The sequence below is a fragment of the Salarias fasciatus genome, chromosome 16 (assembly GCF_902148845.1).
Source record: "Salarias fasciatus chromosome 16, fSalaFa1.1, whole genome shotgun sequence".
Taxonomy (NCBI): domain Eukaryota; kingdom Metazoa; phylum Chordata; class Actinopteri; order Blenniiformes; family Blenniidae; genus Salarias; species Salarias fasciatus.
In genome coordinates this window covers 28307482-28368429 of record NC_043760.1, presented here as the reverse complement: position 1 = coordinate 28368429, position 60948 = coordinate 28307482, and the positions used below count along the sequence as shown (strand labels likewise).

Below are 60948 nucleotides of genomic sequence, written 5' to 3'. Positions count from 1 at the left end.
GAAGGCCTGCTTAGTTCCTTATTAACTGATAGTGCAGTTGTGGAGAACCTGCATTTGTGGGATGGGCAGCAACAGCTTGCTCCACTGGTGACTTGTGCATTAATTCAATAATTTGTTTCACGATAGCATTATTAGTTATTTAGCAGCTTGTGGAAGAACCACAAAGATCGACAGCATCCTGACCCGCATGCACATCTCTGCTGCTCATCCCACAAATGCATATTCCAGGCTGGTATAGGTGTGTTTGTTCCATGAGCTGTTGATATGTGATAAAGAAATAAACTGCTTCACGGCAAATATGTTCAATTTTCTTAGAATTAAACCTTCCACTCCAATAAAAACGATGAAGCTGTGCTGCTCATCCCATGTTTCCAAATATAAAACAGTTGGTGGAAAGAAACACTGTTACAAGAGAAAATGATCGACCGAACACAAGTCTTTAGTTTTGTGTGTATTTTAAGCATATATTTTTTTTAAAAAGTTACGTTCAGGAGGAGCCACATCAGGTGGGACACATCCAGGCTGTGGTGTCCAGCTGGCCGTGGTGGTGAGTGTGCTGCTGAAAAGGTGGATTCCAGGGAAAGCGTTTGAGGTGTTGATGGTGGATATGGTGGTGGTGGATGAATTGCTGAGAGACTCTCTACCCAAATACCACTGAATCTTAAAGTTTAGGTCATGTGTGAAGACATCGCACTTGAAAAGCTTTTGACCTCCAGGACCGGTGATGGGAGGGTGCTGGATGAATTACTCTGGGAAGAGAAAGACGGTTTTAAAAGACCATGTTTGTAATCCACTGATGGTATAACAAACTGTCTGTATTCCCAATGAACCAGGGACTCACCAAGTATTATAAGATCCACAAATGAACAACGGTATCCACTGCTCATATCACTACATCGGTATTGGCCTTGGTCGTCAGCTGTGAGGTTGTCAAGCTGAATTGAGCAGTTGTTGTTTTTCTCAACCATAAATAATTTCACTCTGCTACTGTAGCTGTCATCAGTGGTCTGTGTCCTGCTGTATCCAATTATTGGGGTAGTTTTTTTCTTTTCTGTCTCCTCTTTCTGCCAAAACACCTTTGGTTCTGAATTGATAAACGAGCAGTTGCAGGGCAAAAGTACACTTTCCTTTAGGGAGCCATAGACAGTAGTTGAGGCGTCACCACCTGAAAGAGAAAAGGTAATTCAGAATGAGATTCAACCTCAGTGTCTCCTGTAAATACAAAGAAACAGGTCTGAGCACTGAATATCAAAGTCAGGTGAAGTTTAGTGTTTTCATTTCAAGAAGGAAAAAGGCTGCTCGGCAGAGAAGAGGTCAGGGGTCAGAGGAGGGGTCAGTACTCTAGCCTGACGGTAAGAAGCTCTGTTTGAGTTTATGATGGACATGAGGAACTTCCTGTGGGGAGTTTGCATGCTTACCTACGTGCAGGAAATGTGGTTTAATGGCACAGTAAAAATAAACATGTGAGGTTAAATGGTGTCCCTAATCTGCCTCTCGGCATCAGAGATCTGCAAAAATTTCAATGATCAATCACAGTGAATCACATTATTTGAACAACAGGCTACTAATTGAATGGAAATGACTTTCATATGTTTCTCATTCCAATTAGAATTTTGTTATTTATCGTGACCTGAAGGTAATCCCATTATTCGAAACATGGTTCAAATCGCCTTTTAAAGAACATCATCCTACCCATGATATAGTCTATATGTCTTCTATTAAACTTTATCTAAAGTGAATGAACATGTTTGTTGTTGTTTGATAATGAATATCTGTCTGTTTAAAGAAGTTAATATCACCACATCTCTAACGTTAATAACAGTTGTATCGTATGAGTTATGTATATGATGTTTCTTTATCACTAGATCCAAACTCCAAAATATGATCAATGCAAACATTGAGACAGGAAAATCATTTACCATCTGTGGCCTCTCTGCCATTTTATGATGTTTGTTATTGGATTTACAGCTACTTTGCAGATTCATCTTTGATGCTATCTTACAGAGTCTGAATAACCTTCAGCTGTTTACTTAAATGTTCAACTCAAACGGATTTTGAATTGAACATTTAAATATTCAACTTAAGAAGAAGAAGAATGATAAGAGTAATTATAATCATGTTATAAACAAGTGGTTCACGATTTTTATTTAATTTGAATGCTTCGTGAATACCTGGATATGGCAAAAGGAAACGTTTCTCCTTTTTATTCCAGGAAAACGAGCGTTTGTGTGTTACACTACATTACATACAGTGAATGAATGACTTTACAAAATTGCAAAGAGCATGCACACATTCATGTGCCATGCAACAGTTAGTAGTGGTAACAGTAATACACCAGTAAGGAAAAGGAAGGAAGAGAATGATTAAAGTGCAGAAAGTGTGGTTTCCAACCTGTTGAGTGAGCAGCTCACCTGAGACCACCGACACTATTAACAGTCCCAGAAACGGCCACATGTTGCTCCTGAGTTCAGCTGGTTCTGATCCGGACCGCTGATCAATGAATTCCTGCTGCGAGTCTGAGAAACGAGGATCTTTGTGGAGCAGTGTGTGTGACTGCTGGCCAGGACCGCCCTGCAGGGGACTGCTCCTCCCGTCAATGGGACAAGAAAACGACGCAGGAGTTTAAAGTCCTCCCACCCGGAAGAAGAGCGTCAAGCCATGCCTGCTTATGGAGAACAACACGGGTTTATCAGCGACAATAAAAAGTGTCACATCTAAAAGCAGATTTGATGCCCTAACTTGAAATGGTACTTTCCGAACTGGTGATTTCCATTTCTCAGCTCCATGAATGCAGATAGAAAACAGGAGTGACACTGATGTTAAGACTGATATTTGACTTGTTTCCCAATTCCAGTAACTGGGATTTTCCCATCTGCTGACTTGACTTCCTCATAGTTCTCTGAAGCTTCTGGGTAATGGGCGCCATCTAATGATTGATCTGCTTCACTGCAGGTGTTTCTCAGTACAGTATTTCAGTGTTGGGTAACACTGGGTTGTGTTCCAGAGCTGTGTGAGTGTCTTTAACCTAATTCCAAATCACTGATAGTAATGATAGCAACACAGAAAATGCAAAACGTGGAGAGTGCTGAGAGGAGCTGAGGAAGGCAGCTTCTGGAGGGAGGGGATGCAGGGAGAACATGGTAGATAAAGCACAGAAAACACTATTAGCTATTTTTATTAGCTGTTATTATTTATTACCAAGTAGTTGTCAGGATCTTGGTCAGGTAGGCAGCAGGCAGTCTCAGGCTGCGTCTGAATGTCCACACTATGCTCGAACCCCTCACTCACTACATAGTGCTGGACTACATAGTGGACTTTATATGTGCCCTGAATCCCTCAGCGATTCGGACACGCAGCTCCCTACTTTTTCCCTCATTGCTGATCACTTCACCCCGCCATACCGCCATTTTGCTGGAGATTTGCAATGCACGATGGGTAGTATTGAGCTGTCTAGGGACCATTGATGCTCACTACTTTTCGAGATGCATTGTGGGAAATTTCTAGTGCCCTTCTTTTTTGCTATCTGGACATTTGGACAGCCCTACAAATGGCATCTTCACTATGTAGTGCCCTATAGGGAACAGCGTGGACATTCAGACACAGTCTCAGTCTCCCTGGGTGTTACGGGTGGGGTCGGAGGCTCAGGCGCAGACGACACGGGAGATCAGATGGCGGGTACAAAAGGGATTTATTTGAACAAAAGGTGAGCCCAGAAGCTGAGCCGGGCCAAGCAGGGTACGGGACGACTCTCGGCAATTTTCAGTCCAAGGTTGGTTCCGAGTCCGGAGGAACTAGGAGCAGGCAGGCGGCAGGAGCGGCAGGCGGAGTGGATCCCCAGACTGCGAGCAGAGGGAAAAAAAGGTGAATACACAGATCACGAGAGCAGGTCGAAGCAGGCACGTCTAACACACTGTAGCAGAGGTTAAGATCCAGCGCCGATTCCAGCCAAGGACGCCACTTAAATAGGGACGAGAGCAGCTGACCCTCATCTGGCTGATGAGCTGGAACCACGCCTCCGAAAACCCGCTCCAGTGCCGCCCACCTGCAAAACAAACGGCCTCCCTACGAGGAGGCCGGGGGGCTGGCCATGACACTGGGTCCTGATTGCTGATTGCATTCACCTGGGACTACATGGATGTGTAAATGACATGTTGTTTGGTCTACATTAATGTTTGGAGATAATGAAGGAAAGAAAACATGTTTACATATTTGGTGCATGTTTAAAGTGAAAGGCAGAGCTGGCCTGGGCTTGTTATGATGAGCCCGAGACGAGCGCTCACACACATACCGTCGTCGGAGGTGGGGGGCACATGTAACAAAACTTGTGATGCTTTGTCTATGAGAGAAGGGGGCATAGTCATTAATTCAGTGCGTTCCATTTCTATGATTGTGTTTTCAGTTTTGCTCTACAGTGTTCTGTCCATGCTTGGTTGTGTTCAGCCAAAAGCTTATCGTGTTTCTTCCATGAATGGTATGTGTGTGTCATGTGAAAATATGGCTGTTTTCCAAATGAAAACACGAGTTCCATTTTGTGAGCATGTTCAGAGATTTAATGGCAGAGTTGTTTTGCAAGGGGATGCAAGGGTTTAGCAATTTGTGTGATGTTCGGAGTTTGGTGTGTGCAGTTTTGAAAAAAACGTAGTTTTGAAAAACGTGTTTTAGCAATCGGAAAATAACGTAATAGTTAATAGTTAATGAATAGTCACATTAAAAAAAACACTGAAGAACAAAACCCATTGAATTCATGTCAACATTTTATTTCCATTTCTTGAAATTTCTCATTTTTGGGACAGACCACAAACAAAAAAACTCCTGAAGGTGAATCTTGTCTCAACAGTGTCTGAATGTGGAACATTTCCTTTGAACTGGATGCTCTCTTGTGGTTTGGGGATCAAGCTGAACTTCCTCAATGAGCTTATAACAAGAGAGTCTTTCTTCATCTGTTGGTGACTTTTAAAGGTGCTGTAGGCAGGATTTTGCTAGTCAATGCTAATTTTTCTGTGTTTTCTTTGGATTAAATGTTAGAGTACCCATTGATAATCCTTTAGGAGTGTGGCATAATTGCACTACCGTGAGGGCGCAGTGTTTCCATCTGTCTCTGTTCTGAGCTGAAAAGGAATCTCGACAGCTCCAGGTGTCTTTGACCAATCAGAAGAGCCCCTGAGGCTCTAACCGTGATTGGTCGAGAAGCGTTCGTCACACGTTCTTGTGGGAGGGGCTTAACTTGCGTAAGGGCGTGATGTCAGAGAAAACAGGACAGGATTGGCTGCGCTGGGTTTCAAATCGCCACCTTCGATGGGTCATCTCTTCGGAGATGCAGAATCCTGCCTACAGCACCTTTAAGGTGGGCAGCCTTGAACGACGACAAGTAAATCTCATCCCACATGTTTCTCAAGAATATGTCTTCTCACCTGTGTGAGTCCTCATGTGGCGCAACAAATTACTCTGTTGACTGAAACGTTTTCCACATGTTCCACAAGAATGCGGCTTAAAACCTGTGTGAGTCGTCCGCGTAAGCGATGCATACGCCGTTCCCTGGCCATCCGTGGCCTGGAAGCTGTGGCTGGTGCTTTTGTGGCATTATTAGTGTGTTGGACCGCACTGTCACACGGCAAGTGACGTCACGTAGTGGCCGCCGACAGGTATGATGGGAATGATTGACAGCTACCCGTCATTAGCGAGAGGATTAACAAAACAAACCATAATGCCATCAGAAAGAAATTATTCCAGCGGCGCGGAAAAACGGAAGAAAAAGAAGACTGAGGAAGGAAAACGTTTGAAAGATAAAGGCAAGTCATCCAGACCCGTAGACCCGTTTATTCAGATTATAAGGAGCGAGGACATGTTGTAGCAGTCTGCTCTCTCATTGTAGCAGTCTGCTCTCTCATTGTCCAGTGGAAGTTGTCTCTCACATATTTTACACTTTATTTTATGATTACTTAGAATTAATTTGTTTGGTTGGTTTTTTAATCGATCAATCAATCAACATTTAATTAAGAGAGCCCTTTACATACAGTGACCAAAGTGCACTCCAAAAAAAAAATCAGGTATATGAAAAAAAATAACTACATAATTTAAAACCAATAAGAAAATAAAACAATATTAAACCAATAAAAACAAATACAAGTAATGTGTTTGATTAGTGTGTCTTAAGTGATTTATAAATATTAGGCATGGTGTTTTGTTCTTATTTTAGACTGTTGTGGCAGTGGTTCATGTGTCTTAGTTTTATTTATTTAGTACAATTAGTAAACTAATGCAGAAAACTTAAAAGTGGCAACTTTGTAACTGGGTACAAACTTTTAAGGGACACTGTACATCACAATGTTTAATGTAAAAACTGATTAATTTTAATTTTCTGTATTGCTGCAACAACACTGTAATAATAAAATAGAATATGCATTCAGGATCTATTTTTTTGCTTGATAACCTAATGAGCTTTGTCTTTGCAGGAGCAATTCTAAAATATTTCGGAGCTCCAGACATCGAGCCTGAGGGATCGTCTGAACATCCTGGCGAGGAAGCCCCAGGGCCATCACGAGCCTCTGAACCTCCTTCTGTCCAGTAAGCTCCAGAACAATCACTTACCTTAGAACCTCTTTCTGCCCAGGAACCATCAACTGCACATTTACATGGTCAGCTGCCTGTTTTTGATCTAGCTGACTGGCCAGTGGCCATCAGTTTTCTCTGATTCATTCAGAACTGATATAGTAGAGGGCCATTTCGGATCAGTTCTGTTTTTACGTTCCCCAGAAAAGAAGATGGCAGAAAGCTAGGAAGCAAACATTTTGAACGCAATATACTGTGACTGTTACTGTGAATAGTGTGTTATTAGCTGTTGTGCTGAGTGTGAGACTGTAGTGTTAAGTATTATTTTAACCGCTGGTTTTTTTTTATTTTTGCACTTTAAAATACATGTTGATTTGTTATGTTTTCTTATTTAAAGTAAACTTTTTTTTAAAATAAATTCTCAATCTGTTTTATTTATTGACATATAGAGGATGGTTTTCCTTGTATTATAGTTTCATTGGTTTAACTTGCCTGAGTGGCTCAACTCTTAAAGGAATACTCCGAAGATTTTGGACCCACGCCCTATCCCTATCATTTACAGAGTTAGATAAGCTCATAAATACCTTTGTTGTGTCCGTTCGTCCAGTGCCTGGCTAACAGCTGTTAGCATCGTAGTTAGCTTAGCTCAACTACGGCAGGTGAAGAGGAGACAGAGCCAGACTGAGAAAGTGGACAAAATACTCCTTCCAGTGGTCCAGGGGACGGCGTATTAGCACGTGAAGTAAATCCGAATGGTTATAAAGCATTTTAAAAGACGTGCTATCTTTTCAATCCATTAAAATAACGTTTTGATCCACACAGACCTGCGCATGCGCAGTGCTCCGCGGAAGGATATACCGGAGCACAGCAGTAGAAGCATAGACTCAGCCGCTGTGCGCCTGGTATATCCTTCCGCAGCGCACTGTGCTTGTGCACAGTGCGCTGCGGAAGGATATATCTTCATTACAGTCTGACAAAATAGGGGCCCCCAACCAACATCTTGCCTAGGGCCCCCATGAAGCTAGAAACGGCCCTGATTTCCCTTTTTATTGACCCCCCACATGCGCGTGCACACACATACACACCATGCACAGGCACGTGCTTTCTCACTCATTTACAGTGAGTCTTTTCTGCCACCTGGTGTTGAAAACTAAAATGACTGATGTTTTTCAAAAACTGAAGTCTTTTTTAAGGAATGGTTTTGCTCTCGTTTGTATTTTAAACGGTTCTCATTATCAAAAAGTAACAATAGTGCCACAAATGAATCAGTCCCCCTGAAAGGAATCTTTGCAAATAAACACAGTCAAGCAAATTTCAGTTACTTAATTGAGATTAAGATATCATCACTAACAAGTACACAGCAAATGTGCCAGTGTTATTTTTTTAGTGTTGGTGTAAATCAACAGGGGTTACTATCACGTTTACTCAGAATTTGTTGTTGTGTACTCCCCCTAGAGTCAGTTCCTGATAGGGTGAGAGTGGATATTCATCGTTCACAGAATCACTCTGACTTAGCACTCTGGCTCGTTGAATTGGCCACGCCCACTGTTCGAAGCGCTTGCACTTGGCAGTGCAGTTGAACACATCGTCAGACAGCACCGGGTTGGGAGCTAGCGGTCGGGAGCCAGCGGGAGCTAATTGACGCGACTCCTGGCCGACACTGGCCAGGGATTAGCTGGGCAGGACTCCTCAATTTATTCAGTGTTTAAAAAGGCTTTTTGAGTCATGGGAATATATTGAAAAGGTTGTACTATATATGTAGAAAAGGCCACAAAGTTTGTTTATAGTTTATATATGTTTAGAACGCGCGTATTCAGTTGCCACGAGGTTATAGTTCACGGAGGTGTATAAGTCACGCCACCACGCCGCCACGCCCCCCTTACCTGTAGTTAAGCACCAACACCACGGAGCAGCAGTGCACGGGGAGAAGGGATTAATCGTGAAGTTTGTGTGCGTCAGTGAAAAGTAAGTTCACTCATCCCCCGTTACTGCCATCGGTTCATGATCCGTGATTTCTGTTATTTTATGTGCGTCGGCTTGTTTGGCGAGTGACTCGCATCTGAGCCAGGAAGTTGGCCTGGCGCCGGGCGTATCTCGGCTCTGGTGGGGAAGTCGGGTTAGCGCCGGGCATGTCATGGCTAACTAGTGGCACGGCGCGGACGGGCCGCCATTCCCTGCCATCTATTAGTTGGCTGCTAATGGTGATCCGGTCGCAGGTTCAGATGCATAGCTGGTAGAACGAGGCATGATCGCTTACTGATTGTCACTTGTACAGAGCGATTCAGCATCTCCGTGGATGACTGTTAAGCTACGGCCTAACGGCGATACGTGACTTCCGGTCCCCTTCACATAAAAGCTCCGTGCCTGTGTAATCATGGGTGCTGGTTTATTTTGCCTTATTGTGCTTCCTGTAGTGCGGTGGATGCTGTAGCTTGATGTTTATTTTGTACAGTAATCACCTCAATGTCATTTAGGTAATTGTTTATTCTTTCCTTTGTTTAGGAAACCACACACTCACACACCCACACATCCACGCTCATGAGTACAGTTTGTATGCCAGCTGAACTGTGAGTTAAAGCCTTCGTTCACCTGCAACCTGCCTCCCTCCTCATTACTCCTCACCCCAGACGCGGCCATAAGTGGTGTTCTGGCCGACACACCGGACATGAACGGAAGATAATTCTGGGACTAGCCCTAACCCCAACCAGGTTTCCTCCGTTACATTTGATGGTCCTTCGAGCAGGATTATCATTGTGTTTATGTTTAAAATGGATCGAGGTTCGGAGTATGAGGAGTATGGTGCACGCCCTAAACGAACTGTTGGGCTGCCGGCCCGCTATGCTGATTATGAAATGGGCCCACCATACAGAAAGGACGCAGAGACAGCTCACCTGAAGGGCGCAGCCAGGAAGGCCCCCTTCATCCCCCCTGATGCTTCTTCCCCGCAGAGTCACTGGCACAGGCGGAATGCCGTTCTCCAAGAAATGGACATGTGCTACGGAGCTGAGAGCCAACTACACAGCCAGGAGGATGAGCTAGCCCCCATGCCATCCCTCAAGAGCTCATATCAGGAGCAGCTGCATGAGCACTTTACGCCCTTACCTTCTGCATGGCCCCGGAGAGACCGACTGGAGGAATGTAAAACAGAGTTAGATGACATCCGTCGTGAGAGGCATCTGCTTCAGCAAACACAGTGGCGCATGTCATTGGATGTGGTGGAAATGAGGACACTACGCCAGGAGATGAGGCAGCTAATTCACGCTGTCCAGAACCTGCAGAGCCTATCCCCTGCTCCTGCCAGTAGACCAGAGTCAGCGGCAAAGCCTCAACTGCCACCAGCTAAGATCCAGCCTGATGAGGAGGAGGAGGATGAGTGGCCTGCACCCCCGCCATGGCCAGGTCCCATCGATGACGGACTACCGGGGGGCGGCTGTGGTTCAGTGGGGAGAGCAGTCGTCTTGCAATCGGGAGGTTGTTAGTTCGATTCATGTCTCCCCCTGTCTGCATGTCGAAGTGTCCTTGGGCAAGACACTGAACCCCAAATTGCCCCCAGTGGGTGGACTGAGCGCCTTGCATGGCAGCTGCCTCCACTGGTGTGTGAATGTGTGTGTGAATGGGTGAATGTGTTAATGCAATGTAAAGCGCTTTGGGCTCTGTCAATGCAGTGTAAAAGCGCTATATAAGTGTAGACCATTTACCATTTACAGCCTGCTCATCCACAACAGCCCCCTGTCATCCAACCGCTGCCACCTCCACCTTCTGAGTCCTTCCTGGGTCAGACACGGGTACGCCACCCCAGCGCCAGCTACTCTCGCATTCTGAAGCCAGAAGATGATTCTGCTCATTCCCTCCGTCCCTGGTTCCGGCCGGTTCAGCTACGAAGTCGGTCCACAGCTGAGCTCAAGCACCCCCCTTCACACGGCGCTCCTAGGAGTGATGCTCATGGCAATACATCACCCCCTCAGCTGCCTCCAAACACACCATGGATGCAGCAGCCACCACCCACACAGCCCTATGGTTCAACACCCATTACTCCCGAGCTGAGCTACTGCGGACCAAGACCCACGATCCCCCACTTCTCAAACCGCGACCCTAGTGAGTTTGCTTGCCTGAAGATCTCACTTGAGATTCTGCTTCCCCGCGGCACGACGGAGTTGTTTAAGTATCAGGTGCTGGTTGATCATCTGCGCCTGGAGGATGCGAAGCTGATCGCCGATGCTTACCTCCACTCTCCAACCCCCTTCACTGACATGATGACTGCTTTGAATGAGAAGTACGGCCAACCGCACCAGATAGCCCTGAGACGCATCGCTGCAGTGATGGACTCACCAGACATCTGACGCGGGGATCTCGTAGCATTTGAGAGGTTTGCACTCCACATACAGTCGCTCGTGGGGATGTTAAGTACCCTGGGCACTGAGGGAGAAGTGGAGTTACGGTGTGGCTCCCATGTGGCTCGCCTGCTGAGTAAGCTGCCACCGGAGCAATGGGCGGAATTCCGGCGCTGTATGTTCCACCAGGGCATGCGTACCTACCCACACCTTGACTGATTTTGCAGAGTGGCTGAAATACGAGTCATGGTGCCAAGATGCTGATGGACAGGTAGCGATGAGAGGACTGAAGGAGAGACCAGTGGCCAGGCCTGAAATCCGGTCGAGCAGGCGGGTCACCATGGTGCTCCATGGGGCCAATGAAAGCGAGAAGCGACCTGAGACTTCGTCGCCAGGGAGGTCCTCGAGAGCCAACAGGGCCAAACCCTACTGTCCGTACTGCAACAACGAGGACCACTACCTTAGTCAGTGTGCAGCGGTATCCAGGCTGACTAAGGACCAACTAACCGACTGGATAAGGAGCAATAAGAGATGTTGGCGCTGTGCTCGGTCGCATCAAGCAGCACAATGCAACCTGAAGAAGCCATGCAACCTATGTCAGGGGAAACACCTCCGGGTGCTGCATGAGGTGAACGCAAAGTCATCGAAGGAGGCACAAACGCTTCAGTCAGTGGAGACCCACAGTCCCAGGCCTACAACGGAGGTGCTTTACCTGGACAGACCCGCTGAGGGAAGCCGAGTCCTGCTGAAAGTAGTCCAGGTCCGCCTCCACCATGGCAACCGAACATTCGACACCTACGCCATCCTGGATGATGGCTCAGAGAGGACGATGTTACTGCCTGGTGCAGCTGAGGAGTTGGGGTTGTCAGGGACCCCAGAGGACCTGCCACTATGCATAATTCGGCAGGAAGTGCAGACGCTTCCGGGTTCATCTGTGTCATTCTTCGTCTCTTCCCCTGACAAGCCAAAGACAAAGTTCAAGATTGGGAGTGCCTTCACATCTTCTCACCTTGGTCTAGCGAGCCATAACTACCCCATGAAGCAGCTCAGAAGGAGATATAAGCACTTCATCGGTCTTCCCATCAGGACCCTCACCGACGTCCGACCATTACTACTTATTGGCAGTGACCACGTCACCCTCGTTGAGCCTGTTAGGTTAGGACCACCAGGCGGACCGGCTGCCATACACACAAGGCTCGGTTGGACACTGCAGGGCCCTTCGAGTGTCGTTTGTCACCACACCCCATCTCAGCAATGCCTCTTCACATCAGTCACCTCTCCAAGAACTGAGCTAATGAGGCATGTGGAAGGGTTAAGGCGAATGGACACTGTCCCCTACAGGAAGGAGAAGCTAGTGACTTGTTCCAGGAAGGAGCAGGAGGAGGATGCCTCCAAGCTACAGAAAGCAACCTCCGGTGGAGTTTTGGCCACGGCCTCTACCCCTTCAGCAGACCTAAGCCAGTACAAGTCTGTGAAGGAGCTGCTGGAAGGTACCCCACGGGAGCTGCACGGGGCAGCCAACGCAACGGGCCCTATGACCAAAGCCCAGTATCGTCGAGCCGAGCGGATGACCCTGCAGCAGGCTCAGAGGGGAAGTTTTGCCCGTGAGTACCACCTGTTGAAGGCCGGAACGCCGGTCCCGAGGAGCAGCCAACTCTTAACCCTGTTTCCAGAGTTGGATGAGCAAGGAGAGCTCATCCGGGTTGGTGGACGTGAAGCAGTGCAGTGCCACCAGCACAGCTGCGCTGGCTGCCAGCGGTGGAGAGCAAACCCTGCAGTGCCAAAGATGGCTGACCTGCCCACTGCCTGTCTGCGTTCATCCGAGCCTGCGTTCCACTCAACCGGGATGGACTGTTTGCCCATACGTCATTTGATGGGGTGGCCCGACGGATCGCTGCCTCAGCCTGCAGAAGTAACAGGTCACGGCTGAGGGCATGGCACCAGACTGCGTGGTCTGCTGACATTCAGGTGGAGAAGCGAATCCACTCCCGGCCAGTTGCCAGGCTGGTTGTTCTTCCTGTGGTCCCTTCCGGAGGGGATGACGATCCTGTTACAGTGCCTTCTTCCCGACTGTGGACTTTGTCGCCTTTGTTTATTGTTCAAATGTCCTGCGTACATTTGGGGGTGGCTGTAGAAAAGGCCACAAAGTTTGTTTATAGTTTATATATGTTTAGAATGGGCGTATTCAGTTGCCACGGGGTTTTAGTTCACGGAGGTGTATAAGTCACGCCGCCACAACCCCCTTACCTGTAGTTAAGCACCAACACCACGGAGCAGCAGTGCACGGGGAGAAGGGATTAATCGTGAAGTTCCTGTGCGGTCCAGTCCCCTTCACATGAAAGCTCCGTGCCTGTGTAATCATGGGTGCTGGTTTATTTTGCCTTATTGTACTTCCTGTAGTGCGGTGGATGGTGTAGCTTGATGTTTATTTTGTACAGTAATCACCTCAATGTCATTTTGGTAATTGTTTATTCTTTCCTTTGTTTAGGAAACCACACACTCACACACCCACACATCCACGCTCACGAGTACAGTTTGTATGCCAGCTGAACTGTGAGTATAAGCCTTCGTTCACCTGCAACCTGCCTCCCTCTTCATCACTCCTCACCCCAGACGCGGCCATAAGTGGTGTTCTGGCCGACACACCGGACATGAACGGAAGATAATTCCGGGACTAGCCCTAACCCCAACCAGGTTACCTCCGTTACAAAATATGAGTGTTGTATGACAACATCAGACATGTGCAGGGCTCATTTTATATAGGCCTACATTGTCTTTGAAAGTGTTGTGCTAATTTACAGCGTTTTAACGAGACACTGGCGTTTGGGAACGCCACAGTTTCTGACAGTATTTTTTTTTCCTTTCTTTTAAAAATAGCAAGTCACCTTCCTTCATCTCTCTCAGTGCCATGTTGCGTAGGCTGTGCAAGGTGGTCGCGCGGTAATTCCAACACTGAATGGCGGGAGGGGGGATGGGGGGAGAGCGTGAAAGTCATCGGAACAGGACGAAAACTCAACACGTGGTGCACGATAAACAGCAGCGGCAGGCGACAGCAACACGCAACGCTGTACAGATGCAGGTACTTTTTCTCTCTCACATCTAATTGCCTGTCAAATTGCTGGGATGTCTTCTCGCGATGGCCGGACTGTGCAGCCTCGCTGCCGAAACCCTTGGTGTAAATGTAAAAACGAATAATAACAACCTTTTCTATTCTTCTGTTTGAAGCAACATGCAGGTTCCTGTGGGGTATAAAGGAGTCAGCAAATGGGTCAGGGAACAGTTTTCAGCCTCCATGCTAGGTAGCCAGAACCACTCTGTTGATCATAGAAATGTTCCTGTTGATAAAGAAAAGCACATCAACACACATTGACTGAGGAAAAACTCCAGGAAAACCCTTTCATTGGGAAAAAATTAGGGTGAGCAACAGAGGAGGATCCCAAGACCGACTTGCAATAGATATTATGTACAGACAAGAACAGTTAACAACACAGAATGTATGGGGATGCATTACTGTTTATACTCACATAACCATTTTTGGAATCCGGGTCCTTCAATTTAGGGAACAGTGTTGTCATCCCAAGTGCATAGAGGTTCCGCACATTCACTGGAGGGACCCTCCTTTAAAAGGACAGATGTGTCATTCCTCCAAAAACTGAAAATTTCATTTGTGTTTGTGCATATGGGTGTGGGTGAAGACTTAATCGGCCGCTACTTTTGTATGTTAAGAAAAAAAAAACCCACAACCCGTTCCTGTGAGTGCATTCACTTACCTGTGGCTCTCACCATATCTGCCACAAGAATGTTTGCCATCTTTCTTCTTGTAGCATCACTGATGGCATTTGTTTTCTCATACTCTTGGAATATTTCCTTTCCACCAGGCTTTGAATACAGAGCAACTCTGACATTTTGAAATGACAATTGCATGACATTGACATTGCAGGTACAATATGTGAGGCTGCCTGCCGAAGCTGCAGTACTAATAAAATTATTGTGAAATTTCAATGTCAAGTGTGACATTAGTCTAACTGACATCAGGGTTAATATCAGGGGTTAACGTACATATCTTGCAACGTTGCTATCCAGGGGTCCCTCAACAAGCTGTCTTTTCCGAGCTTTGGTAGATTCCAATATCAGTGTTGAGTCAGAACCTGACGATGACCCTTGGGATGCACATGCTGGTGATGGTGACCAGTCGGAGAAAGATGAGCCCTCTGAGAACTCCTCCTCTGCATTGACTGAGGTACCAACTGAGCTACTGTCGGCGACAGTAGCTCAGTTGGTAGAGTGGGTCGTCTTATAACCGGAAGGTTGGCGTTTTGATCCCCGCTCCCGTAGGCGTAAAACTGTTGTTGTGTCCTTGGGCAAGACACTTCACCCACCTTGCCGAGCATGAAAGTTGTGAGAGTGAATGGTTGGTGGTGCTCGGAGGGGCCGATGGCGTAGATTGGCAGCCTCGCTTCCGTCAGTCTGCCCCAGGGCAGCTGTGGCTACAGTAGTGGCTTACCACCACCCAGTATGGAGGGAATGAATAATGCAGTGCAATGTAAAGCGTCTTTGAGTGTCCTGAAAAGCGCTATATAAAACCAATGCATTATTATTATTATTTCTATCTAAGAAAACATACATCCCCACATTGTAAATGATGAAATTCACCATGACAGGAAGCAAGTTACAGTCCAATTTATTACAAAAATTAAAAAGATAAGCCTGTAGTTCCTCACCATCACACTCTTCGGCCTTGAAAGACACCCCAGATGACTTCAAGAGTTCATCAAATATGTCAGAATCCACTTCCACATTTGAAGAATCCTTCAGGCTCAAGGAAGCTGAACCTGGCAAACTGAATTTTGCCAGCACTGAAACTCAATATACTGTACATAAGGAAGATCTGCAGGGGACACACCCACATTAAAGAACAAAGCTGATGAACTACTACGATATCAGAGTGAATAGAAAAGCTCACTGTAATCTAATTGAAAAACATTGGAAAACCCTGATGCACAAAAAAATACAGTCTATTTAGCCTACCTGCTTGTAAAAATTGAGAGGAGTTGTACTCGTCCTCCACCTGTGGTACCCTCAGCAGAACTCTGGTCAACACAGTGTCTTCATTTCAAGAAGGAAGATTATAAAAAGGCTGCTCGACAGAGAAAGGGTCAAAGGTCAGAGTACTCTCGCCTGACAGTAAGAAGCTCTGCTTGAGTTTATGGTGGACATGAGGAACTTCCTGTGGGGAGTTTGCATGCTTACCTACGTGCAGGAAATGTGGTTTATTGGCACAGTAAAAATAAACATGTGAGGTTAAATGGTGTCCCTAATCTGCCTCTCGGCGTCAGAGATCTGCAAAAATTTCAATGATCAACCACAGTATTACATTATTTGAACAACAGCAACAAATTTAATGGAAATGACTTCCATATGTTTCTCATTTCAGTCAGAATGTTGTTATTTATAGTGAAAATGATCCCATTATTTAAAAAATTATGGTTCAAATTTCTTTTTAAAGACCATCGTCTTTGAATATTCAACTTAAGAGGAAGAAGAATGATAAGAGTAATTATAATCATGTTATAAACAAGTGGTTCACGATTTTTATTTAATTTGAATACTTTGTGAATACCTGGATATGGCAAAAGGAAATGTTTCTCCTTTTTATTCCAGGAAAACGAGCGTTTGTGTGTCTGTGTGTGTTACACTACATTACATACAGTGAATGAATAACTTTACAAAATTGCAAAGAGCATGCACACATTCATGTGCCATGCAACATTTAGTAGTAGTAACAGTAATACACCAGTAAGGAAAAGGAAGGAAGAGAATGATTAAAGTGCAGAAAGTGTGGTTTCCAACCTGTTGAGTGAGCAGCTCACCTGAGACCACCGACACCATTAACAGTCCCAGAAACGGCCACATGTTGCTCCTGAGTTCATCTGGTTCTGATCCGGACCGCTGATCAACGAATTCCTGCTGCGAGTCTGAGAAACGAGGATCTTTGTGGAGCGCAGTGTGTGTGACTGCTGGCCAGGCCCGCTCTGCAGGTGACTGCTCCTCCCGTCAATGGGACAAGAAAACGACGCAGGAGTTTAAAGTCCTCCCACCCGGAAGAAGAGCGTCAAGCCATGCCTGCTTATGGAGAACAACACGGGTTTATCAGTGACAATAAAAAGTGTCACATCTAAAAGCAGATTTGATGCCCTAACTTGAAATGGTACTTTCCTAACTGGTAATTTCCATTTCTCAGCTGCATGAATGCAGATAGAAAACAGGAGTGACACTGATGTTAAGACTGATATTTGACTTGCCCACCCCCCCCCATGTGAATTCCAGTAACTGGGATTTTCCCATCTGCTGACTTGACTTCCTCATAGTTCTCTGAAGCTTCTGGGTGATGGGCGCCATCTAATGATTGATCTGCTTCACTGCAGGTGTTTCTCAGTACAGCATTTCAGTGTAAACACACACTGGATTGTGTTACAGAGCTGTGTGAGTGTCTTTAATGTGCATAATTCCAAATCACTGATAGTAATGATAGCAACACAGAAAATGCAAAACGTGGAGAGTGCTGAGAGGAGCTGAGGAAGGCAGCTTCTGGAGGGAGGGGATGCAGGGAGAGCACGTCAGATAAAACACAGAAAACACTATTAGCATCAGTCAGTGTATGTCATATGATTAAAGTTATTTATTACAAAGTAGTTATCTTGGTCAGGTAGGCAGCAGGCAGTCTCAGGCTGCATTCGAATGTCCACACTATGCCCGAACCCCTCAATCACTACATAGTGCTGGACTACATAGTGGACTTTATAGTGCCCTGAATCCCTTGGCGATTTGGACACGCAGCTCCCTACTTTTTCCTTCATTGCTGATCACTTCACCCCGCCATACCGCCATTTTGCTGGAGATTTGCAATGCACGATGGGTAGTATTGAGCTGTCTAGGGACCATTGATGCTCACTACTTTTTGAGATGCATTGTGGGAAATTTCTAGTTCCCTTCTTTTTTGCTATCTGGACATTCGGACAGCCCTACAAATGGCATCTTCACTATGTAGTGCCCTATAGGGAACAGTGTGGACATTGGGACACAGTCTCAGTCTCCCTGGGTCCTGATTGCTGATTGCATTCACCTGGGACTACATGGATGTGTAAATGACATGTTATTTGGTCTGCATTAATGTTTGAAGATAATGAAGGAAAGAAAACATATTTACATATTTGGTGCATGTTTAAAGTGAAAGGCAGAGCTGGCCTGGGCTTGTTATGACGAGCCCGAGACGAGCGCTCACACACATACCGTTGTCGGAGGTGGGGGGCACATGTAACAAACACTGCGTCCTGGACAGCTGCCTAGTTCACCTATACCCACAGCCGGCCCTGCTTTGAGGCCTGCCAGGGCTTTATACGGCACTACAAGTACTTCAGCTAATCGCGACACATATGTATGGGATATCACATGCGGTGCCGGACTGCCGTCAACATCCAGTTTTCCTTGGGTAGGCAGAGCATGCCCGTGGGTGGGCACTGCCCACCCCTGCAGCCCACCCTGCCCCCCTGATAACGCTCCCGTCGCCTGCGATGTTGATGAGGTCCTCTGGCCAGACAGAAGCCGGAGGCATGCTGCCCCGTAATGCTTATGCTTGAATGGGGGGAAGGGGGGAAACATTTAAAAATAAAATGTTTTGTCTGGAAATTTGTGATGCTTTGTTTGTCGAGGAGAGAAGGGGGCATTGTCATTAATTCAGTGTGTTCCATTTCTATGATTGTGTTTTCAGTTTTGCTCTGCGGTGTTCTGTCCATGCTTGGTAGTGTTCAGCCAAAAGCTTATTGTGTTTCTTCAGTGAATGGTATGTGTATGTCATGTGAAAATATGACTGTGTTTTCCAAATGAAAACACGAGTTCCATTTTGTGAACATGTTCAGAGATTTGATGGCAGAGTTGTTGTGCAAGAGGATGCAGGGTGTTGAAATGATCGAGGAGATAGTGGCTGGATTTAACATCATTTAATAACATCCAGAGCAGCCTGCAACATCATGACAAGACTCACCCGTACTGGAGGGGAGGGGGCGAGCACCTTCGAGAAAGTACGGCAACAGATACAGACCATATGTTATAACAGCACATATATGATCATGTGAATGATCTACATCCTCTCCTTTAAGTTTCTGTCCTCTGTGGAAAATGTTAATGAACGAACTGGTGTAGTAAAGAAACATGGCTACTTAATAATAAACATATCTGCATAAAATCAACGGTGGATAATAAACTCAATTGACAAAACATTTCTCTTCAAATTATCCAGATGCATTAAGGCAGGGCTACTCAACCCTGGTCCTCGTGGGCCGCAATCCAGCATGTTTTAGATGTTTCCCTCTTCCAACACAGCTGATTCAAATGATCAGGATCGTTATCAGCCTGATCATTTGAATCAGCTGTGTTGGAAGAGGGAAACATCTAAAACATGCTGGATTGCGGCCCACGAGGACCAGGGTTGAGTAGCCCTGCATTAAGGCATTGGGAACACAGAAAATATGCAAAACATCTTTAACCGAGTTTTAGACAATAGCATCACTTTTTTTTTTTTTTTTTAAACAAGATCAAAACCATTTGCATGAAAACACATGAAAATTCTTCATCTTCCGTTTTTTTTTTTTTTTTTCAGCTTGTAAACATGCAGTTCAGTCTTTGTACTTCGGATTCGGCTTAGAGATCCGGCCTGAACGTGTCACATAAGGGGAACCACCGTGCGACACTTGGGAGGGTATGCAACCTGGAGATTTTGTTTGCTCCCTGGTGGGATGGCAAGGGGGCGGCTGAGAGATGTAAGGTGGTCGGGGCTGCGGTGTGGTTGGAACAGTGTCCAATGTCCCTGGTACAGCTGGTTGAGGGCAAGGGTCATTTGGGTCAACATGCTGAGGTGGTGGTGGTTCATCAACAGGAAGGATGTGGCAACGATTCCTCCTGTAGATCCCTCCGTTGGATTCAATGATGTAAGAGCGTGGCTCTTCACTACCTCTTATCACTGTGCCAAGGCGGTCGTGTCCCTTTGTGGTTTGTAACCGGACAACTTGTCCGTCTGCAAGTGGCACTAGTGGACGGCTCATTGCATCATAGCACCGTTTTTGAATCAGTCTCGTCCTCTGAAGTTGTGCAGCAACCTGTTTTGTGCCCTTTGGGGCAGGTGCCAACAGATCGTTGTTGATAGGAAAGGTTGAACGCGTTTGACGAGACATGAGACGTTGTGCAGGTGAGCCTAGCATGTTGTCACGAGGAATGTTCCTGAGGTTTAGCAGATTGAGAAAAACATCTGTCCCATCTCGGTGTGATTTTTCCATCAGTTGCTTTGCGCTGCGGACTGCACGTTCAGCTAATCCATTGGACTGTGGATACTCTGGACTGCTGGTGACATGAATAAAGTCCCACTGCTTGGCAAAGTCTTGAAAGCGTTGACTTGTGTACTGCCTGGCATTGTCTGAGATCAGGGTGTGGGGTGTTCCATGAACAGAAAAGTGTCTCTTTAGCTTTCTGATCACTGTAGCTGAAGACATGTCACGGAGTAGGTCTATTTCAAACCATCCTGAGTATGAGTCCACGAGTACTGAATACTGCTGACCATGCCATTCAAAGATGTCGGTTGCGACTGTGGACCATGGAAGAGTGGGAACAGGATGAGGTTTTAGCGGTTCCTTCTGCTGGTGCGGATGTGTACTGTTACATACTGCACAGGACAGTAGTTCTTTTGTGATGTCCTTGTTCATGTTGGGCCAAAACACTGTGCTTCTGGCTCTGCATTTTGTTGATTCGAGGCCCGGGTGACCTCTGTGCATGATCTGTATGTACTCTTGTTGTAATGAGTTTGGAATGACTGGTCTGTGACCCTTGACAACGATACCATCTTCTACTACCAGCTCATCTCTGTATGGAAAGTATGACTGGATAGAGAGGGATACCTGGCGTCCTTTGGCAGGCCATCCGTTCTGGATCACGTTCCTGAGGGTCTGAAGCACTTGGTCTTTCACCGTGTGCTCTCTGAGTTCTTCGAGCCTTGCTGTTGAAACAAAACTGACAGACATTACCTCAAATGAGTTGTGAGTACTTGACGTTTGGGAATTAGTGCTGGTTGGGGCTCGTGACAGGGTGTCAGCAAGGTACATGTGTTTACCCTTTTTGTAGATCAGAGTGATGTCGAAGGCTTGTAAGCATAGCAGCATCCTCTGCAAACGAGCTGGGGCTGTGTGGATTGGTTTTTTCAGTATGGTGACCAGAGGTTGGTGGTCTGTTTCGATGACTGTGTGCTTGCCGTAGATGTAATCTTTGAATTTCGTGCATGCGAAAACAACTGCAAGAAGTTCTTTTTCGATCTGCGCATAGCGAGTCTCCGTGTCTGACAGAGTGTGAGATGCATATGCGACAGGTCTTCCATCTTGTAAACATGCTGCACCCAATCCGTAACGAGATGCATCACAGGTTAGTGTCACTGGCTTTTTTACATCAAAATATGACAGGACTGGTGAGTTGGACAAGCACGACTTGAGATCTTCGAATGCTTGTTGGTGTTGTGGGAGCCAGCACCATGCAGTGTCCTTGTGAGTCAACTGCCTGAGTGGTGCTGCAATGTTACTGAGATTTGGGATGAACTTCCCCAGATAGTTCACCATGCTGAGGAAGCGTTGCACTGCAAGAGAGTCTTGTGGGACTGGCATATTTGTGATGGCTTCAATTTTTGTGGGGTCAGCCTTGAGGCCTTCTTTTGTGAACATGTGACCCACGTAGCAGACTTGGTCGAAACGAAACTTGCACTTTTGTGGATTGAGTCTGAGATTGATTTCACGTGCGCGGTCCAGAACTTTCTTCAGATTGGCGTCGTGTTCTGCAACATCGCGACCTCCCACGATGATGTCATCGACGATGATGGCACATGGGTAGCCGGCAAACAGTTGTTCCATCGAGCGCTGAAAAACTTCACTTGCAGAGTTTATGCCAAATGGCATGCGTAGAAACCTGTAGTGGCCGAAAGGTGTGCTGAATGTGGTTAACATGGATGACTTTTGATCGAGTTTTATCTGCCAAAAGGAATTCTTAGCGTCAAGCACTGTAAACAGAGTTGCACCTGACATTTGAGTGGCGACTTCTTCAACACTACGCATCGGGTAGTGAGGTCTCTTTAAGGCAGTGTTCAAATCTTTGGGGTTAATACACAGTCGTATTTCCTCTTTGTCTTTTTTGTGTGCTGCAACCATTGATGAAACCCAGTCCGTGGGTTCAGAAACGGGGGAGATGACTCCTTTGGCTGTCATGCTGTCTAGTTCGGCTTTGACGCGTGCCTGCATTGCCAATGGGATGCGGGATGCAGGACGGACGACTGGCTGTACAGCTGGATCTAATATCATTGAGTAGGTTATTGGCAGTTCTCCGAGTTCGTCACTGAATATCTCTTTGTATTCCTCTTTGATCGTTTTGACAAAATCTGTTTTGGATTCTGTGCTGACCTGGTGAACATGAGGGCTGAGTGTGACAAGTCCAAGACGCATACATGTGCGAAATCCCAAAAGTGGAATAACATCACGTTCTACCAGGAAGAAGGGTAGCGCGTGCTGTTGTCCATCCAAGTAGCACGGCAGTGTGACAAAACCTGCAGTTTCGATTTTACTGCCTCCATAAGCCACTAGATTTGTATTATTGTCACATGGAATGATGTTCCCTCCTGAAAGTTGTAGGAAAGTGTCTTTTGCCATTACATTACATTTTGCACCTGTGTCAATTTTCATTTCGATGGGTTTTTCATTTACATGCAGAGTGACAAATCCTTCATCTCTATTTTGTTGCTGAGTATGGACAGTGTCCACAGATACTCCATCCACATAGTAAGTATCATCTGTTGCAGTGTATTGTGACTGCTCCACAGCCAGTTGATGCACTGGTCTTCTGGTGAAGTTCTTCTTTGTGAAACCCTTTCTTTCTGGGTAATGACTGGCTGGCTTTGACTTGCAGCACTTTTTGTAATGATTCATCTTTTTGCATTTGTGGCACTGCTGGCCAAATGCTGGACATTTATCTCTCTGCGCCGGGTGGCTGCCTCCGCAGTTATTGCAGTTTGTGATAGGATTGGTATCATGTTTGCTTCCCTGACTTTGTCTTATCTTATACTGCCCTCTAGTGGATCTCGGCTGGAGCGCATCCACTGTGGTCGCCTGCTTTGCAAGGGCTCTCGTGTTCTCCTCCGTCACTTCGTAAATAGGGCAGATTGAAATGGCTTTGATCAGGGTTAAGTCGCTATCACGTAGCAGGGCCTTTCTGATACTGTCATTGTTGATGCCACACACGATTCTATCGCATATGAGTTCATCTGTTAGCTCTCCAAAGTAGCAACTTTTTGCTTTAATCTCCAAATCACTGATAAAAGATTCAATGGTCTCACCTTGTTTCTGATTCCGAGTGTGAAACTTGTGCCTTTCCATCATTCTGTTGTGTTGTGGATTGCACATTTCTCGGAATTTGCGCTTGAGACACTCGGGGTCCTCTCGAGACTCGGCTGGGACGAGGACGACTCCATTTTCTCCTGGCGCCCTAACTTGTGCAGCGTAGACAAATGAACGCTCCCGTTCGATGGCTTCTGCTCCTGCGAGATTGAGGAGGATGTACACCTTTGTCTTTGCAGGTTTATCTGTGTGTGCAGCTTCGATGAAGATGTCATATTCCCTTTCAAAAATGCGCCAATTTTCAGCAATGTCTCCTTCAAAAACAAGCGGGTCTGGCCGGCGAAATCCTTCCGCCATAGTTAGCGAGTTGTAACTTCTTCCCACTGTTTACGGAGCTCGGCGGGAAAAAAATCCGAGAAGACTCACGGTTGGTAGGTCCAAAACATCTTCTGACCCCATGTTGAAATGATCGAGGAGATAGTGGCTGGATTTAACATCATTTAATAACATCCAGAGCAGCCTGCAACATCATAACAAGACTCACCCGTACTGGAGGGGAGGGGGCGAGCACCTTCGAGAAAGTACGGCAACAGATACAGACCATATGTTATAACAGCACATATATGATCATGTGAATGATCTTTACATGTGATTATTTACAGTTCATGATGTGGTAATTATATTTGAAAATATGTTTATAAATAAGTTAGGGTTAAAATGCCATATGGATAAAGTTAGTTAGAAATTGTGGAGGTTTTCTTATAATTTGCATATTTAATTGTTTGTAAAAAAACTTAAGTTTCGTTTTTGAGTGTGGCTGTCTTGGATCTGACAGGCAGACAGGCGAGTGGAGTGGAGCCACACAGTTTTTCGACCTCTCTCTCTCTTTCTCTCATTTTCTTTTTGTTGATTTTTATTTGTATCTTTGGATATTACCTTTGTTATTTGCTTGTTTTTGTGGACATTATATTTTTGTAACGTGACTTTAAAGTTCAACTAAACATTTTAAAAAAGGAAACGAGGATCGTGTGGAGTTTTTTTTTCGGTTTTTCATGTGTGGACTTAAGGAGGGAATAGGAGCGTCGGACTTAGGCTTCATGAACCAGGAAACTACATTAGTCGAAAAACTAGCTCTTCGTGGACGGACTTATTGTGGAACTGCCTGTCTGAGAACGGATTTTGTGGAGACTTTTGGAAGGAATAATTGGATAACGAGCTGCGCAGTTCTACCCTGCATGATGGTTAATTGATGAGGATGGCGCTGCTGCTGAAGTCCGTGAGTAAAAAAAAAAAAAAAAATGGATCGTTGCTCTGATGAATGACGAAGTGGGAAGCTGTGATGCTTTTGATATTATTGTGGATTAAAGTGGAACTTTGACTTGTTATGGATGAACAAGAGAGTGGAAAACGGACAGTAAAAATGACTGAGAAAGCAGCAGAGGATTACAAGGCCAGACAAATGCAGACTTGCAGGTCTAAGCTGGCTCAGTTAACAAGCTTGAAGAAGCAGATTGAGCAATTAATGGAAGATGATGCAAATGTGGATGCTGTGAAAGATAAACTTCGTGTTGACTTTAGTGGTTTGCAGGAAGAATTTAAGGAGATAAATTCTGGTCTGCAGAAAATCATGGATGAGGCGGAATATGTGGAAGACCAAAAGAGCTGGTTTGGTCCGAAGCATGACCTCATGGATGGCTTCTTTTGGAGTTGTGAAAAGTGGATGAAAGAAGTTCAGAAACGTGTGGAACAGGCTGAGAAGTTTGATGCACAGGTAGCTCCTGCAGACAGTAGATCAACCTCATCGAAGGCAACTGTGAAAAGTAAAAGCAGATCTTCATCACGTGGAAGCTCAGTCTCATCATCTTCGACAGTGAGATTAAAGGCAGAAATGGAGCGAGCCTCATTAAAGGCGAAGGCCGCAGCTTTAAAGGAGAAGTTGGCAATAGAAAAGGAAGAAGCAGAGTGGCTTGCAGAGAAAAGATTCAGGGAGGTTCAACTGCAAGCTGAAGAAAAACAGCGAGAAGCAGAGTTTGAAGCTCAGCATAAGAGGGTTGAAGCTGCTTTGAAGGCAAGGAAGGAGATGCATGCAATGCAGACAGCGCTTGCTGAGTCTGATGCCAAAATTGAAATTTTGCAGAAATATGGAACCATTCAAGAGGATAGCGGCATCATTCAGGCTGATCAAAAAGGCAGTAAAGCAGATATCACACCTGCTGTACAGCTACCTTTCCAGGACAACTTTAAGGAATCTAGCTTTACATACAATTCTGCACCAGCACCCATTCAAATGACCACATCTGCATCAAAGACTGAAAATAAAGAGCATCGAGGGCCAGAGATTGATGGGCTTTGCCAGGCTATCTCTCACCAAGCCACTGTCACAGAATATCTTGTGAAGAACCACCAAGCATCACTGCTGCCAGATCTCACCATACCAGTATTCAAGGGAGATCCATTGGAATACAGATCTTTTATTGGAGCCATTCAACATGGAATTGAAAGTCGCACTGATAACAATCGTGATCGGCTTCAGTTTTTGCTACAATACACAAGTGGACAACCACATGAGTTGGTTAAGAGCTGCATCCACATGGAATCTTCAGCAGGATATACTAAAGCAAAACAGATGTTGAAGGAGTTTTTGGTGATGACTTTAAGATTTCAGAAGCCTACATTACAGAGGCATTGGATTGGCCTACAATTAAGCCTGAAGATGGTGTTGCTCTTCAGTCCTTTGCATTGTTCCCCACTGGCTGTGCCAACACAATGACAGATATTAGCTACATGGAAGACTTGGACAACACAGCTAATATAAAGGCATTAGCAAACAAACTGCCATACAAACTAAAGGAATCCTGGAGAAAGTCTGCCTGTGATCTGCAAGAAAGGACAAAGAAAAGAGTTAAGTTTAAGGACTTTGTTGACTTTTTGAATCAGCAAGTTAAGTATCTTTTGCACCCATTGTATGGAAACATAACAGACACCATTTTGACTAAGAAAGATCCTGCAAAATCCAAACCACAACAACAATTCATGGAGAAGTTCAAAGCGAAGAAGGTGTTCACAACGGCTGTTGTGCCCCCTAAGACAGAGAACGACAAACATTCAGCATCAAAAACACATCCCTCATCAGTGGATGCTACCGGCAAACCTTGTGTTTATTGCAGTGGAGAGAATCACAGCCTCACAGTCTGTGAAAAACTCAAGAGCAAGCTACACAAAGACAAGATTGATTTCTTGAGGAGCAAAGGTTTGTGTTTTGCATGTTTGAAACATGGTCATATGAGTAACAGCTGCAAACAAAAGCTTCAGTGTCAAGAATCCTCCAAACTACATCCCACAGTGCTACACATTACGAACAAGGACTCAAACGAAGAATCAGTAAAGAAAAGTTGTGGACAGCAATCTGTATCAAGTGCGCTTGTACAAACAGCTGGAACTTCTGGTGTCACTGGGGCCGGAAGAGAAGATTGTGTTCTTTCGATCATTCCAGTGCGTGTCAAAGCACAAAAGAGAACCAAGACAGAGATGACGTACGCGTTTTTGGATTCAGGTAGCTCGGCTTCCTTTGCTACAGAATCACTGATGAACCAGCTGAACATGAATGGACGCAATATCAACATCTCATTGCGAACCATGGGGCATGATTCAGTTGTGAACACGCGCATTGTGACAGGTCTGGAGATCAGCAGCTTGGATGGTGATCAGTTTGTGGAACTTTCAGAAGTGTATGCACAGAAAGACATTCCTGTAACTAAGGACAATATTCCCCGACAAGAGGATATTGATGGTTGGCCTCACCTACAGGAGGTGAGAATTCCCACTATCCAAGCAGAGATCGGATTGCTCATTGGAGCAAATGTTCCCAAGGCTATGGAACCGCTGCAAGTGGTTAACAGTGTGGACAATGGACCGTACGCCGTAAGAACAATCTTGGGCTGGACAGTGAATGGACCACTAAGAGGTGGAAGCGAAATAGTGGAAACGAACACACCTTCAGGGATCACTGCAAACCGCATCTCAGTGGCTAAGCTAGAAGATCTCTGGCATCTTCAGTTCAAGCAGGACTTTCCTGATGCTGGACAAAACGAAGACTTTGAGATGTCCAAGGATGACCATCAGTTTATCGACATGGTGTCTCAATCTGCGAAACTCGAAGATGGTCATTACAGTGTTTGTCTTCCAGTAAGGAAGAAATCTTTGCACATGCCAAACAACAGAGCAGTTGCAGAGCAACGTGCATTGAACCTACGCTGAAGATTCTCAAGAGACGCCAAGTTTCACGGAGAATACGTTGCTTTCATGGATGATCTTCTCAAGAAGGGCTATGCAGTGAAGCTTGAGGGAGCTGCATGCGAACATACTGAAGGGAGAACATGGTATTTGCCTCACCACGGGGTCAGACATCCAACCAAGCAGAAATTACGAGTTGTTTTTGACTGCGGAGCAAGCTTTCAGGGAATGGCATTGAACCAACAGCTTCTTCAGGGGCCAGACCTGACAAGTTCGTTAGTGGGTGTTCTCATGAGATTCCGTCAGGAGAATGTGGCAGTCATGGCTGACGTCGAGGCCATGTTCCACCAAGTCAGAGTCAACAGTGAAGACACAGATCTCCTTAGGTTTCTTTGGTGGCCTGAAGGAAACTACGACCTGAATCTCATTGAACACAAGATGTTAGTGCATATTTTTGGTGCCACATCCTCACCAAGTGTGGCAACCTTTGCGCTTCAGAAGTGTGCAACAGATTTTGCAGAGGAGTTTGGTCAGGAGACAGCCAAAACGGTCAAGACCAATTTTTACGTGGACGACTGTCTCAAGTCAGTTTCTGATGAAGATGCAGCTATCATGCTGTGTGCTGACTTGAGAAGCATGTTGGCAAAGGGTGGATTTCGACTGACAAAATGGTCCAGCAACAGCAGGAAACTACTCAGCTCAATCCCAGAGAGGGGGAGGGCTCAAGGGTTTCAAGATCTGGACTTGGATGAGGACAATCTTCCAATAGAGAGGACTTTGGGTATTCATTGGTGTGCTGAATCAGACCAATTCAGGTTCAAGATCAGCCTCAAGGGTCGGCCACACACTAGGAGAGGTTTGCTTTCCCTGGTTAGCTCCATCTTTGACCCATTGGGGTTTCTCGCTCCAGAAGTACTTCCTGTGAAAAGAATTCTACAAGATTTGTGTCGGCAGAAGTATAGCTGGGATGAAGAGCTGCCAGACAGCGTGGTTAAGATCTGGAAAAAGTGGATTTCAAGTCTAGCTCAGCTTGAGAAATTTGGAGTCAACCGCTGCGTCAAGTCAAGACAATTTGGTGTGCCAGTCTACGCTCAGCTTCATCATTTCGCTGATGCGAGTGAAGATGCCTACGGAACAGCAAGCTACCTGCTGCTGCGATCTGAAACTGATGAAGCACAGTGCAGCTTGGTCATGGCAAAGGCAAGGGTCGCACCATTGAAGTCTCCAACCATCCCAAGAATGGAATTGACAGCGGCCACGGTTGCGATTAAGATGGACAAACTTTTGAAGAAGGAGCTGGAGCTGGAACTTGATGAGTCTATCTTTTGGACTGACAGCACAGCTGTGCTAAAATATCTCAACAGCGAAAGCACCAGATTCAAGACGTTTGTCGCTAATAGGGTCTCAGCAATCCTGGAGTACTCTAAAACATCACAGTGGAGATACATCAACACCACCTTAAATCCCGCTGATCATGTCTCCAGAGGACAAACTGTGGAAGCATTTTTGAAAAATGAGAGCTGGCTTTCAGGACCAAGTTTCTTGCTCAGTTCACAGGACCAATGGCCCAAGAATCCGGATCCTGGAAGGCTGGATATTGATGACCCAGAGGTCAAAAGAGTAACTCAAGTGCATGTCATCCAGGCACAAGAACCAAAGGATTCCATGGACCAGTGGATGAACCACTACTCTTCTTGGACAGCATTGAAACGTGCTGTTGCGTGGTTTCTGAAACTTAAGGAGTTACTGAAAGAGCTTAAAGATAAGAGGAAAGAACTAAAGGTGTCAGGAGGAGAAAGCAAGATGGTTGAGATCAAGAAAGCTTTCAAAGGAAAGAAGCTGACATGTGACAACTTGGTCGAAGCAGAAACAGAAATCGTGAAGTACTGTCAAAGGCAAAATTTCAAAGGAGATTTGGCTATGCTGAAGGAACATCAAAGGGTGAAGAAAAGTAGCTCACTTTTCAAGCTGAATCCAGTACTTCAAGATGGAGTTATAAGGGTGGGAGGAAGGTTGAGCCGTGCAGCTATGCCTGACAACTCTAAGCAGCAAGCTATTTTGCCTAAGGACTCACACATCACCAAGCTTGTGTTGAGACACATTCACAAAGTTACAGCTCATGCAGGACGCAATTACATGTTGGCTCAACTACGGCAGAAATTCTGGATCCCTGGAGCCAGTGGAGCCATCAAAAGTTATCTCTCCAAGTGCGTCATCTGTAAAAGACTACATGGAACTACTGGCAAGCAACTCATGGCAGATCTACCAACATGCAGAATCCTGCCGGATGATCCTCCATTCACGAGAGTCGGCGTGGATTACTTCGGTCCGTTTCTGGTGAAAAGAGGAAGAGGACAAATAAAGAGATACGGTGTGATCTTCACATGTCTTGCCTCTTCACTTGACACTGATGCATGTCTCAATGCGATCAGAAGGTTTATTGCTAGAAGAGGTCAAGTCAGAGAGATGTATTCAGATAACGGAACCAATTTCAGGTCAGCAGACAGTGAGTTGAAAAAGGCAATCAAAGTTTGGAACACTACCAAGATTGAGAAACATTTGCAACAGAAAGGTGTTCAGTGGCATTTCAACCCGCCAGCAGGTTCTCACCATGGAGGAAGCTGGGAGCGATTAATCCGCTCGGTGAGGAAAATCCTGAACATCACAGTCAAGGAGCAGCCTTTGGATGAAGATGGTCTCCACATCTTACTTTGTGAAGCAGAGGCAGTGATTAACAGCAGGCCCATCACAAAGGCATCATCTGACCTCAATGATTTAGAGGCCTTAACGCCCAATCACCTGTTGTTGATGAAGGTCAAACCTGATTTACCACCAGGAGTATATCAGAAGGAAGACCAGTATGCTAATCGCCGCTGGAGACAGGTGCAATACCTTGCGGATGTCTTCTGGAAACGCTGGTGCAAAGAATATCTCACACAGCTCCAAGAACGTCAGCGATGGTCTATACCGAGAAGAAACTTCTGTGTGGGTGATGTGGTCCTGATCGTGGACGACACTGCTCCCAGGAATTCATGGCTACTTGGAAGGATCGTGGAGACTTTTCCTGACAGAAATGGTCTTGTTCGTCAGGTTAAAGTAAAAACCAAAACTAACGAGCTTTGTCGCCCTATAACAAAGCTATGTCTTCTTCAGGAATCAGAAGATAACTGATGGACTGTTCTGAAGTCGACAGGAACAGTGGGCTGAAGAAAGGGCTCAAGAACAATGTTTTACATAATGAAAGTAATGTTATTTAAGCTCCTTTGAGTTATGTTTGCTCTTTTTGAGTAATTGTTTCAAGGACGTTGATAACAATTAGGGGCCGGAAATGTAGGAGCTTAAATACAATTTTGGTTTATTCAACGTGGAAATTGTGATTTCATGTTTGAATGTTTATTTTTGTTTGTGATGATAAAGGACTATTTACATGGTTAAAATATTTACATGTGATTATTTACAGTTCATGATGTGGTAATTATATTTGAAAATATGTTTATAAATAAGTTAGGGTTAAAATGCCATATGGATAAAGTTAGTTAGAAATTGTAGAGGTTTTCTTATAATTTGCATATTTAATTGTTTGTGAAAAAACTTAAGTTTCGTTTTTGAGTGTGGCTGTCTTGGATCTGACAGGCAGACAGGCGAGTGGAGTGGAGCCACACAGTTTTTTGACCTCTCTCTCTCTTTCTCTCATTTTCTCTTTGTTGATTTTTATTTGTATCTTTGGATATTACCTTTGTTATTTGCTTGTTTTTGTGGACATTATATTTTTGTAACGTGACTTTAAAGTTCAACTAAACGTTTTAAAAAAGGAAATGAGGATCGTGTGGAGTTTTTTTCAGTTTTTCATGTGTGGACTTAAGGAGGGAATAAGAGCGTCGGACTTAGGCTTCATGAACCAGGAAACTACACGTAGTTTTGAAAAACGTGTTTTAGCAATCGGAAAAAAACGTAATAGTTAATAGTTAATGAATAGTCACTAAGGCTGTGACTTTAACGAGTTAGTTACGATTAATTAATTACAGAAATTTTAACGCGATAAAAAAATTATCGCAAATTGTCGCGGAACGTTTGTCACCGGACGAGTTTCACCCGGACATATTTCGCTGTGACACAACAACGAAACAGCTCCCGACTTGGTGACTTTCTCGTTAAATCTGGCGACTTTCCAAAGCCTCCTGGTGACTTTTTTTTATCAAAAGCGACTAGCAACAAATTTAGCGACTTTTTCTGGTGCTCTGGAGACGTGACGGGACGTCTCGTTCTGCAGCTACTGTCCTCAATGAGCTGCGGGTGCTGCGTGAGCCCCTCCCCCGTCCCAAAGCACTCACAAGCGGTCAGTCTCACGCAGTGCTCCCCGCTGCAGTCAGAGCAGAGAGGAGACCCGCACCACTCCTTCACACTTCAAATGAATCGTGTGTGCGCAAATACGCCACTGCTCACTTGCTGACAAACCAAGAATCAACAGAAGAAAATTCATTTGTAGTTCTAAACATATTTAGGGTGTTTTTTTAACTCACATTTTGCTTCTCCCATGACGTTATTCCTCTCTCCTACAGCGTCCATTACAATTACATGCAAATTGCAAATTAGGTTAACGACCTCATCTAGCGACTTCTGCCGACTTTTAGGACAGCCAATAACGACTTTCCTTACTGGGGAGTTGGCAAAACTGCTCCCGACGACAGCGCACTACTTGGTCTCGTGCACAGAAAATTTAGATTTAAAAAGCCAGCGGATGGCAGCGTGGATAAAGCCAAAGCTGTATGCACATTGTGCAGCAAAGAATTTGCATCCCATCGCAGCACATCAAGCCTGCTATATCATCTGAATGCTAAGCATGTCGCAGCAGCGGCCAACACGCAAGCCTCGCATACAGCTAGAATTGAAGAGGACGTCACTCCGACTACTTCAAGGACCCTCGCCCAGCCCAACAAAAGTTGCACTAATCAATGTGTATTGGTTTATTTGTCTTGGTTAAATTCCTCCTTCCTTGCTGAAAAAATGAACAGTGTTTTGTTGCTTAAGCTTATGTATCACTATATTGATTCACTATACCAAAATCCATTAGAAAAAGAAAGGTTCTCACTGATCTTGGGTCAAATATCGATATGCGATTAATTGAGATTAATTAATTACAAAGGTCCTAATTAATTAGATTAATTTTTTTAATCGAGTCCCACCCCTAATAGTCACATTAAAAAAAAAAAAACTGAAGAACAAAACCCGTTGAATTCATGTCAACATTTTATTTCCATTTCTTTAAATTTCTCATTTTTGTGACAGACCACAAACAAAAAAACTCCTGAAGGTGAATCTTGTCTCACAGTGTGCAACATTTCCTTTGAACTGGATGCTCCTTTGTGGTTTGGGGATCAAGCTGAACTTCCTCAATGAGCTTATAACAAGAGAGTCTTTCTTCATCTATTGGTGACTTTTAAGGTGGTGCAGCCTTGAACAACGACAAGTAAATCTCATCCCACATGTTTCTCAAGAATATGGCTTCTCACCTGTGTGAGTCCTCATGTGGCGCAACAAATTATTCTGTTGACTGAAGCTTTTTCCACATGTTTCACAAGAATGCGTCTTAAAACCTGTGTGAGTCGTCCAGGGCCGTTTCTTAGGCCAACTAAGCGAATGCTTAGTGCCCCCAAGCCACCAGGGGGCCCCAAAGCTGCATGTTCAACCTCTTCTGAGGATAATTGAAATGTCCAGTTTTTATCTGTAGCGAGCTCTTGTGTTTATTACACCTCTTACATGCCTAAAAATAAATGTTGGATATAAATAAAATAAACTGCAATGATAAGCTGTGGCTGGTGCTTTTGTGGCATTATTAGTGTGTTGGACCGCACTGTCACACGGCAAGTGACGTCACGTAGTGGCCGCCGACGGGTATGATGGGAATGATTGACAGCTACCCGTCATTAGCGAGAGGATTAACAAAACAAACCATAATGGCATCAGAAAGAAATTATTCCAGCGGCGCGGAAAAACAGAAGAAAAAGAAGACTGAGGAAGAAAAACGTTCAAAGGATAAAGGTAAGTCATCCAGACCCGTAGACCCGTTTATTCAGATTATAAGGAGCGAGGACATGTTGTGGTAGTTTGCTCTGTCATTGTTCAGAGGAAGTTGTCTCTCACATATTTTACACTTCATTTTAGGATTAGTTAGAATTAATTTACTAAGTTTCGTGTGCATTGTATTGGGCTCTAATTAAAATGGTGCTACTTTTTTGTTTTTAATTTAAAGAACTATTTTAAAGGTTTGTTTTTTAATCGATCAATCAATCTTAATAGAGCCCTTTACATACAGTGACCAAAGTGCGCTCCAAAAAAAACTTCAAGTTTATGAATAAAAATAACGACATAATTTAAAACCAATAAGAAAATAAAACAATATTAAACCAATAACAACAAATACAAGTAATGTGTTTGATTAGTGTGTCTTAAGTGATTTATAAATATTAGGCATGCATGGTGTTTTATTCTTATTTTAGACTGTTATGGCAGTGGTTGTCTTAGTTTTATTAATTTAGTACAATTGGTAAACTAATGCAGAAAACTTTAAGGTGCTGTAGGCAGGATTCGGCATCTCCACCATCTTGCTTAGGGTTACCTAAGCAAGATGGCGATTTGACCCATCTAAGATGGCGATTTGAAACCCAGCACAGCCAATCCTGTCTTGTTTTCTCTGACATCACGCCCTTACGCAAGTTAAGCCCCTCCCACAAGAACGTGTGACGAACGCCCCTCGACCAATCATGGTTAGAGCCTCATGGGCTCTTCTGATTGGTCAAAGATACCTGGAGCTGTCGAGATTCCTTTTGAGCTCAGAACAGAGACAGATGGAAACGCTGCGCCCTCGCGGTAGTGCAATTATGCTACACTCCTAAATAATTATCAATGGGTACTTTAACATTTAATTAAGAGAAAACACAGAAAAATTTGCATTGACTAGCAAAATCCTGCCTACAGCACCTTTAAAAGTGGCAACTTTGTAACTGGGTACAAAGTTTTAAGGGACACTGTACATCACAATGTTTAATATAAAAACTGATTAATTTTAATTTTCTGTATTGCTGCAACAACACTGTAATAATAAAATAGAATATGCATTCAGGATCTATTTTTTTGCTTGATAACCTAATGAGGTTTGTCTTTGCAGGAGCAATTCTAAAATATTTTGGAGCTCCAGACATTGAGCCTGAGGGATCGTCTGAACATCCTGACGAGGAAGCCCCAGGGCCATCATGAGCCTCCGAACCTCCTTCTGTCCAGAAAGCTCCAGAACAATCACTTACCTTAGAACCTCTTTCTGCCCAGGAACCATCAACTGCACATTTACATGGTCAGCTGCCTGTTTTTGATCTAGCTGACTGGCCAGTGGCCATCAGTTTTCTCTGATTCATTCAGAACTGATATAGTAGAAGGCCATTTCGGATCAGTTCTGTTTTTACGTTCCCCAGAAAAGAAGATGGCAGAAAGCTAGGAAGCAAACATTTTGAACGCAATATACTGTGACTGTTACTGTGAATAGTGTGTTATTAGCTGTTGTGCTGAGTGTGAGACTGTAGTGTTAAGTATTATTTTAAGCGGTGGTTTGTTTTGATTTTTGCACTTTAAAATACATGTTGATTTGTTATGTTTTCTTATTTTAAGTAAACTTTTTTTAAAATAAATTCTCAATCTGTTTTATTTATTGACATATAGAGGATGGTTTTCCTTGTATTATAGTTTCATTGGTTTAAAGCAGAATATGCCGCCCACTGAAGCAGGAGAAGGATTCCGGTTCTTTAACTACAGATGGTGTCTTTATTGATGCTCTTAAATAACTAGCAAAGCTGGTAACATGATGCATCCAACCACCGTAGAACTACAAACAGACACAAATAAACAATGAACTTACATATATACAGTGCATGAAATAACAAATCAAATAAAGTATGGAATTAAACTCAACTAACCACTTTGCCCGCTTGTAGCTCCAGATGGGAGGGTGTAGTTGATCTTGTAAATCAAATCTCTTATTAAACTTAAAGTAATACAAACAAACGTCCGCCATCCATCATTGTCTGAGACTACACATTAACATCAAGGTGGAAAAAAAAAAAAAGAAACAGGAAGTCACTGAACTCTTGTGGCGGAATGTCAAAATAAGAGTGTGACCCCTGCTGGTCAAAACCAAGAATGACAGTATTACACAAAGCACAGCATTTACACTCCCACCAATCACATACTGTGATTCTCGAAACTGTACACAATAAATTGTTTTGACAAAACAAACAAAAAACAAAGGGACTTTTCTGAGTTAACCCTTTACTGAGCTTCAAGTAATAAAACTGTTTTGTGTATGGCTCTCTCTAAATAAAGTGGCTGAGATGTGCGTCTGCCTCTGTCATCCAGTGTTGTGTCACTGACCAACAGCTTGACCCTTCTGACCCTATTGTCAGCAGATGGGAAGACTTCAACTACCTTTGCCAACTTCCACTGATTTCTTGCCAAGTTTTCATCTAGGAGCAGAACAATGTCGTTTACTTCAGCATTTCTTCTGTCTTTAGTCCATTTTCTTCTTTGCTGCAGACTGAGCAAATACTCCTTTCTCCACCTGGTCCAGAACTCGTTTGAAAGAAACTGAACTCTTTTCCATCTTTTTTGAAGATATAGATCTTCTTTCACAAACTCACCGGGAGGGGGCATGATCACTGAAGACTTCATTGTGAGTATGTGATTGGGAGTCAAGGGTTCTGGGCCTGATGGATCATTGAGATGTACAGCAGTTAAAGGTCAACTGTTCACGATAGCCATCACCTCATACAAGTAAGTTCTCAGAGAAGAGCTGTCGAGTCGGCTTGCTGATTGATCGAGGATGGACGTGAGGACACTCCTTACAGTGCGGATTTGTCTCTCCCAGATGCCACCCATGTGACTGGAAGCAGGAGGATTCATGACAAAACTGCATCCCAGTTCTTTCACGCGTTCTTCTGGTAGTCCTCTCATCATCTCTTGGAATTCATTCCGTGCACCAACAAAATTGGTGCCTTGGTCGCTTTGGAGTTGTCTTACGTTGCCCCTTATTGCGATAAAGCAACGCAATGCATTCAGAAAGGCGTCAGAGGTGAGGTCATCCAATACTTCTATGTGAATGGCTCTGGAGCACATGCAAGTAAATATGAGCCCATATTTCTTAAGCTCCTTCCGTCCCTCTTTCACATAGAATGGCCCGAAACAGTCCATACCACTGTACGTGAATGGAGGCGTACTTTCCATTCTCTCGGGTGGAAGATCAGCCATTTTTTGTTCTTGACTGGGCTTTCTTAACTTCCTGCACTTGACGCATTTGAAGATGAGAGATGACACTTCGCTACTACAGCCGAGAATCCAGAATCCATTGGCACGTATTTCATTCATTGTCATTCCTCGACCCTGATGACACACCTTCTCATGGTAATGCTTCACAAGGAGACGAGAGATGTGATGTCCTTTAGGGAGAATGGCTGGATGTCTGACATGCGGATGGAGTGCAGCTTTAGTCAATCTTCCTCCCACCCTCAGGATACCAAGGCTGTCCATGAAGGGGCTTAGCTTGTGAAGGTAAGTTAACTTGCCCTTGCGGACTTCTTTCTCTTGGCTTTGAGCCTTGATCTCTTCACTGAACACCCTTTCTTGAATCATTTTGATTATGAACTGTTCAGCTTCCTGTCTTTCTTCAAGCGTGGTGACTTTGTTTGATCTTGTTTGTAGACCCTTTGCTTCCCTTGCACGGCGCTTGAGTCTTGCTATGGCCTTCACTACCTTTCTCCAATCTGAGAACTTCTCAAGACGATCTGACAGAGATCTCTCCTCCTTCGCTTTGGTTTTTCGATGAACTTGTAACACTTATGGAGAGTGTGATTTGGTTTCTTGCAGAACGGACACTTGCTATCCATCCCTTCACTTGAGCTTGTAGTGAATGTCTTAGCACCAATGTCGCGTTTTTGGTGTCTCTTAAAGTTGTCTTGTTCGCCTGACTTAGATTTTTCCTCCTTTGAGTTCATAGCCTGCCACGATGTAACAGGGTGGCAGGCAATACGAGCCTCCTTGTTGAGGAATGACACAAAGTCCTTGAAGTCAGGGAAAGCATTGGTTTCATCCTGGATTGTTACAACTGCTCTGTTCCATCGTGAGCTTAGCCAGTCTGGTAGTTTTTGTGCTATCTTCTGATTTTCCACACAATCATTGAGAACTTGTAAACCTTCTACATAGGGCATGGCTGATTCAACGCTGCTCAGAAAATCAGCAAACTCACGAAGATCTACAGTGTCTTTGGGGCCAATTTTGCGCCAGGAATGTATGTTGTCACGGTATGCTTTACCGATCAGAAAGGGATTACCAAATCTGTCTTCGAGCACACTCCAGGCAGCACGGTAAGCCGTTTCCGTTCCCACCAGAAAATGACCTTCAATAGCTCTTTTGGCAACGCCGCCGACATACTTGCGGAGGAAAAACAGTTTCTCTTGGACTGGGAGGTTCTTTCGATCAATGAGAGTTGAAAAGGAGAGCTTCCAATCTGTGTACTTGAGAGGATCCCCCGTGAAGACTGCAGGTTCTGGTATTGGAATGTGATTTGCAGTGATAGCTTCAGCTAGTGTTCTCACCAGATCATTGGGTGTGTCTGATGTAGCTGTTTGAGTGGGAGGGGCTTGAGTGAATTCAGCTTGTTGCATGAAATGAGGTTGAGTGGGCATGGGCTGATAACTCATACTTGCTTTAGTGAATGCGGCTGCTTGAGGTACAGATACTGAGGTGTAGATGGATGGATGCGAGGTGAATTCTTTAGTGACTATAGGATGATTAGGCTGTTGGATTTTGGTTTGACTTGTAGGAGTGGGCTTGGTTTGATGTGTTGGAAGCATTTGGGGAAGAAGCTCTTGTGAGGGGAGAGCTCGCGAAGGTGCTGGATGTTGTGATAGAGGAGGTAATGACGGATGATCTTCATCATCATCACTATGAACACTTTCAGAGTACACTTTTAGCTTTGCCTTTGCTGCATTGAGCCTTTTAATTTCCTCCAAACGTTCAACTTCTTTCCTTTTCTCCTCTAACTTCATCCTTCTTGCTGCACTTTCTGCCATAAACTGAGCTCTTTTCATGGCATCCTCAGCTTCCTTTTCACCTTTCTGCCTGATGGCGTCTGCTTCCCTTTCAGCCCTTCGTCTCGCGATCTCTGCTTCATTTTCAGCTGCCAGCATTCGATCTTCCTGCTCTAGTTTTCGGATTTCTTCTTCTTGTTCGTTCTGTGTTTTCATTATTTTAAGTACCTCTTTAGTGGCAGCTACTTCTGCTGCAGCTTGTCTGGCATCCAGTGACATGTAGGAGGACTGTTTGGATTGTTTGGTCTTTTGTGTGGATAAGGAGATGTTGGAGATTGTAGTTTCAAACACGGACTCAGCATCAGGCCAAGTTGAAACTTCTGAACCATCATTGTTGAGGAAGTGCTGAGCCTTTTTGTTTGCAACTATAGTGAGCGCTTGGCATGTATCATTGATTCGACGGATTTCTGAATCTGGATGATGTGGATGTAAAGTGTCTCTTATTTTGAGATAAACGGCATCAATCTCAGCTCAGGTTGCATTTATTTTGCTCATGATCTCGATCACTTCAGAATTATCATTATACTTGATGGATTTTTTCAGTCCATTTATGTTGTGCTTCCACCTTTCATAGGCTCTCTTGAAGTTTGCTCTTAGATCCTTTAACTTCTCATCAACTAGAGCCTGTCCCTTTTCAGTGAGCGTTCGTGTGCGTTCACTTTTCCTGATGCTTGCAGACTGTGTAGAATCTACCTTGTCTTGAGATGGTAGGTCTGGTGTGGTGGACACGACTGTCTCACCAGCATCTGCTTGCGTATGTGTCTCAACTTGAGCTTGAGTTTCTTTTACAGTTGCTTCTGCTTGCTCATTAGTATCAGCTTTCTCTGGTGATGTGCATGTATAGACTGTTTCACCCCTTTGTGACATGTTCACTATGTAGTAGAACTATAAATGCAACAGAAATGTAGGCAAAATCAGTCTATTCTTATCTTCAGAATGATTTCAATAATTTCAAATGAAACACGTCAAAGATATGAAATAAATGTGAAGAGACGAAAGGCCAGCATGAATTCTGCCTATGGCCTGAGCTTAATCATGAAATATATCGACAAATCTCTCTTATGTAGGATGCACAAAATAAAATGGAAAGGGGCTGGTATGAAATGTAAACATGAAATGTAAATATCCCTTAAGTGACCTTCTTCAAACTTAAAATTATACAGCCACAAAACTGTACATTCAGCACCACAAAATATTGCTCAGTGTGATCAAACACAATTCAGTAGGAAAATATGGAGACAAATAATGACCTCTTACTGCACAAATACCAGAAATCTTCGCACAATCAGGATATAATGCACACACTTTCAATGTGATTATATACAATACTTGGAAAAGAAAAGCTCAGTACTTTTAACTTGTAGTGAGACAACTTGATGAATGGCTCTTACTGTGCGACCAAGTGTAGAGAAAAGTTTGCTGCTCCTTTAAGATGAACGCGGTGAAATCCCAGAGAGATGGAAAGTCCGATGGCAGTTCTGTGCATCGCTACTTCCGAGCCGTTTTCTTCACCGAACCCGCTTGTTTAGCCTTGTCCTCACTGCTCCTTAATCCTTCCCAGTGCAAAGGTTCACCATACGACACGATACATCTTCATCTGCAGACCTTTCCTCTACCCGACGTCCTCAGGAGTCTTCACCCATGGCGCGGTGAAGTGTTCTACTATGCCGCCCACTGAAGCAGGAGAAGGACTCCGGTTCTTTAACTACAGATGGTGTCTTTATTGATGCTCTTAAATAACTAGCAAAGCTAGTAACATGATGCATCCAACCACCGTAGAACTACAAACAGACACAAATAAACAATGAACTTACATATATACAGTGCATGAAATAACAAATCAAATAAAGTATGGAATTAAACTCAACTAACCACTTTGCCCGCTTGCAGCTCCAGATGGGAGGGTGTAGTTGATCTTGTAAATCAAATCTCTTATTAAACTTAAAGTAATACAAACAAACGTCCGCCATCCATCATTGTCTGAGACTACACATTAACATCAAGGTGGAAAAAAAAAAAAGAAACAGGAAGTCACTGAACTCTTGTGGCGGAATGTCAAAATAAGAGTGTGACCCCTGCTGGTCAAAACCAAGAATGACAGTATTACACAAAGCACAGCATTTACACAGAACTTTGCAACTTTTTTACCTCAATAATCGTGTTTCAGAATCCCTGTGGGGGTAAACAAAGACTTGTCACGGTGGTTCGCCTGTCCCTTCACTCTTCCCGGGGTCTGTGTCCTGAAAACAGCGCTTGCAATTTCAGAGGAGCGGACCCGGCTACATCTCGCGAGAACAAGCCTGCTTTCCGGCACTCATACGGGATTACAAGTGTAAAAGCTGTTGGAGTGCGATATCTGTCATTGTGTTGCAATAGACGATCTTTGCATGATGTGTTGATTGGTTCTAATTTCCGTTTGGTAACTGAAAAATAAAGAGGAGTGGCACCTCCTCTCGTAGACGTGAGCGCGAGTGAGTTCGCTGGACTGAGCTGAAAGCATCTGCGAGTGTGTTAGTTTGAGCTTGCGAGGCAGGCATGTCTGCGACAGAGGGAGCAACCGGAGGAGGCAGCGCGAGGAACTGCTGCTGCAGAAGATTTAACAAAAGCGCGTGAAACAAACATGAAACCCTGGCTAGCGTTAGCAACGCCACCCTTAGGTGCTCACGGATGATAGAACCAAAAAAACAGAAAAAAACTTTGTCTAACAAGTCTAACAAGCGGAAAAAAGGACACGGGAGTGCGACGCTCTCTGCACGGGGGAGGGGGGGGGTGATGCGGAGGACGTTTACGACAGTGAACTTTCACAGGAAACCAGTAGGGGGAGCGCTAAAGCAAATCTTGCATAGTACTGGTTTAACTTGCCTGAGTGGCTCAACTCTTAAAGGAATACTCCGAAGATTTTGGACCCACGCCCTATCCCTATCATTTACAGAGTTAGATAAGCTCATAAATACCTTTGTTGTGTCCGTTCGTCCAGCCGTAGGCTCCCAGCTGTTAGCATCGTAGTTAGCTTAGCTCAACTACGGCAGGTGAAGAGGAGACAGAGCCAGACTGAGAAAGTGGACAAAATACTCCTTCCAGTGGTCCAGGGGACGGCGTATTAGCACGTGAAGTAAATCCGAATGGTTATAAAGCATTTTAAAAGACGTGTTATCTTTTCAATCCCTTAAAATAACGTTTTGATCCATACAAACCTGCGCATGCACAGTGCTCCGCGGAAGGATATACAGGAGCACAGCAGTAGAAGCATAGACTCAGCCGCTGTGCGCCTGGTATATCCTTCCGCAGCGCACTATGCTCGTGCAGGTCTGTGTGTATCAAAACGCTATTTTAAGTGATTGAAAAGAAAACACGTCTTTTAAAATGTTTTATAACCATTCGGATTTACTTCACGTGCTAATACACCGTCCCCTGGACCACTGGAAGGAGTATTTTGTCCACTTTCTCAGTCTGGCTCTGTCTCCTCTTCACCTGCCGTAGTGGAGCTAAGCTAACTCTGATGGCAACAGCTGTTAGCCAGGCACTGGACGAGCGGACACAAAAAAGGTATTTATGAGCTTATCTCACTTTGTAAATGATCGGGATAGGGCGGGGGTCCAAAATCTTCGGAGTATTCTTTTAAAACCTGTGTGAGCCGTCCAGGGCCGTTTCTTAGGCCAACTAAGCGAATGCTTAGTGCCCCCAAGCCACCAGGGGCCCCCAAAGCTGCATGTTCAACCTCTTCTGAGGATAATTGAAATGTCCAGTTTTTATCTGTAGCGAGCTCTTGTGTTTATTACACCTCTTGCATGCCTAAAAATAAATGTTGGATATAAATAAAATAAACTGCAATGATAAGCTGTGGCTGGTGCTTTTGTGGCATTATTAGTGTGTTGGACCGCACTGTCACACGGCAAGTGACGTCACGTAGTGGCCGCTGACAGGTATGATGGGAATGATTGACAGCTACCCGTCATTAGCGAGAGGATTAACAAAACAAACCATAATGGCATCAGAAAGAAATTATTCCAGCGGCGCGGAAAAACAGAAGAAAAAGAAGACTGAGGAAGAAAAACGTTCAAAGGATAAAGGTAAGTCATCCAGACCCGTAGACCCGTTTATTCAGATTATAAGGAGCGAGGACATGTTGTGGTAGTTTGCTCTGTCATTGTTCAGTGGAAGTTGTCTCTCACATATTTTACACTTTATTTTATGATTAGTGTATTTCCTCCAGGTACCGACAGACACAGTGGCTTTCTCTACTGATGAATTTATTGAATCCATCTTGTCACAGATACATAAATCACACCGTGAAAACTATAAAAACAAAAAGACATCAATTAGCTTCGAGAAAATAAAGACAATTGGCAAAATAAATCTATTTCAAAATAAACTGAAAACATACCTCGTTGGCCGAGTACCAAAAGAGGAAATAACCTGGGTTCTTCTTTCTTCTTAGTATTTCTTAAAGCAGCACTTTGCAAGATTTGCTTTAGCGCTCCCCCTACTGGTCTCCTGTGAAAGCTCACTGTCGTAAACGTCCTCCGCATCAACCCCCCCCCCCCCCCCCCCCCCCCCCCCCCCCCCCGTGCAGAGAGTGTCCTACTCCCGCGTTCTTTTTTTCCGCTCGTTAGACAAAGTTTTTTTCTGTCTTTTTGGTTCTGCCATCCGTGAGCACCTCAGGGTGGCGTTGCTAACGCTAGCGAGGGTTTCATGTTTCTTTTACGCACTTTTGTTAAATCTTCTGCAGCAGCAGTTCCTCGCGCTGCCTCCTCCGGTTGCTCCCTCTGTTGCAGACATGCCTGCCTCGCACACTCAAACTGATTGGAAAACAAACACACTCGGAGATGCTTTCAGCTCAATGCAGCGAACTCACTTGCGCGCACGTCTACGAGAGGAGGTGCCACTCCTCTTTATTTTTCAGTTACCAAATGGAAATTAGAACCAATCATCACATCATGCAAAGATCGTCTATTGCAACACAATGACAGATATCGCACTCCAACAGCTTTTATACTTGTAATCCCGTATGAGTGCCATAAAGCAGGTTTGTTCTCGCGAGATGTTGTCGGGTCCGCTCCTCTGAAATTGCAAGCGCTGTTTTCAGGACCCAGACCCCGGGGGGAGTGAAGGGACAGGCGAATCACTGCGACAAGTCTTTGTTTACCCCCACAGGGATTCTGAAACACATTTATTGAGGTAAAAAAGTTGCAAAGTTCTGCTTTAAACCTTCTTAAACTTTCAGCTCATTCTCTTAACTTTTCTCATGCTTCTTTTTTCTCTCTGAGATCGCTTCTTCTCGTGCAATAAAACTCTTATCAAGCATACAAAGGCTTACTCTAGCACCACAGCGCCCCTTATTGGCACAAAACCACAATGACATCAAAATACAAAGAAAAATACGGAGAAATTATAAAGTCGGCAGTTACACTCCCACCAAATCTCACAAATCTAATAGTGGGATTTCTATGCATTGAACGCTACTGGCACATAGTTTGAGGAGAGAAAAATGACATACAAAATGCCATAACACTTAGTCAGCTTCAAGCAAAACAACAACCTTATGTATAGGTCTTTCTAATGACACGGTTTTAGAGGTAAGTTTACCATGTTTATCAAATGTCTTTTCACTAACCAGAAGTCGAATCTTTCTCACTTTGTCATCTAAACCTGGATAGACCTCTGTGACTTTGGCTAGCTTCCATTCATTGCATGGTGCAAGATCTTCTTGTACAAGCACTACATCATTATCTTCAGATCTCTTCTGTGTGCATTCCATTTCTGTCTTTGTTGCATATTGAGCAAATATTCTTTTCTCCAACGAATCCAAAACTCATTGGCCAAATATTGTACTCTTCTCCATCTCTTTTGAAGATACACATCCTCTTTCATGAACTCTCCAGGAGGAGGTTGAATGATGGTTGCCTTCATTGTTAGAATGTGGTTGGGCGTTAATGGTTCAGGGCCTGTAGGATCATTCAAATGTTCTATTGAGAGTGGCCTGCTGTTGATAATCGCCATTACTTCATACAACAAGGTCCTCAACGATGTACTGTCAAGTCTCTTTGTTGACTGGTCGAGGATAGCTGATAGAACGCTTCGGATGGTCCTTATCTGCCTTTCCCACACTCCGCCCATGTGGCTTGCTGATGGGGGATTCATGAGAAATTCACATCCAAGTGCTTTCACTTTTTCCTGATCCATATCTTTCATAAGATTTGCAAATTCTCTTTGGGCACCTACGAAATTTGTTCCTTTGTCGCATCTTAGTTGACGAACATTACCTCTGATTGCAATAAACGCTCGTAAAGCATTGAGGAATGAATCTGTACTTAGGTCGTCTACCACTTCGATATATATGGCTCTCGAACATAAACAGGTTAGAATGAGTCCATATCTCTTCAGCTCTTTGCGTCCATCTTTGACGTAAATTGGACCAAAAGAATCCATTCCGACATAAATGAAGGGTGGCGTAGGTTCTGTACGGTCCACTGGTAGATCTCCCATACGTTGGTTCTCGGTTTTCCTTCTGTACCTGCGACACTTGACACATTTGAAAATGTATGAAGAAACAGCACGGCTGCTCCCAAGTATCCACCAACCATTGGCTCGCAGTTCATTCATGGTCATTCCACGACCTTGATGCTGAACTTTGGAGTGAAAATGTCTCATAAGCAAGGTTGAAATATGACTGTCCTTGGGGAGTATTGCTGGATGCTTCACGTCTTTGTGTAGCACAGCTTGACTCAGATGTCCGCCGACTCTGAGGACTCCTTCTTCGTCCAAAAACGGACTTAGTTTGTACAGTTTACTGTCCTTGGTCTTAGAGACTGTTTTGTTTGATTTCAGACTCTTTATCTCCTTTGCAAAAGCGTTTTCTTGAACAAGTTTAATGACAAACAGTTCTGTTTCTTTTCTTTCTTCCAAGCTTGTACTTTCTTTGCTCTTTTGTATTTCACCTTTGAGTTCTTTGACTTTCCTTCTCAAGATTGTGAGTGCTCTTATCAATCCAGACCATTCGGAGAACTTCTCATATTTGTTGAGAATAGTTCGATCTTCTTTTGTATTGGTGGTACACACAAAGGATTTGCGAAGTTCTGGGTCATTTTCTTTTATCTCTCCCACCTTGACATCTCTATCAGGTAGTTCTCTTTTCCAGAGGAATGCTGGTCCTTTGAACCAATCTGAAGACTTGAGTTGTTCTGCTGTTAGGCCTCGAGAAGCGTAGTCTGCAGGATTATGCTCTGACGCGACATATGACCATTGTTCTGGTTTTGTACTTGACTTGATTTTTTGTATGCGATTGGCTACAAACACTTGAAATCTTCTGGTGTCATTATGTATGTAGCCGAGGACAACGGTACAGTCTGTCCAGAAAAACTCTTGAATGTTTGAAATTTCAAGCTCTGTTTTGAGTAGATCACTGACTCTAAAGCCCCTTTTCCACAGTGACGGTACGGTTCAGGTCTGGTAGGATCGGATCGGATATGCGCGCGTTTCCATTGCCAGTGGTGACGTCATAAGGGTGACGAGCCGTGACCAACCGCGACCATTTTCGGTCCTGCTCGCGAGCAGCTACCACCCGTACTGTGCCGGATATGGTAGGGCGGGACTTGAGCACCCGTGTCTGCTGATTGGTCCGTGACATGTGCCACTCTAGCTAGCCCGCGAAGCAGCCAGCCATCTGTGACGATCTGTTCCACCAGTCTCACCGCGACAACCCCGCAAACCTTTCCAAAAAGTCTACTGAACACCGGTCTTCACGGGAGGAGCAGCGGCTGCTTTCCATCACTGCAGAGGAGGTTCAATGGAACGTACGGTGCCGTTAGAAATGGAAAATAAGGGGGAAAAAACCCACCGCAAATGGAAAAAAAAGGGGGAAAAAGACACCGTCGTCTCAGAGCGGCTGCTCTCCGTCGGCTCCAGAACCCGGTCAGCACCACGCAAAATGCAAGAAACTGAGGAGAGATTACAGAAAAATAAAGGATCACAACAGCTGCAGTGGGATCCTGAGGAAGATCCGGCGGTGTTTTGATGCCATGGACCGAAGTTATGAACATAGACCAGCGAGAGGAGCAGAGGAGGCTGTGAGGACGGCACGGCCGCCCGGCTGAGGAGGAGCTGATGGTAAGTTTTAAAACTCTGAACTGTACAACCACCAGTGTTCACATGCAGTTATCCACCACTGAAATCTGAGGTTTCTGTCTTAAATTTGTCTTAAATAAACGCAGCGCGCTAGCTGCTTAGCATTAGCACGCGGCTAGGCTAGTTAGCTTTGCACCCAGCTGTACATCATCTCCCATGTAGCGTTGTCTGTTGCATTAATGTGGTTTGTGTAACGTTTCTGCAGGAGGACAGGAGTCACTCCTGGACCAGGAGTCGTCGTCCTCTGAGCCCAGGGGTGGAGAAGGGAGGAGGAGGATGGAGCATCCACTCCACCTCCAGCCAGACTGTTATGAAGCCCCAGCAGCTGGGAGGTGAGTAGCAGCTTTGTTCATGCTGTAGTTAATGCAGGAAAGGATTCAGCATCTATACTGGTATTCTATCAAGTATCACATTGATACGTTCACCACTGCTGCTCCAGCTGGATACAGGGCCCAGTGTGCAGTACTATTGATGCAGAGCACTGAAATAAGTCTATGCTGCTGTTTCTGCAGCTCCACTTTGCTCTGGTGAACTGTGGACGCTGAACAGCTGTCTCTCGTCCAGTGTTACAGTGAACACAAACTGGTGAAGTAGCAAAAACTGCTGGACAAACGACAATAGATCATATTGAATCCATTACAGAAGTGCAGAGCAGTCAGCTGATAGGCCACACTCTGCAACTACACCCTGGGAATTACATCCAGCAATGTTACTGTCCAGGAACGTCTCCACCACCTGCCACCACAGTGTCTGATGGGTGGAGGCAGGGTGTGGGTGGCAGTGTCTGCTGAACTGCTCTCTTTCCCCCTTTGCTTTTTACCCAGGAGGAGGCTGGAGCACCAACCAGACCTGACGGAGCCCCTGAGAGAAATTCAGGCTTCAGGTGAGCTGGGAGCTGCAGCGTGATGAACGGCATGTCCATCAGGAGGAGCAGCAGGAGGAGCGGCGTCTGAGCCTGCAGTTCCTTGAAGATGAAGCAGGGCAGCGAGGCTGAATGAGGCTGATTTGTCCTCTCAGCTGCAGCACAGCCAGGCCTTTAGACGTTCCTGCAGCAGGTCTCTCTGCTGGTCCACACCCCAAGAACCCAGCGCTACACAGGAGCAACTCAACAACTAGTGGTGTTGATGTCCTTTCCAATAAAAACAGTTTTCACACCCATATGTGTCTGAATTCACTGGTTCTTGCTCAACACAAGCACAGCAGTGTTTTTGCATTTGGCATTTCTGTCTAAGTAGTGGTGCTGAATGGAGATTAAATAACTTCATTTGTAAAGGTTGTATGTGGTGATATTTTGAATATTTTACATGGTGATTATCATGAACTTCAGACAATTCTGCACTGCAACATGTTACAGTAACAGGGTGCTTTATGGAAACACACACTTCAGTCTGACTGCTGGTTGAAGAGCGAAAGGTAAGGTGGAGCCAGAGTCATGTACATGTAGGGAGAAGCCAGTACTGATTTAATATTACCCTGGTACAGCTTTAAACACAACTGTCACTAAATACAGCCTTATAAAACAATTCTCCCGTCATCAACCAACTCTTCTTCTGAGCTGGCCTCATGTTAACAAGCATGTAGTCTCTGCGCAATTCCTAAGACTGGTTTGAAACTAAACCTTTAACAGCAAACTTCTGTCTGTCAGAAAAAAAATGATGACTTTTACCCAGATGTGAGAAGATCTGTGATTCATATAGAACAGAATAGACCATTTATCTCACCATGGAGACATTCAGTTCTGGAGGCTCATAGAACAAACGGCTGCAAATAAATGAAATTTGCAAATAAGTAATAGAAATCTAAAAGACGAAGAGATCTAACTTAACATACAACAGATCTAAATTATAACACTTCTACTACTACCAAAATAAAACTGGAACTATAATGTATAGAAATATGTTCAAGTATGTTTTAGAGCAACAGAATGCGTGGATAATAAAGTGTCCATGGTTGATTTGGGGTTCTACAGTGACCATAATATAATATGTATATAGTGTCAACACGATTCAGACACTTTCTCACCTCTGATTTTCAATGACTTCATAATTTATTACCGAATTTCCATGACCACAACACAGCCTCACGCTTCACTGAAATGTAATTTTATTCAATACTGAAACACTACGAGCTGCTCAGAGCTCCTCCACTCCTCCGTCTGATGTCTTGTTTTGCCGGCGCGTTTGCCGGTGCGTAATGACGTCACTTCCTGTGGCCGTTCATCACCCCGCCTACATTACAACAGGAACCCCGCAAATGGAAACGCGACACGTGATTTGTGCCTGGTACGCTTTAACCGACCCGATCCGTACCGTCACCAGCTGCGCAGTGGAAAAGGGGCTTAACTGCAATGACTGCTGCTGAGAGCTCGAGTCGAGGGATAGTAATGACACCAGTTGGTGTGACTCTTGATTTTGCCATCACTAAGCAACAATGGACTTGATCTAATTGGTTAATGGCGCGTAGGTAAGTACATGCACCATATCCATTGACACTGGCGTCTGCAAAGTGATGAAGTTCGTAGCTTTTCACTTGTCCAAACTCCGTGGGAACGAAACATCTTTGAATCTGAATTTCAGATAAACTTGGAAGATCTCTGATCCAGGACTCCCACTGGGGTTTTTTTTAATTTTTTTATTTTCAGAGTATAACATTTTACAACAGACAATATTTATGGAAAATTCAAAGGAATAACATTAAAACAGTGTTTACATTTGTCAAAACTTTTTCAAACCAGCATAAAAACTCTTTTTTTTTTTTTTTTGAACACCTGAACCGGGATGTTTGAAGAAAAAGAAAAAAAAAACAATAATAAAAAAAATTAAATTAAAGAAAAAAAACCCCATAATATTAATAAATGAATAAGAATCAGCACTTTTACATGGTTATCTTGCAGTTTCTCAGTCTAGTATGTTTCTAAAATTTGGTTGTTTCTGTTCCATATACAATGGGGGAAATAAGTATTGAACGCATTAACTGTTTTGTCATTACATTTATTTCCAAAGATGCAATTCATGTGACATTTCTTCCAGACACTGGTATTAACTCAAATAATCCACACATGAAAAGAAATCACAACATTCAAATCCATAAATAGTGATTATGTGGAATTAAGTGCAATAACACAGGAAAAAAGTATTGAACACACTATCTGAGACTCGTTTAATACTTTGTGGAGAAGCCTTTGTTTGCAATGACTGCTTCCAGACGCTTGTTGTATGTATGAACTAATCGCCCACACTGCTCAGGTGTGATTTTTGCCCATTCCTCCGCACAGATTGTCTTCAAATCCTGAATATTCTTTGGTGCCCTCTGGTGAACCCTTATCTTTAGTTCTTTCCACAAATGTTCGATCGGATTTAAGTCAGGTGATTGACTGGGCCATTCTAACACATTGATTTTCTTTTTTTTAAACCATTCGAGAGTCAACTTTGCCGTGTGCTTCGGATCGTTGTCCTGTTGAAAGGTCCAGCCCCGTCTCATCTTCATCATCCTGGTGGATGGCAGGAGGTTCATCTCAAGAATTTGCCGATAGATGTTTCCATTCATTGCTCCTTCAATTATATGAAGTCTGCCAGTACCACGAGATGAAAAACAACCCCATGCCATGATGTTTCTGTAACCCTAACCGCGGGTCGCTTCTGGCTCCCGTCGCATCCGACTCTGCGTTGTGTTTTGGGAGTGTGATCGTGCGGATGTAGTGCTGAAGGAGCCGGACACATGGTGGCGTTTAATCGTGGCTCTGACCATTTATTTCCACGTTTGACTCCTTACAGAAACAGAACAGAAACTCCGGCTTAGCAACAGACATGGATTGCATAGCAATGGCAAGATAAGTATCAAAAAATACAGAGACCGCTCACAACATCCTTACCTTACAGAAACAGAACAGAAACTGAAGGGAAATAGTGTTTTCGCGCGTTCTAGCTGCTGCGCTACTACGGTGGCCTCTAAGGACCAACAGTCCTAATTTCTGAACTCCAAAACAATACAAACCAAAAGAAAAAATGAGGTTGCAGCACCATCTAGCGACCATAATGGGCAACTGTCCTACATTTCCACCACCAAACTTCACTGTTGGTATAGTGTTATTTGGGTGATGTGCAGTGCCATTTCTCCTCCAAACATGGTGTGTAGTATGACAGCCAAAAAGTTCAATTTTGGTCTCATCTGACCAGACAACATTCTCCCAGTATTCCACAGGCTTATCCAGATGCTGTTTAGCAAACTTTAGACGAGCTTCAACATGCCTTTTTTTGAGGAACGGAGTCTTGCGGGCTGAGCGTCCATAGAGGCCATGGCGGTGGAGTGCATTGCCTATCGTTTTCTCTAACACTTGTACCTGCTGCCTCCATGTCTTGCTGGAGTGCTTTCCGGGTGGTCCTTGGCTCTTTGAGAACTCTTCTGACCATCTTTCTGACTCCCTGGTCAGAAATCTTGCGAGGAGCTCCTGTGCGCGGCCTGTTGATGATAAGGTGATGCTTCTTCCACTTGCGGATAATGGCCCCAACGGTGCTTACTGGAATACTCAGATTCTTTGAGATAAGTCTGTAACCAGTTCCATTCTGATGCTGAGCAACAATCAGGCTGCGAAGGTCTTGAGAGAGCTCCTTGCTTTTACCCATCATGAGATGTGTCTTGTTTGACTACTTGGTGAAAAAACAACCTGTTTATAGGGCCATCAATTAGCACTAACCCAGCTGATGTTGGTTTGCACTTATAGGAAGTACAAAGACTAATTACTTTCAGGTGTGAGATGGTATGGTGCCTTTCCTTGACAAACTATACAGCTTTCCCATGGTGTGTTCAATACTTTTTTCCTGTGTTATTGCACTTAATTCCACATAATCACTATTTATGGATTTGAATGTTGTGATTTCTTTTCATGTGTGGATTATTTGAGTTAATACCAGTGTCTGGAAGAAATGTCACATGAATTGCATCTTTGGAAATAAATGTAATGACAAAACAGTTAATGCGTTCAATACTTATTTCCCCCATTGTAAGAGACCCATTTTGACCATATCCTACTAAATTTGTCCCTTTGCAAATTGAGTGAGGAGGTGATTCTTTCCATTATATATATGTTGTTAATTGTATCAACCCATTCTCTGGTAATAGGGGGGGTCTGGCTGTGACCATCGCCAGGTAATGGTTTTCTTAGCTGTGTAGCGCCCCCTAGGTGATCTGACCAAATAGTGGAGTGCGCTCCCGAGTTCTTTAAAATAATGAATCTTCTTGTATCCTATGGTTAATTAACACTCTTTCAGATACACTTAAATTTCACCAAATTATGAATATACAGCCAAAAAACCTTTTCACACAATAATGACACAATACTTAAACCTTCAACTATTTACTACAAAAATGAGAAGTATTGGTAAAAAATAAAAGCAAAATAAAACACAATCAGCCACAAATAAAATGTTTTCAAACACTTAAATGTCTCTTTTCAGTTTTTTCCATGAAGGAATCACTCCAACCAAAATTCAGTGACCACACAAAAACACTTTCAGTTTTCAAATCCCAAAAATAAATATATTGTCCTTTATATCAAAATCAAAATCAAAATCAGACACTCTGAAATGTGGGTACCCAGTAAATTAACTCACGTTGCAGGCCTGAGAAAAAACTTGAGTGCGGTGCAGCCGAGAAAAAAGAAAAACACGGCTGGATTGCGCTTCAGCGCGATGCAGAAAAAAAAAAGAAAAAAGATCGACTTACAGTCAAGATGGCGTCCTTCCGCGCTGCAGCGCGACTCCAAACACAACGAGGGAGGAACGTCCTCGGTGTGATACTGTGTGCAGAAGCTAAAGGCAGTCCTCGTCGCCCGTAGACTCACGGTTCACAGCTGGAGAGGCAGGACAACACACTTAACGATCCGCCGAGCAGGCGAACCTCCATGAGTCCAACCAGTCGCGCCGAGCCCCTCATTTTGACTGGCCCGTAGCTGCCAGCACGAAGAGTCTTCACACGGTCCTCCCGACTCAGGAACAACCACTCTTATTCACCATAAACACCAGTGTGCGAGTAACTTGTTGTTTCTCGGCGGACATATACAGAAAGCTCAAAAGTTCGGTGTTTTACCGGCTTTTCTTCCCCTTCCACGGCCACGCATCACCAGGCACGTCCTCCCCTCGTGTCCTCCTCTCCCTTCTCTTCCTGTTTCAATTCCTGACTCCACCCATCTCACCTCTCAACTCGTTAAATTAATCAATAAAATAATAAAAACAAAACATAATCATGGACATTCAGTGGTCATTTTTACAAACAGTTTTAAATATATTTTTACACAAACATGAACATTTTAAATGACATTTTTCATTGAAAACAATAACCAAAATCATCTCTCTTTTTTTCAAAACAACTTAACTTCATCACTTCATCACATCAATAAATTTTAACTCTTTCAACCCATAGACTTTTTACTACATTTTTAACTTATTTAATGCACATTTTGGATTACATGAACTAAAAATCCAAACCGGGTTACACCTGCAATCATTATTATTCGATATAGTTTTTTATGAGCAATTCCCTTGAGAAGATCAGTTTCGCCAAGGAGAAATGTCTTGAAATGAATAGGAATCCCAATCCCAAATATTCCTTCTGTTGTTTTATGAACCTCATGCCAAAACTTTTGTAGCTTTGGACATTTCCAGAACATATGTAAATAGTTTGCTTCCTGGTTCCCACAGCCTCTCCAACATTTGGAGTCTCCTCCTGAGTAAAAAGATTTTAACTTTGGTGTGATAAAAAATCTCATTAAACATTTCCAGGCGAATTCCCTCCACGTGTGAATTAGTACATTTCCATTGCATTTCACAATAATTTTGCCATTCTTCTTTTGTCATTTCAAGTTCTCCTTCTTTTTCCCATTTGTTTTTTATATAATCTGTGGAGTATGATTTTTTTGTTAAGAAACCTTTATAGAGTCTTGAAATAATTCCTTTAGTTGCTTCACCTGAATATTCCCTAAGGATTTCTTTGAATATTGGATCTTCCTGATCTATTGGATGTTCTTTATTGCATTTATCAAAGAAATTCCTTAGCTGCAGAAAACGATAAAAGTCCTGTTGTCCGAGAGAAAATTCTTTTTTGAGAGTCTGGAAGTCTTCTAATTTCCCTTTCTTTGTTCGTGAATAGAATGTTGTAATTCCTTTGTCTACCCATGTTTTAAATCTGACATCAAGTTGATTAGGTTTAAAATCTGGGTCGTATGCACTCCATCTGATTATCCATAATTTGTCTTGTAATTTGTATTCTGCTTTAATTGTATTCCAAATTTTAAGTTGAAATGTTAACCAAGGGTTTTTTAGCTTATGCATTACTTGATCTATAGCCTTATTACCTAACACTGCTTGAATTGGAAAGTCTTGAATTAGTTTCTTTTCTATGTCTTTCCATCTTGCATTGTAATCCTGATTACATAAATTTAATAGAGGCCTTATTTGGGTAGAGTAGAAATAGTCTTTTAAATGAGGGAAAGCCATTCCGCCTTCTTTTTTGGGGAGTTGCAATGTCTTATATCGCACTCTGGGTTTTTTCCCCTGCCAAATAAATCTTGAGAGAATTTTATCATATTCAGCAAACTGCTTTTTATTAATCTCAACTGGGAGAGCCTGAAACATAAATAAAATTCTTGGGAGAACATTCATTTTAATACATTCTATTCTCTGGATGAAACTCATAAATGGGTTAGAATTCCATCTTGATAAATCTGATTTTAATTTATTAAGAAGAGGGTCATAATTGAGTTGTTTTATTGTAGTTATTTCCCTTGGCAGCATTACTCCAAGATGTTTTATTGATTTTTGATCCCATTTTAAGTTAAATCTACCTAGAATTTCTTTTGGTGGGGAATAATTTAGTTTTAGAATTTGTGTTTTTTGGATATTTAACTTATATCCTGCGTATTTACCAAATTGTTCTAATAAAGTAAATAGATCAGGGAGAGATTTAGAAGGCTCAGACAGGTACATCAATACGTCATCTGCATATAGCGCCACCTTGTGTTCATCCTTATTTATGTAAATTCCTTTAATATTGTCACTCTGCCTAATCCATTGAGCCAGCGGTTCCATGAAGAGTGCAAAAAGCAGCGGTGACATACTGCAGCCCTGTCTTGTGCCACGCTCTAGCCTGACAGTTTTGGATAAATATCCGTTTATTTTGACTCGGGCAGTGGGGTCACTGTACAGAGAACTGATTCCTTTAATAAAATTTTCATGAAAACCAAATTTTTCCAGTACCCTGTATAAGAATTTCCAGCTCACCGAGTCAAAGGCCTTCTCAGCATCCAGACTGACTAGTAGTGCTTCTAATTTTTGTTCATGGATGTGGTTTATGATATGTAAAGAACGGCGGATATTATCATGCGTTTGTCTGCATGGAATAAATCCAGTTTGATCCGTGTGGATTAGCATGGGGAGGACTTCTTCGACTCTTCTTGCAAGGATTGATGTGTATAGTTTATAATCAACATTAAGAACTGAAATTGGCCTAAATGAACCACACTCCAGTCTGTCTTTTCCTTGTTTTGGTATAACTGATATGGTGGCCTCTTTCCATGTCGGAGGGATCTTTCCGTCTTTTAAAACTTTATTAAATATGTGAATGAGGCTCGGTTTTTGTTCAGCCCTGAATGTCTTATACCATTCGGATGAGAATCCGTCTGGTCCTGGCGATTTGTTAGTTTTTAACCTAGAAATTGCTTTATCTAGTTTGTCTTCTGTTATATCTGCCACCAGCTTTTTATTTTGTTCCTCTGTTAAGGTGGGCAGATTGAGAGAATTTAAAAAGGCTTGAATATTTTGTTCCTCTTCTAGAGGTGGTTGAGCATATAGTTCACTATAATATTTTTGAAAAGCTGTTTGTATTTCTTCTCTTTTATATACTAGAGTTTTTGTAATTGGGTCTTTAATTTTGTAAATAGTGCCGTCCGAATTTTGTTTTTGAATTTTTCTAGCCAATAATTTTGCAAACTTAGTGCCAGCCTCATAATATTTTTGTCTTGTAAAAATCATCTTTTTTCTGTATGTCTTGGGTATGTAGATTATCTATCTCACTCCTAATTTCCTTTAGTTTTGATGTATCTTCTGAATTTAAGTCTTTTTTGTGTTTTGTCTCAAGCTCCTCCAGCTCCTCAGTTAATTTAGTTAGTCTCTTTTGTCTTTCTCTCTTCTTGTTGGCACAAAAAGAAATCACATTTCCCCTCAGGACAGCCTTTAATGTGTCCCATACAATTTCTACGGCAACCTCTCCATTATTGTTTTCCTTGAGAAAATTTTCTATATCTTTCTTCACTTGTGTTTTGAATTGTGTATTATTAAGGATATTTGAATTTAGTCTCCATAATGTATTTCCTGAGTTATTGTTAATTTTAATTATTAATAGAACAGGAGCATGATCAGATAGATCAATATTACCATGTTCACACTTATGCAGTCTATGAAAGTCTCTTTTATAGATTAAAAAATAATCGATCCCCGTATATACATTATGAACATGTGAGTACCGTAATATGTATAATCCCGTTCTGTCGGGTGTAAGTCTCTCCAAGGATCTATCACTCCTAGTTCTGACATGAGAATCTTCAGTTTTTTATGGAGTAGGGTTTGTACAAATATTTTTGAGGAATCTAGCTTTGGATTAATTCGGATGTTCCAATCTCCGCCACATATAAGGATGCCTGTTGCCTCTGACATTAGGTCAAATATTTTCCTATAGACGTCAATAGTGCTACCTGGTGGGATATAGACATTCAGTATTGTTACCTCTGTACCCTCTATTTTTCCTGAGATCAATATATATCTTCCTTCTTTATCTTTAATTTCTCTGGTTTTCTCAAAGGGAATTTTTTGAGATACTAAAGTAGCAACCCCTCTTCTATGGCCTGATTTATACGATGAGTAGAATACTTTAGAAAAACCCATTCTTCCTAATTTCTCATGTTCAGTTGAACTTAAATGTGTTTCTTGTAATAATGCAAGATGTACTTTCTCCTTTTTCAGTTTACTCAGAATCGTATATCTTTTTATTGGGTTAAGTATTCCATTGATATTATATGAGATAATCTTAAGATTTTGGGGGCCTGTCATAATTTTTTATCAATATCTGTGCTTGTTTTGTTTTTTTTTCCCCTCCCCGTTTTGTGCTGTTTCCTTTCTTTAAAAAAAATATACATCCCAAAAACACTCAAAAACTTTATGAACTTCAAGAACAGAACTATGTGTGAATATAAATGAAACATAAATCTTGAGTCCTCTGTTGCTTCCAAAAATGAGGCTCGATCGAATCGAGCCTTTATGGTGCCAGTGATGTTAAAGCACTCATGAAGGGAAAACCCTCTCCTTATTGAGAGAGGGGCCCCGAGAAATGGACACATGCCATCAGTCAACACGACCATTGTGTCTTAGTGTCCCGACAACGTTGAACAACAATTATAGGAAAACTTTTTTTTTTCCCCTTCCCTCTGTCCTCTCCCCCATCTCAACCCCTAACGTTAAACAGTCCATTACTTAGGGACATCCAAAATAATAAAGCATCCCCATATCACCCTGCAAGGAGAGAGAGAAAAATAAAAAAGGGGAGAGAGGGAAAAAAATGAAGAAAAAGAGAAAGTGTCACCCTCCACCCCACCCCCCCCCCACCCCAAAAAAAAAAAAAAAACTAAATCATCTCTCCGTAAACCTATCTGAAGCTGCACGTTTCAGACTATTATTAAAAAATAAAGGGAGGGGAGGGGGTTTACTTGTTTGAGTGTGCATTTCGTTTGTATTCCTGTAGTTTCTCTTTGTAACTTCTCTGAGAGGATCCTCCTTCTCTGGCTGCCTTCTCCGTTTCCTTCGTGTCTCCTTTCCTCTGCCACGATGAGATAAGTTGAAGCTCTCGGAGGTCTTTTTGAATCGGTGCGGTGATGACGGAGACTGGGAGTCCCCGTGACGCCATGTCCTCCGTCGCTTCTGCCGCGCTCTGATATGTTTGAATGCCATCCTCGTAGTGAACCCAGAGTTTAGCCGGGTACAGAGCTTGGAATTTGATTTTCCGTTCTTTTAAGATCTTCTTCGCCTCCGTATATTCAACGCGCTTTTTGAGAACCGCAGGGGGGTAATCATGGTCTACAAAGTAGCGAGTGTTGTTGTAGTACACTGCTTTCTTCTGCCAGGCTCTGCGAATCACTTCTTCCTTCACTCGATAGCTTGTGTTGTGGAATTTTTGGTGAATCAGAGCCAAAGATGACGAGTCAAGGTGTTGACGCTGCACAAGGAGGATTTATTGAGGATTGCAGAGGAAGCACACACAAATCAGCTGATTGAGAGCAAGGCTGTTGCTCTGGAGAGAATCCAACCCGACTCTGGCATGACTTCCGGCCATGCCAGGTCATATAGCTAGATCTCACGAGACTAGCAGACGCTGTTTCCAAGTGACTTCAGACAAAACAGAGCGGCCTTCACACTGTGTTCCTGAGAACTTTGAAAACAAAGCATTATTCCACATCAATCCCTCCTGTTGTTAAATTTCAATTTAAACAAAACCAGACACAAAATAAATTCGAATTTTAACAATAATCTAACTCACTATTGGAAACAGTAAAGCCAGACAAAGTAAAACCACTTTTCATTTGTGTCACACGTCAATATTAATGTTCTCCATAAACATCAATAAGATCAGTTCCTCCAAGTGCATTGTCATTTTTATTTTATATGTCCTAAGTTACCTATGTTTCAACGACCATTTCCAACTGATCCACTGTCACAAAAAAACACCAAGCAGCACTCAGTCATGGATGCACAATTTAAACAAACCAGCATACCATGGGACAGTGACAGCTGCAAATACCTTCATGCCAAACAATCAATCCTGGTCCAGGCCGATCAACCAGGAAGGCAAAAGACAATCAGTGGCCGCGATGTGTCCAATCAAGCTAAACTAAGAAAAGAAAGAAAAACCCTTAAAATTAGCAAACACATTGAACAACAATAAAACACAGAACATCTGGTCGTTCTCAAAGTCAGTCATCAATGTCAATGTTAGTTTGTTAGTAAGTTAGTTTGTCAGCCGTAACACAGTCATAGTCACATTCACACATATTCAATTGAGCAGATATTTCAAAGGTAAATTAAAACCACAGAACATGGCTTCACACCCCGACCCCCCTGCTGACAGGCACTCTGTGCTTTATTCACCAGCAGCAGAATGTGACGCATGTACTACGCATCCGTCGCCCCGAACCAAAACCTGCTGCAATGATAATCTCTGCTGGAGCATCAGCTGCTCACAGACTATTTAGGAGCCCAGGATCACAGTCAGGAGTCTGCAAGAGAAATAAGCATCAGGGTGAAACCGTGATCCATGTGTCCAAACCAGAATACCTGTAGAGAACCGTCCCTTCTCTTGGAATAGAGATGACAGGGCGGTCCGTAGCCAGGTAATCCCAGACCAGAGGCTGATGTTTGGTCTTCTTCCAGATGTTAACCCTCACGTGACATTGTCTCTGTTCACTCCAGTCCTGCAGAAACACCCTTGTGTGGTTGTTTCGAACACAGAGTCTACAGCTGCAAACCAAACATCCAGTGACAACAGCATTCTGCCAGACCTAGAAAAGACAACGTCTCTTCCTTTAGTCTGTAGCGGCAGATTAGACCACAGTCCAGGTCTTCCCGAGGACCAGGACCGGTTCTTCTCCTCCAGATCTTCTCCTCCAGAACCTGTCCAAGGAACGTCACTTTTAGCTGCAGCTGGGCTCAGGATGCTCGGTGGCCTTCCTCAGGAAGACGGTTCAGGAGTAGAACAGTGTCAGGCTCTTCAAGCTTCCTTCAACCTTTTGGTGCGAAAACATCAACCTCATACTGTATCAGAGTTCCACCTGACAGGTCCAGATCCAGATCCCCTCACTGCCGATGCACGAACTCCCAGACTAGAGACAAAGTCCTGGGCCAAATGTGAAGCATTATTTACCTTTTTAGGTGAATGCAGGTAAATATTGCCTTTCAGGATCCAATCCGAGTGAAAACAAAGTCGCTTCAGGGACTCAGCCCTTCCACGCCAGTGGCCCCCAGGGCCGTCCAGACTCCAAGTCTAGAAACTCTTCCAAAGCTCTCTCAGCCACAGTTCCAAGTTAGAATTAAATTATTATTACAACCCAATTGTTACTAATCATTAGCAATTGATTGATAAGAATCAATCAAAAATTTAGGGACATCTTTGGCTCTTTATGTTTAGAAATTTGCCTTAACAATTCCAATCAACCATGAAATAGTTCTTTTATCTAGTCAAACATCCCCACAGGTAAGGCATTACTTCCTGAGTTAAATATTTAACAGAGGAAACATTTGCACTCACCTCGTTTATGTTGTATTTAGATCCCGGACGAGCCCCCAAACTGTTGTGGAATTTTTGGTGAATCAGAGCCAAGTGTGGAATAATGCTTTGTTTTCAAAGTTCTCAGGAACACAGTGTGAAGGCCGCTCTGTTTTGTCTGAAGTCACTTGGAAACAGCGTCTGCTAGTCTCGTGAGATCTAGCTATATGACCTGGCATGGCCGGAAGTCATGCCAGAGTCGGGTTGGATTCTCTCCAGAGCAACAGCCTTGCTCTCAATCAGCTGATTTGTGTGTGCTTCCTCTGCAATCCTCAATAAATCCTCCTTGTGCAGCGTCAACACCTTGACTCGTCATCTTTGGCTCTGATTCACCAAAAATTCCACAACAGTTTGGGGGCTCGTCCGGGATCTAAATACAACATAAACGAGGTGAGTGCAAATGTTTCCTCTGTTAAATATTTAACTCAGGAAGTAATGCCTTACCTGTGGGGATGTTTGACTAGATAAAAGAACTATTTCATGGTTGATTGGAATTGTTAAGGCAAATTTCTAAACATAAAGAGCCAAAGATGTCCCTAAATTTTTGATTGATTCTTATCAATCAATTGCTAATGATTAGTAACAATTGGGTTGTAATAATAATTTAATTCTAACTTGGAACTGTGGCTGAGAGAGCTTTGGAAGAGTTTCTAGACTTGGAGTCTGGACGGCCCTGGGGGCCACTGGCGTGGAAGGGCTGAGTCCCTGAAGCGACTTTGTTTTCACTCGGATTGGATCCGAGATTGACGCACCGCAGAGCTTGGGGGGTATCTTAATATAGCCTCTTCACCAGGGCGGGCCTGGTGCATG

At 43.7% G+C, this 60948-nt stretch overlaps 2 long non-coding RNA genes across 2 annotated transcripts; both read right to left on the bottom strand.

Moving 5' to 3' along the window:
* Window positions 1-13326: 13326 nt before the first annotated feature.
* Window positions 13327-15113, bottom strand: LOC115403296 (uncharacterized). Its single transcript, XR_003933196.1, has 3 exons — window positions 14651-15113; window positions 14405-14498; window positions 13327-14215 (listed from the first exon to the last, which is right to left on the bottom strand). It is a non-coding gene; the product is annotated as an uncharacterized LOC115403296 (long non-coding RNA).
* Window positions 15114-15601: 488 nt separating this feature from the next.
* LOC115403297 (uncharacterized) lies at window positions 15602-17103 on the bottom strand. Its single transcript, XR_003933197.1, has 4 exons — window positions 16751-17103; window positions 16131-16220; window positions 15909-16017; window positions 15602-15736 (listed from the first exon to the last, which is right to left on the bottom strand). It is a non-coding gene; the product is annotated as an uncharacterized LOC115403297 (long non-coding RNA).
* Between the last annotated feature and the right edge of the window lie 43845 nt (window positions 17104-60948).